Source organism: Rhinopithecus bieti, unplaced genomic scaffold, assembly GCF_001698545.2.
Source record: "Rhinopithecus bieti isolate Rb0 unplaced genomic scaffold, ASM169854v2 scaffold_15776, whole genome shotgun sequence".
In the NCBI taxonomy this organism is placed as follows: Eukaryota; Metazoa; Chordata; class Mammalia; order Primates; family Cercopithecidae; genus Rhinopithecus; species Rhinopithecus bieti.
Window position 1 is genome coordinate 2,266,978 of NW_016808836.1, and position 54,154 is coordinate 2,321,131.

General features: G+C 53.5%; 3 protein-coding genes across 6 annotated transcripts; all 3 read right to left on the reverse strand.

Annotated features, from left to right (window-relative positions):
- Window positions 1-2,072: 2,072 nt before the first annotated feature.
- Window positions 2,073-22,242, reverse strand: PRX (periaxin). The gene is given in 7 exon segments (XM_017887496.1): window positions 2,073-2,449; window positions 2,452-6,082; window positions 6,730-6,926; window positions 12,089-12,245; window positions 16,288-16,413; window positions 16,721-16,764; window positions 21,987-22,242. Coding segments are annotated over 5 exon segments (4,191 nt in total). The 5' UTR covers window positions 16,315-16,413; window positions 16,721-16,764; window positions 21,987-22,242; the 3' UTR covers window positions 2,073-2,270.
- Window positions 22,243-30,353: 8,111 nt separating this feature from the next.
- SERTAD1 (SERTA domain containing 1) lies at window positions 30,354-34,097 on the reverse strand. Of its 2 annotated transcripts, none has more exons than XM_017887546.1 (2): window positions 33,942-34,097; window positions 30,354-31,399 (listed from the first exon to the last, which is right to left on the reverse strand). In XM_017887546.1, the coding sequence occupies exon 2, from the start codon at window positions 31,397-31,399 to the stop codon at window positions 30,689-30,691; it is 711 nt and encodes a 236-aa protein (XP_017743035.1). In that variant the 5' UTR covers window positions 33,942-34,097; the 3' UTR covers window positions 30,354-30,688. The 2 variants fall into 2 exon arrangements, with proteins under 2 accessions (XP_017743035.1, XP_017743037.1); XM_017887548.1 differs by lacking the exon at window positions 33,942-34,097 and adding an exon at window positions 32,130-32,161.
- Window positions 34,098-49,142: 15,045 nt separating this feature from the next.
- SERTAD3 (SERTA domain containing 3) lies at window positions 49,143-52,988 on the reverse strand. 3 transcript variants are annotated; one of them, XM_017887538.1, is made up of 2 exons: window positions 52,592-52,988; window positions 49,143-50,379 (listed from the first exon to the last, which is right to left on the reverse strand). In XM_017887538.1, exon 2 carries the CDS (start codon window positions 50,371-50,373, stop codon window positions 49,783-49,785), a length of 591 nt encoding a protein of 196 aa, XP_017743027.1. In that variant the 5' UTR covers window positions 50,374-50,379; window positions 52,592-52,988; the 3' UTR covers window positions 49,143-49,782. The 3 variants fall into 3 exon arrangements, with proteins under 3 accessions (XP_017743027.1, XP_017743024.1, XP_017743025.1); XM_017887535.1 differs by having other exon boundaries at window positions 52,492-52,984; XM_017887536.1 differs by lacking the exon at window positions 52,592-52,988 and adding an exon at window positions 50,610-51,424.
- Window positions 52,989-54,154: the final 1,166 nt, after the last annotated feature.

Genomic DNA, 54,154 nt, shown 5'->3' on the forward strand with positions numbered 1-54,154 from the left:
ATCCGCCCGTCTCGGCCTCCCAAAGTGCTGGGATTACAAGCTTGAGCCACCACGCCCGGCCAAAGAAGTTTTTAAAATGTCTGGCCAGGAGCGGTGGCTCACGCCTGTAATCCCAGCACTTTGAGAGACCAAGGCGGGCAGATCACCCGAGGTCAAGAGTTTGAGACCAGCCTGGCCAACATGACGAAACCCCGTCTCCACTAAAAATACAAAAATTAGCTGGGCGTGGTGGTGCACACCTGTAGTCCCAGCTACTCTGGAGGCTGATGTCGGGAGGCTGAGGTATGAGAATCACTTGAACCTGGGAGGTGGAGGTTGCAGCAAGCCAAGATTGCTCCACTGCACTCCAGCATGGGCGACAGAGTGAGACTCTGTCTCAAAAAATTAAAATAAATACATAAAAAATAAAATAAAATGCCTAAGGTCACCCAAGTGACTGCCAGAAACAGCCTCTGACCCTGAGCAGCCTGGTTCTAGCACTAAGCTCTGAACCACCACCCACATAACTTCCTAAAGACCAGGAGACCTCCGGGGAAGGCGTGCAGAAGCTGCTGGGTCCCCAGGGGGATGCAGGAGAGAGTCTGGGAGTTGTCAGCACAGAGAGGAGGCGTAGAAGCCACTGGGGGGGTGGTGACACACCCCAGGGAGGGTGTGGGGGCGGACAAAGGCCCAGGAGGAAACTCGAGTGCCCAAGGAGCACGGGGAGAGAGAGGTGTGGGGAAGAGAGGAGCAAGTGTCAGGAAGATGGAAGGGGCCTTGAAGAGTCAGGACAAGAGAGACAAAGGAAACCCTAAGGTGTGGCCACAGGGAGGTCACTGCTGACACAGACAAGGTAGGAGGAAAATCCCAAATGTTGGGATCTTGGAAATGGGTGTGCACCATGCAGCGTAGATAACTCCCGCCATGTTTGGTGGGGGCAAAGAAAAAGTGTGTGGTGAGACAGTGACCCGAGGAGGGCCGGCTTGAAGGGACAAGGTACTCAAGTGAGTGGGGGATTCTGCCAGGCCCCTCACCCAATGAGACAGGATAGGGAGATGTGAGGAGAGTGGGGGGCTGTCGGGGTGAGACTCGGAACTGGATATTGAGTCTCCTTAGTCCAATGTGAGACATCACAGAGAGGACGTGGAGGAGGCTGGAGGCCCTGGTGGGAACCTGGGGACTTAGATCCTGAATTGGGATGACAGGGATGGATGGCCCATGGTCCCTGGGAGCTGAGACTAGCACTGACGGGTGCCGAGGACCCTGGGACCTAGTTCCAAGAGGCGGCTGTGTGTTTGGGGTAGAGGCTTTGAACCCAGAATCCTGAAAAGGGGAGCAGGAGCGGCCTTCCTGGGTGGGGCCAGAGTGGACAGGGCAGTCAAACCAGCCAGACAGCAAACAGAAGGCCAGGATGTGCAGAAGTGCCCACGCTGGCAGAGGGCAGGTGGGGAGCAACCAGCCTGGTAGGAGTGGGTCCCCCAGGACAGGCAGGCTCCCTGGCAGAGGGGTCTCGAAGCTGTGCTCTGCCAGGGAATGTCCCAGAGTCCTCTTTAACAACCCCTGGGAATTCTCAAGGGCTAGGGACGTCTCCCCTCCCACCAGGGCCTGCCCCAAGGCCACCCTGACTCTTCGTTGTTGTTTTTGTTGAAGCAGAGTCTGGCTCTGTTGCCCAGGCTGGAGTGCAGGGGCGCCATCATGGTTCACTGCAGCCTCAACCTCCCGGGCTCAAGTGATCCTCCCACCTCAGCCTCCTGACTAGCTGAGATTACAGGCACAGGCCATCATGCCTGGCTATTTTTTGTAGAGATGAGGTTTCTCTGTGTTTCCCAGGCTGGTCTTCAACTCCTAGGCTCAAGCAATCCTCCTACTTTGGCCTCCCAAGTGCTGGGATTACAGGAGTGAGCCACTGCGCCCAACCTACCTTGACTCTTCTCAGACCAGGTATGACCTGTTTTTCCCCTCACACCAGATGTTCCCCTCAGGCCAGGCTCAAGTGACCCCTCGTCTTTGGAGACTGCCTTCTCTGGATCTCCCCTATACCCACTCCTGCCCCTCCCCACCCCCTGTGCACACAGAGGAGACGAATACACAGCTACTTCCGGATTATTTTATTCACATGGCTTGGTGGGGTACAGGCACTCCTGCCAGAGAGACAGGAGCAGGCCTCCCCGCCGGCCATGGTCAGTCACCCACCTCCCAGCCCTCTTAGGGTTAGTGCTAGTTATCACACACACAACAGCGAGGGGGTAGAGAAAGGAAGGCAAGAAGGGATCCCCATCTGCCCAGGGGCTTCAGACGGCCGCAGCCTGAGCCCCCTCCATCCTGGCTGGGCCTGGAGCCCCTGTCTCTGAAAACCCCACGCTGGGCAGCCGCACCCGGAACCCACCTTCTTCCTGGTCCCCACTCCCACTCCGGGCCTTGGGGCTTAGGGACACCCTAGGGAAGCGGAACTTGGGTGACTTCTCTCTCATGGGGACTTGGGGGCTGCATCGCCCTCCTGCCCCCGAGAGGCTTTAGAAGGGGCCGCCAGGCCTACACGTGGCAAGCGGACCCGGACCCGGCCCCGGCGCCCCAAGGCCCCTTCCCCACTGCCCTCTTCCTCCTCCTCCTCCTCGGGGCTGGGGGAGCCTTCCCCAGTCACCATCTCACTTTGGCTGAAGCCCACACGGGGCAGCCTGAGTTTGGGGCTCTTGGCCTTCTCACCCTCCTCGGCCCCCTCCTTGGCCCACGCCAGGCCAAACCGGGGCAGCCGTACCTTGAGCTTGTGTCCAGCCTCCCCCTCCCCGTCTGCCACCTGGTACTCAGCGTGGTTGCCCCCGGGTGGCGAGAGCTCCACGTCGGGCAGTGAGAGGCGGAAGGTACGCTCATCCCCTGGGGGCTGCTCCTGAGCACCCTCGCCCCCCACCCGAGCTCCGGCCCCCAGCGTGGGCAACTTCAGCCTCAGCCCACCCTTGCCTGTGGCCACCTCGCCCGCCTGTGCCTCTCGGCTTAGCCCCACGTCCAGCTCAAGCTGGGGCACTGTCACGGTGGGCATCTTGAAGACACCCTCACCCACCAACAGCTCCCCACCTGCAGCCTGGGCTCCAGGCAGAGACAGGGTCACCTGGGGCACCTGAACCCTGTAGCCTGCTGTGTCCTCTGCTGAAGGGACTGTACTCTCAGCTTGCTGCCCTGGGGTACCCACCTCCCCAAAGCCAGTCAGCTCCACCTGGGGCAGGGAGATGCCCAGCGGAGGCATCCTCAGCCCCGCCTCATGGCCCTCCATGACCGACTGCCTGGCTGTGGACACCTTCAGGCCTGACAGCTGCATTCCACTGACGGCCACAGCCCCCTCTGCCCTCCCTTCCTCCTGGGCACCCAGTGTGACCAGCTCCACCTCGGGGATCTTAAGCTGCACAGCGGTGGACTCAGCCTTTTCCCCTGGGCTGGCACGCTCACCTTGAACTTCTGCTTCCTTCCCTCGAGCCAGCCCAAAGGAGGGCATCTTCAGCTTGGGCATCTTCACCCTCCCATCCCAGCCCCAGCCCTTGCCCTCCAACTCAGCCATCCCCGGCACTAGTTCTGCTGCCTCAGTGTCCCGGCCTCTGACCCCAAACTTGGGCAGAGCAAACCTGGGCCCCTTGAACTTGAGGTCGGCACCTGCCACCTCTACCTTGCCTGAGGGCAGGTGGGCATCCAGACTGAGCTGTGGGATGGACAGATCGAGGGCAGGTAGCAGGCCTGCCTCCCCAGTCCCTTTGGCCTCAGCCTCAGCCCCCACCCGAGCCTTGGGGAGTGAGATGGCAAACTTGGATACCTTCAGCTTGGTGGCTCGCCCAGCCCCCTCAGCCTCTGCCTTAGCCACCTTTGGCCCCGAGAGTCCAAACTTAGGTAAGGAGAACTTGGAAGAGGGTTTGACTTTCATCTCCATCATCTCCAGCCGCCCTTCCTCAGTTTCCACAGCGGGCAGCTGTGGAGTGACAATTTCAACAGAGGGCACTCGGAAGCCCACTTCCCTGACCCCTGCTGCCACCTCGGGGCCCTCCACCCGCTCTACCTTGCCCATTTCAGTGGCTGGGACCTGCCCCTCCAGGCCAAGGGCTCCTGGTAGGTCTAGCTCCACTGAGGGCAGAGTGAGAGAGGGAACACCCACATGAGCCTCACCATCCACCTCTGGCTGCAGACAGGGAAGTGTTACCAGCTTCCCTGAGACCTCAGCACCCGCCTCGCCTGGCTTTCCCCGTGATGGGGACTCTGCCCTCCCTAGCTTGGGCATGGTCATCTTGGGCATCTTGAAGCCAAATTCCATCCCTTCTGCCTGCTCTGCCTTGGCGGCCTTTAGCTGCACCTCTGGAGCCCTGGGCAGCTTCACCTCTGGTGCCTTCGGAAGATGCACATCGGGAACCTTCGGTACTTGCATTTCCGGCAGCCGAATCTCTGACACTTTCGGCAGCTGCACCTCAGGGAGGTGCACATCGGGCACGGTCATCTCAGGCACCTTAGGGAGTTTTATCTCCGGGAGCTTCACGTCAGGGACTTTCATTTCGGAGACTTTGGGCAGCTGCACCTCTGGGAGGTGTACATCGGGCACAGCCATTTCGGGCACCTTGGGGAGTTTCATCTCTGAGACTTTTGGCAGCTGCACCTCGGGGAGTCGAACCTCTGGCACAGCCATCTCAGGCATTTTAGGGAGTTTCATCTCTGGGGCTTTCGGCAGCTGCACCTCTGGGAGGTGCACATCGGGCACGGCCATCTCAGGCACCTTCGGGAGTTTCACTTCAGGGAGTTTCATTTCAGGAAGTTTCATCTCAGGCACCTTTGGAAGCTTCATCTCAGGGACTTTCATCTCTGGGACTTTCGGCAGCTGCACCTCTGGAAGCCGCACCTCTGGCACAGCCATCTCTGGCACCTTTGGGAGTTTCATCTCTGACACTTTGGGCAGCTGCACCTCCGGAAGCCGCACCTCCGGCACAGCCATCTCTGGCACCTTTGGGAGTTTCATCTCTGACACTTTGGGCAGCTGCACCTCTGGAAGCCGCACCTCCGGCACAGCCATCTCTGGCACCTTTGGGAGTTTCATCTCTGACACTTTGGGGAGCTCCACCTCTGGGAGTCGAACCTCTGGAAGAGCTGCCTCAGGCACTTTTGGAAGCTTGACCTCAGGAGCCTTGGGGAGCTTCACTTCAGGTCCCTTGGGCACCTTGACCTCAGGCCCTGACACTCCGATGCCAAGGGAGGGCATCTTGATGGTGGGCAACTTCAGCTTGCTCTCTACAACTTCAGGAGCAGCAGGCCGGGGCTCCAAGAGGGAAAGCCCAAAGGTGGGCATTCGAAGCCTGGGACCTTTCACCCTGGCCTCAGGGATGCCCTTGGCTACCTTGGCCTCAGCAACTTCCTTTGCTCGAGCCCCAAATCGGGGGAAACTGAGGCGGGGCATCTTCAGGGCCACCTCAGGTGCCTCTCCCCGGGCCTCCACCTCCGCACCCGGCAAGGCCAGGTCCACCCCCACAGTCGGTGCTGCCACATCCAGGGTGGGCACCACTACCGACACAGCCCCTTCCCGGGTCTCTAGGCAGGGAAGTGGAGGCAGAGCGGGCAGTGAGGGTAAGGCAGGCAGCTCCACCTGGGGGACCTGAATCCCCACGGCTGGGGCCTCCACAGCAGGCGGAGCCGGGGCTCCGAGCCCAAGGGTTGGTAGGTGGAGGGCAAAGCCACCAGCTGCCTCTGCGGAGGGGGCAGCCTTGGGGGCTGAGACCTGGGGGACACCCACCTCGGCCTCTGGCAGCCGGGGCCCAACCAGCTCCACCTGAGGGGCTGTGAAACGAGCCCCTGCGGCCACCTCGGCCTCCACCTTGGCCTTCCTGGGGGGAGGAGCAGCGGCGGCCAGCCGGGCTGCCTGAGCCTCTTCGGCCACTTCTCGTACACGCAGCCGAGGCAGCTGGAGGCGCCGGCGGGCAGGGGCGGCCGGGGCAGGACCCTTGGCAGCCTCAGCTTTGAGGCCCCGGCGCAGGCGGGAGAACTTGGGAAAGGAGAACTCGACGTCAACAGGGGCCAGGTCAGCGGGGACCCCCAGAGCCCCAGGCACCATCTTCTTCTTCTTCACAGGGGACAGACTCTGGATGTTCTGGGGAAAGAGGAGAGAGGCGGGAGGCGGTGGGACAGTGGGAGGCTGGGAGTGGACAGGAAAAGCCCCACCTGGTATTGGACCAGACTGGGGATGCCCTGGGTCAAGTATCTTGTCCCCCAAACATCATCCCCACTTCTTGCCTGCCTTTTCACCATGAGTGCCCAGGAAGGCAGGCAGCCATCTAGAATCTCCAAATGAGTCAACAGGAGTATAGGGACTGGGACCCAAGACTTCTAGGTCCTGATCTGGGATTTTCCCCAACATCCTCATTCTAGAGATGGGGAAGCCGAGGCCCAGGGAGGGAGATAAATTTGTCCAGGGCCACTCAGCAGTAATTGGGCCGCACTCAGGCTGGAATCTGGCTTCCCTGGTTCCAAGTAGCCTGGTCAGGACCCCTAGCAAGCTTGGATCCGATGGTGGGGACGCCTCTCCGAGGTGGGTGAGGGCCCTGGGCTGGGGTGGGTCTGTCCCCCTCCCTGGGGAAGAGTTTGGGGCAGAGAGGAAGGGGCAGAGGGTGGGATTAGCTTGGGTTAGTGACAAGACAGAGGGCAAAGCTGGCCCATGGTGGCGGGGAATGGGGCTCACGGCGCAGAGACCGGATCGCTGGGGCAGTCCAGGGCCGGGGCCGGGCTAAGCACGCGTACCAGCTTGGCCACCTTGGCCCGCGGGCCCTTGATCTCGTAGCCAGACACGGTCCCGGGCCGCAGCGCCAGGTCCCCGGTGGGCACAGTGCGCTTCAGGCAGAAGGAGACTTTGTAAGGCTCGGCGCATTGCAGCAGGCGTAGTGCGTCCTCGTACTTGAAGTTCTCGAAGAACACTCGGGCACTCAGCAGCTGGTCCCCTGCAGGCGAGGTGGAGGTGCGCAGCACGTGGGCATCTCCCGGCTCCACCCGGGCCTAGTTCTGCCCACTTGCGCGGAGGCCCGGCGGTGCGGCCCCGCCCCAAATTTTAGTCTCTCCAGTCCCCAACGCAGGATTGAGTCGCAGTTACTCTAGTCCCTGCCCTATGACCTTATCCCCGCCCCCTGCAATGAACAAAGCCGCGCCCTCTCAGGTCACGCCTGCACCTTGTCGCTCCCCTACCCATCCTTACGTTTCAGATACTGACTTGTTTCTTTTTTTTTTTTTTTTTTTTTGAGGCAGAGTCTCGCTCTGTCGCCCAGACTGGAGTGCAGTGGCGCAATCTCGGCTCACTGCAAGCTCCGCCTCCCGGGTTCCCCCCATTCTCCTGCCTCAGCCTCCCAAGTAGCTGGGACTACAGGCGCCCGCCACCTCGCCCGGCTAGTTTTGTATTTTAGTAGAGACAGGGTTTCACCGTGTTAGCCAGGATGGTCTCGATCTCCTGACCTCGTGATCCGCCCGTCTCGGCCTCCCAAAGTGCTGGGATTACAGGCTTGAGCCACCGCGCCCGGCCCTGACTTGTTTTTTTTACCGAGAGAACAGAATCAGAAGGGAACTTCCAGAAGCTCCCACATTGTCTGTTCACCCCCTTTCCCCTGCGGCGACTTACTCCACTCTCCTGTTTCTGGGGATGAACTAACCCCACTCCTAGCTCAGGGCAATCCCTCCACCGCCTTCTCAGGGACATCCTCCAGCAATTCTCTCCTCTTCCCACATCATCAGTTGTCCTTCTCGTCTACATTATTCCCATCAGCATACAAACATTATTATTTCTCCCACAAGAAAGGTTGTCGACTGGGCGCAGTGGCTCACGCCTGTAATCCCAACACTTTGGGAGGACGAGGCGGGCGGATCACGAGGTCAGGAGATTGAGACCATCCTGGCTAACACGGTGAAACCCTGTCTCTACTAAAAATACAAAAAAAAAAATTAGCTGGGCGTGGTAGCGGGAGCCAGTAGTCCCAGCTACCCGTGAGGCTGAGGCAGGAGAATAGCGTGAGCCCGGGAGGTGGAACTTGCAGGGAGGCCAAGCTTGCAGTGAACCGAGATGGCGCCACTGCACTCCAGCCTGGGCGACAGAGCAAGACTCCGTGTCAAAAAAAAAAAAAAAAAAAAAAGGTTGTCATGGCCTCACTCTCCCGGAGCTCCTGCCCTATTGATCTGTTCACCTTAATAGGCAAAAGGTATTGAGTTCTCCAGTAGCATTGTTACCAGTTCTTCAATCACACCTCTGACCCTACTTTCCCACACACACATCTGAACTGCTCCTCTCAAGGTCCCAGGCAGTGACCTCTGTGTAGTAAGTTTAAGGGTCATCCATCCTGGCTAATACGGTGAAACCCCGTCTCTACTAAAAAATACAAAAAACTAGCCGGGCGACAAGGTGGGCGCCTGTAGTCCCAGCTACTCGGGAGGCTGAGACAGGAGAATGGCGTGAACCCGGGAGGCGGAGCTTGCAGTGAGCTGAGATCCGGCCACTGTTCTCCAGCCTGGGCGGCAGAGCAAGTCTCCGTCTCAAAAAAAAAAAAAAAAAAAAAAGGGTCAAGTCCCAGGCCTCATCTGCTTAAACCACTCAGCATCTGATCTAACTTCACTCTCTCTCATACACTTGCTTCCCTTGGCTTCCAAGGTGCCACACCCTCTGGAGCCTCTCTAGGGGTTCCTTGTCAGTCTCCATAGATGTTTGCTTTCTCTCTCCCTGATTTCTTTCTTTCTTTTCTTTTCTTTTATGAACAGTCTCACTATGTTGCCCAGGCTGATGTTACCCAGTCCAGTCTCAAATTCCTAGGTTCAACTGATCCTCCCACCCCAGCCTCCAAAAATGCTGATATTACAGGCGTGAGCCACTATACCCAGCTTTCTTTCCTTCTTTCTTTCTTTCTTCCTTCCTTCCTTCCTTCTTTCTTTCTTTTTTGAGATGGAGTTTTACTCTTGTTGCCCAGGCTGGAGTGCAATGGCACGATCCCGGCTCACCACAACCTTTGCCTCCCAGCTTCAAGCGACTTTCCTGGGACCGCAGGCACGCGCCACCACGCCCGGCTAATTGTGTATTTTTAGTAGAGACAGGGTTTCTCCATGTTGGTCAGGCTGGTCTCAAACTCCCTCCTGGGCTCAAGCGATCCTCCCACCTTGGCTTCCCAAAGTGTTGAGATTACAGGTGTGAGCCACCCCATGCTTGACCATACTCTACTGTTAATGCAGCAGTTCAGCACAGTCAATTCATGTTTCTCCTCTGCTCACAGCCCTCACAGAATAAAAGCCAAAGTCCTATAAAGCCCTCTAAAGAGTCCCTACCTCAGGGGATCTGCCCGCCTTGGCCTTCCAAAGCGCTGGGATTACAGGCGTGAGCCACCATGCCCAGCCTCTTTTTTTTTTAAAGACAAGATATCGCTCTTTCACCCAGGCTGTAGCACACTGGTGCAATGACAAATCACCGCAGCCTTGAACTTTCAGCCTCAAGCAATCCTCCTGCATCAGCCTCCTGAGTACCTGCAACTGCAGCCCCATGCCACCACACCCAGCCTCTCTGGCCTCTTAAAGACACACTACCCCAGACCTCAGGACTTGGACCTCCTCTCTGTCTACATGCTCAAGTCACCCCTTGGGAATTCTTGGGAAGCTCATCCAGATTGAGGAGTTTAAAGATCATAAATCTGCTAACAATACCTGAGCATATCTCTACAGCCCAGCACTCTCTCCTCCACGCTAGACTCACATCCAACATCTCCATCATATCTCCACGTGGGTGTCCAACACCACACCTCTCCTTTAACAGATCCAAACTGCACTCCTGGTCTTCTCCAAATGAGTGCTAGTCTCAGTGTGCTCCTTTTGAGAGACCAGCAACTCCATCCTCAGTCAAAAATCCCTGAATCCAACCTTGACAACTTTCTTTCCCTCATACCTAATATCCAGCCCTCAAAGCTCCTCCTTCAAAATATATCCAGAATCCAGAATATATATATACATACATACCTCCAAAACCTTTTGGTCCTGAGCATCCTCATCTCTTACCTGGATAATCACAGTAGCCACCTTGTTGGTCTCCCTGCTTCTAACCCTGCCCTACTGTTTGATGTTATTGGCTTTGTTTTTGAAACAGAATCTTGCTCTGTTGCCCAAGCTGGAGCGCAGTGGTGTGATCATGGCTCATTGCAGCTTCAATCTCCTGGGCTCAAGCGATCCTCCCAACTTGGCTTCCCAAAGTGCTGAGATTACAGGTGTGAGCCATCCCATGCTTGACCATACTCTACTGTTAATGCAGCAGTTCAGCACAGTCAATTCATGTTTCTCCTCTGCTCACAGCCCTCACAGAATAAAAGCCAAAGTCCTATAAAGCCCTCTAAAAAATGCCCTCCCCTTACCTCTCTGGGCTCCTCTCTTACTTCCCTCTTCACTAACTCAATTGCATAGACACTGGCTTCCTCACTGTTTCTCCTGCAAGCTAGGCATGGTCCCACCTTGGAGCATTTTTGCTAGCTGTTCCCTCTTCCAGATGGCCTCATAGCTTGTTCCCTTATCTCATTTAGCCTTTTCACCCTTTCCAGCCCACCCCATTTTTTTTTTTTTTTTTTTTGAGACGGAGTCTCGCTCTGTCGCCCAGGCTGGAGTGCAGTGACCGGATCCCAGCTCACTGCAAGCTCCACCTCCCCGGTTTACGCCATTCTCCTGCCTCAGCCTCCTGAGTAGCTGGGACTACAGGCGCCCACCACCACACCCGGCTAATTTTTTGTATGGTTTTTAGTAGAGACGGGGTTTCACCATGTTAGCCAGGATGGTGTCGATCTCCTGACCTTGTGATCCGCCCATCTCGGCCTCCCAAAGTGCTGGGATTTTCACCCAGGCTAGAGTGAAGTGGCACGAACTTGGCTTATTGCAACCTCAAGCAATTCTCCTGCCTCAGCCTCCTGAGTAACTAGGATTATAGGCGCCTGCCACCACATCCAACTAATTTTTGTATTTTTAGTAGAGACAGAGTTCAAGGCCAGTCTGACCTCAGGTGATCTGCCCACCTTGGCCTCCCAAAGTGCTGGGATTACAGGTGTGAGCCACCACGCCTGGCCAAGCCCACCCCATTTAAAAATGCAGCTGTAGCACATTTTGTCCTCCTGGCAACTGTAGCACTTATTGCTTTCTAATTTACTAGATATTTTACTTAATTTGCTTAAATATGTCTCTCCTCACTGGAATGTAAGCTCCATAAGTACAAGGACTGTTGTTCACTGTTTTATTCACTGCTGTAGCCCAAGCACCTAAGATAATGTCTGAAATAGGGCAGGGCACGGTGGCTCACGCCTGTAATTCCAGCACTTTGGGAGACCGAGGCGGATGGATTATTTGAGGTCAGGAGTTCGAGACCAGTCTGGCCAACATGGTGAAACCCCGTCTGTACTAAAAATACAAAAATTAGCCGGGCATGGTGGCCTGCGCCTGTAATCCCAGCTACTCAGGAGGCTGAGGCAGGAGAATTGCTTGAACCTGGGAGGCGGAGGTGGCAGTGAGCCGAGATCGCACCATTGCACTCCAGCCTGGGCAAGAAGAGACAAACTCCGTCTCAAAATAAATAAATAAAGTCTGAAATAGAAGACACTAATAAATAGTTGTTGCATGAATAAATCACGCCAGCTTCATCTATGTTTCCCAAAACATCCTTCACTTACAAAGCTTCTCTTCCCAACCCCTCCAAGTGACTCACTCCACCCTTTTCTCCTGCCCCAACAACAAAAACATTTACTAGCACTCACGTAGTTAAGCACTATGTGCCACTTAGCTATGTGCTAAGTGTTTTCACATACTGACTCGTTTAATCTACAATACATAATAACCCCATACTAGAATAAGTCCCATTTCAGAGATGAGAAAACTGAGGCACAGAAAGATCACAAGCTAGTAAACGGGGGATGTGGAACTCGCACCCAGACAGTGAACCTCTGGAGTTTGCTGTGAACAGTCAGCAAAGCCCCGCCCCAAGCCCTTAACCCCGCCTCTTGGTCGCCGGTCACGCCTCCATCCCCTGGTCAGTTTCAGCTTCTCTTCGGACCCAAGGCAGATTCCTAACCCCGCCCCCGCAGTTCGACCCCGCCCCATATCCCGGGCCGCCCACCTTCCTGCAGGCTGAGGTTCCTGGCGGCCGGTGAGTCCTCGCGCAGCTCCCGAACGAAGATTCCCTCTTTGCCGCCGCCAGCTACGTTGATGCCGCTGACCCCGGTCTGCGCCTCTGTCTCCACGATAATTTCCACCAACTCCGCCCGCCTCAGCTCCTGCAGAGGGCGGCGAGGTGTAGCGCTGGGGCTCTAGGGCCAGACCTCGCCCAGAGCCCACCATTGCGCTCAACAGTGGCTCATATACATATATTATATACATATATATGTATATATTTATATATATTTAGAGACGGGGCGGGTCTCGCCACATTGCCCAGGCTGGTCTCGAACTCCTCCTCGGCCCAAGCGATCCTCCCGCCTCGGCCTCCCAAAGTGCTGGGATTACAGGCGTGAGCCACCGCGCCCGGCCAGGAGCGGCTGTTCAGCGGGGCTTCAGGGCACACGCCCCTCGGCGCTGCGACGTCGGGACACACCCACTCCGGCCTCTCCCCTTTAAGCAAGCCCGCGGGCGACTGGCTTTCTAGGACCCGCGGAACCGTTAAACAGCTCCGCGGGCCGGCTGGCCTCTCTGAGGCTCTAGAGCTGCAGTCGAAATGGTTTAGGGGAGGAGACGGGATTGTAAGGGGATGGACTGCGTCAGAGTGGTCTGGAGAGAATTTGAGTTGTGATTGAGAGATTGGCCCAGGATCGTGGGGGCGTGGTCAGGTTGGGAGGGCGGGGCTGGGGGTTGGTGCGGGTAGGAGGGGTAGGAGAGCACAGGCCTGGGAGGAAGAGCCGAATGGGGTATAGAAGCGTGCCAAAGATAGGAGTGTGGCCGGAATTTATGGGGGGTTATTTGGAGATGGGATTGGAGACCCATATTATTTTTTTGTTGGGGGGGACAGGGTCTCTCACTCTGTCCCCAGGCTTGAGTGCGGTGTGATCATGGCTCACTGCAGCTTGGACCTCCTAAACTCAAGCAGTCCTTCCGCTCCAGTCTCCCAAGTAGTTGGGAACACAGGCATGCGCCACCATGCCCAGCTAATTTTTAATTTTTATTTTTTAAGAGACAGGGGTCTCACTGTATTGCCCAGGCTGGCCTCAAGAGATCCTCCTGTCTCAGCCTCCCAAAGCGCTGGGATTATAGGCATGAGCCACTGCATCTGGCCCCGAGACCCATATTCTCCAAGCTGGATTGAACTATGGGGGAGGGGCTTTAATTATAGCAGAACAAGAGAATAGTTGAGGATGGGATTCTGAGGAAGGGGCTGGCTGGACCTTCAAGCCGTCTGGGATTCGGGGGACAGGGAGTGGGATTTGCCTCCCTGCAGGCTTGAATGTGTGTGAGAATGTGCTCTATTGTAAATTCAATGACCCGAAGACCTGCGAAACGCCCACAGGAGAGGGAATCCAGTGAAGGGGGTCTGCGTGGGTAATGAATGGGACTGGCAGACATGGCATTCCCGGTATTTACTGTAAATGATGCAGATTGGACCTGGCCCAGAAGCCACTGTGGGATTCACAATAGGGCTTCCCAGAAGAGGCACTGACAAACCTGGATCCTGTCTAGGAATCCAATCTGTTGTGTGTCTTAGGAAGAATCTTACCCTCTCTGGACCTACTTCTCTGCTGCAAAATAGGGTAACATAGGCATACTGGAAGGAGGTTGCAGCAGGGATCTGAGAGGACGCTGTCACTTCCAGTGCATCGGGGCCAGCACGGAGTGGAATTGAGCCCAGGACTTGGAAGGAGAGCAGGTCTAGGCCAGATGCCCCACAGCAGTGGCCCCGAGGGACTAGGGGGCTGAGCAGGGCAGTGTGGTTAAGAAGAGTTGTGGCTGGGGCTGCAGGAAACAGCATGACCACCAAGTACCACCCTTTGGCTCAGCAGGCCCTGGACTCAGCATTTTATGTGCAGGATCTCTTTTTTTTTTTTTTTTTTTTTGAGGCGGAGTCTCGCTCTGTCACCCAGGCTGGGAGTGCTATGGCACAATCTGGGCTCACTGCAACTTCCGCCTCCCAGGTTCAAGCGATTCTTCTGCCTCAGCCTCCCGAGTAGCTGGGACTACAGGCACGTGCCACCACGCCCAGCAATTTTTGTATTTTTAGTAGAGGTGGAGTTTCACCATGTTGGCCAGGATGGTCTCGATCTCTTGACTTCATGATCCACCCACCTCGGCCTCCCAGAATGCTGGGATGACAGGCATGAGCCACTGCATCCAGCCTCTTTTTATTTTTAAGAGTCAGAGTCAGGCTGGGCGCGGTGGCTCATGCCTATAATCCCAGCACTTTGGGAGCCCAAGGTGGGAGAATCACCTGAGGTCAGGAGTTTGAGACCAGCCTGGCCAACATGGCAAAACCCCATCTCTACTAAAAGCCCTAAAATTAGCCCAGTGTGGTGGCAGGTGCCTGTAATCCCAGCTACTCAGGCGGCTGAGGCAGGATAATCGCTTGAACCTGGGAGGCAGAGGTTGCAGTGAGTCAAGATTGCACCACTGCACTCTAGCCTGGGTGACAAGAGAAAGACTCCGTCTCAAAAAAAAAAAAAAAAAAAAAAAAAAGTCGGTTGGAGTCTTGCTGTTTTGCCCAGGATGGTCTCCAATTCCTGGGCTCAAGGGATCCTCTGGCCTCAGCCTCCCAGAGTGTTGGGATTACAGGTGTGAGCCACCGAACCCACCTTGCAAGATCTCATTTCATCCCCTCCCCACAGCCTTGGGCAGTCACAGAGGAGGACACTAAGGCCCAGAGAGATAAAAAGTGACTTGCCTAATGCCCTGTAGCAAGTTAAGTGGCTGGGACTCAACCTTAGGTCTGTGACTCCAGAACCCATAGGCCATCCCATAGGCAGAGAACTCCTGGCGCTCTACCTACTGTCTCTCACCCCTAGTATCAGCTTGGCCCCTGTAAGAGTAGACCCGCTCTGTGCCTGGTAGACAGTAAGACACGGTCGATGCCAGTCCACCATCTCAGTAACAGTGACAGCAGCTGCCATTCAAAGAGGCTTCCTCGGCACCAGACTCTGTGCAAATGGCTCAAGCGTGAGTTCTCAGAGGTGGAGATCATTACCTCCCTTTTTTTTTTCTTTAAGACGGAGTCTCGCTGCGACCCCCAAGCTGGAGTGCAATGGTATGATCTCGGCTCACTGCTACCTCCGCTTCCTGGGTTCAAGCGATTTTTCTGCCTCAGCCTCCCGAGTAGCTGGGGCTACAGGCATGCACCATCATGCCCGGCTAATTTTTGTATTTTTAGCAGAGATGGGGTTTCACCATATTGGCCAGGCTGGTCCCAAACTCCTAACCTCAAATGATCCGCCCGCCTTGGCCTCCCAAAGTGCTGAGATTACAGGTGTGAGCCACTGCGCCCGGCCCCATTACCTCCATTTCACTGATAGGGAAACAGAGGCTCAAAGAGGTGAGTTCATCTGCCCAGGGCCACACAGCTGAAGTGGTAGGGTTGGGATTTGAGCCATGGGTCCAAGCCCATGTCCTTAATCCCTACATTATATGCCCTTGTGTTTTTTTGTTTTTGGTGTGTGTGTGTGTGTGTGTGTGTGTGTGTGTGTGTTTAGACAGGGTCTTTTTTTTTTTTTTTACTTTGTTTTTCTTATTTATTCTTTCCACACAGGAGACTTTAATGCGACAGGATCTTGCTTTTTTACCCAGGCTGGCGGGCAGTGGTTCAATCATATCTCACTGCAACCTCAGCCTCCTGAGTTCAGGTGATTCTCCTACCTCAGCCTCCTGAGTAGCTGGGACTACAGGAATGCGCCACTAAACCTGGCTAATTTTTTTTCCCGGTAGAGACAGGGTCTCCCTATGTTGCCCAGGCTTGTCTCAAACCTCCTAGGCTCTAGCGATCCTCCTGTCTCGGCCTCCCAAAGTGCTGGAATTCCAGGCCTGAGTCACTGCACCTGCATTTACTGCCTCTTCTGATGAAGGGTTTCTGCTGGATTTTCTTTAGCTCCTTATTAACTTAGCTCCTTTATGCACCAATGAATTCACTGCTTTGAGTCTTAGTTTGCGCCAGACACTGCAGTAAGGACATTACATATGTTAATTTTCTTCCCCTCACAGTGACCCATAAAATGGACCCTGTTACTATTTCCATTTCACAGATGGAGAGAATGAGGCACAGAGAGGCCAGAAAGTGCCTCCTTGCTGCCCTAATCTGTGCCTCCCCATTGTCCTCAAGTGCGCCTTGCAGGACACGTGGGCACTCACCTCTGCGCTCCGGCTCCTGGCCTCCATGGCGTTGCTGGGAGGCACCTGCACCCCAGGCTCCTGTGTCCTCTCCCCTTTCTGCTGCAGAACCAGCTTCAGTTCTGCATGGAGCAGCTGCCTCTGAGCCTGCGGGAGGACAGCAGTGGAGGCTTGAGGCCAGGAGGGGATGAGAGGTGGAGGCCATACTTACAGGGAGACAGCAGGGTGGGTATTGGAAGGGGAGAAGGGCCCCACCCCAGCTGTCCTCTCACCGCTGCCTGGGCGCAGGCACTTTCTCCTAACAGGAGCCCAGCCCTAGGTACCGCACAGCTGTCTGTAGGGCTCACGCCCTTCCGCGGGGTTCTTGCTGCCTGCCAGGGAAAGACCAGGACATGAAGCTCTAGGCAGGCAAGGGAGGGGTGGGGAGGGGCATGTGGCACCAGCCAGCACTCACCTGAGGGTCACCTCCAGCTCCTTGGGCCTCCTGGGTCCGGGGCTCTAAGAAGAATAATGAAAGCAGTGTTATTGGCTAACACCCACTGATGGCTTCCTGAGTGCCTTACCCTGCTGTGTTCTGCTGATACCCTATCCCCATCGCGCAGGTGGGAAACTGATCCTCAGAAGACCTTTACCCAGGATGACTCAGCTGGACAACACACAGTAAAGCCAAAACTGACTCTGAGGCTTCTCTGGCAGCAGGGCCCCTGTGCCAAAGATTTTGGCCAACTGAGGGGGCCAAATTCACTAAAAAATAATTGCTTTTTGAGACAGGGTCTAACTCTATTGCCCAGGCTGGAGTGCAGTGGTGCAATCACAGCACACTGCTGCCTCGATCGCTGGGCTCAGGCGATCCTCCCACCTCGGTCTCCTCAGTAGCTGGGACCACAGGTGCAGGCCACAACACCTGGCTACGTGTGTGTTTGTTTGTTTGTTTGTGAGAGAGTTTTGCTCTGTCACCCAGGCTGCAGTGCAATGGCGTGCTCTTGGCTCACTGCAACCACCAACTCCTGGGTTCAAGCCATTCTCCTGACTCAGCCTCCCGAGTAGTTGGGGCTACAGGCATGCACCTTGGGACTACAGGCACGCACCACCATGCCTGGCTAATTTTTGTATTTTTAGTAGAATCGGAGTTTCACCATGTTGGCCAGGCTGGTCTTGAACTCCTGACTGCAAGTGATCTGCCCATCTTGGCCTTCCAAAGTGCTGGAATTACAGGCATGAGCCACCGCACCTGGCAACACCAGGTTAATTTTTAAAATTAATTTATAGAGATGGGGTCTCCCTAGGTTGCCCAAACTGATCTCCAACTCCTGGGCTCATGTATCCTCCTGCCTCAGCCTCCCGACACTATAAAATAATTATAGCCACTCCCATGTACTCCCAGTGAGTAAATCACAGCACCTCTCTATGCTTCAGTTACCTCATCCATAAAATGGAGAGAATAAGAGCTCTTACCTTGCAGGGCTGTTCCGAGGATCAAATGAGTTAATAAGTATAAAGTGCCAGGCACCTAGCAGGTGCTTTATAAATACTTGCTATTATTATTATTTATTTTTTTTGAGACAGAGTCCCACTCTATTGCCCAAGCTGGAGTGAAGTGGTACGAATTCAGCTCACTGCAACCTCTGCTTCCTAGGTTCAAGTGATTCTCCTGCCTCAGCCTCTCGAGTAACTGGGATTACAGGTGCCCACCACCACGCCTGGCTACTTTTTTGTATTTTTAATAGAGCTGGGGTTTCACCATGCTGGCCAGGCTGGTCTCGAACTCCTGACCTCAGGTTATCCACCCGCCTCGGCCTCCCAGAGAGCTGGGATTACAGGCATGAGCCACTGCACCTGTCAGGCCATTATTATTACTAAGAACTTCCTATGGCCTTGACCTTCTGCCAAGCGCCCCACAGGCACCACTGCACGTGGCCCTCAGCACAGCCTTGTGCAATCAGCTACTACTGAGCCCATTACAGAGGAGACAACTGAGGCTGGGGGAAGGGATATCACTAGTCCAGATCACAAATGGTCAAGCCAGGACTTGAACTTGTCTGAAGGCTCCAGCCCTTTATCTGGGTAATAACTGATGGGTACTGAGTGCTTAGTATTTGCCGGTCCCCGTGCTAGACCTTCAGCTTCTATCTCACCTCGGAAAACCCCATTTCCTGAGAGGCCAAAAGAACTTGCTCAAGGCCTCATAGCACAGCCAAAGGAGGCAAAGCTGAAATTCACATGCAGCCATCCGCCAGGCCCATCTGGGAAAATGGAGATGAATACTGTCTCCCCCAGCTCCCGACTCTGGGCTTGTCCCCACAGCCCCCACCTGGCATGCCAACCCGCCAACCCCTATTGCACAGGGAAAGGTCAGGCCTCACGCGGCACATTCCCTCACACAATGGCCCGTCTGCTGTGCTCAGTTGCATTCCGCCCCTGCCCACCCACCCTGGCCACACAATGGCCCTTCATAGCCCATCACTAGGCAGGACGGAGGACATGTGGACCCCTTAACACTCCCACAGCACCCACGCCCCCCCACAGTGTAAGAGGGCTTCTTTCTGCATCTCCTAGGGGTCCTGGTCTCTGTGGCCTTCCTGTGAGGCCCCTGCCCCTTCCAGGCTGAGCCAGGACTTGAACTTGTCTAAAAATTCCAGCGCGGGCTGGGCACGTGGCTCAGGCCTGTAATCCCAACACTTTGGGAGGCTGAGGTGCGTGGATCACGAGGTCAGGGGTTCGAGACCAGCCTGGCCAACATGGCGAAACCCCGTTTCCACTAAAAATACAAAAATTAGCCAGGCATGGTGGTGTGCGCCTGTAATCCCAGCTACCCGGGAGGCTGAGGCAGGAGAGTTGCTTGAGCCTGGGAGACAGAGGTTGTGGTAAACTGAGATCGTGCCACTGCACTCCAGCCTGTGCGACAGAGCGAGACTCCATCTCAAAAAAAATAATAAAAATAAAAATAAAAAAAGCTCCAGCGCTTTAACTGGCCAATCATAATAACAACTGATGGGTATTGAGTGGTTAGTAATATTAGCTGGTCCCGCACTGAGACCTTGTCTGCCATGTCTGGGGCATTTCCTCTGAATTGGGCCATGTGCTAGCACCCATAGGCCTCAAAATCACCCTAGATGTGTCTGTTACAGGGGTGGAAACTGAGGCTCACAGAGGGGTCACTCAGCCAGAAAGGGACAGAACTAGGACCCGTGCCTGCCCTTCACCCCTGCTTCACCTTAGTTTGTGTTGGTGGCTCTGCACACTGGGGCAGGAGCTGTGTTGGGTAGGAGGGGGTCAGCGGTACTAGAAGCACACCCAGGCCAGGTGCCGGGCCTGGGCCGGGCAGGCGCTTTACATACTTGTGGTACCCCATTTAACTGATGAGTCAATGAGAGTTAAGAGACTGGTGATCACGGTGACAGAGTCGAGTCTTGAGCCCGGGTGCGAAAGCGAACTCAGTTCCCTTACCCAGGACTGAGACACAGCACAGAGTCCTGAGCTGGGGGCATGAGAAGCCTGGACCTTGGTGGTGGTAGTGGAGGGGGTCTCCTGGGTCACAAGCTGTCTGTCCCAGGCCCGTGGCTGTGAGGGTCATGCCCGGAGCCTGGCACAGGAAGTTCAGGCGGGGCAGGGACAAGAGAGAGTGCCCTCCTTCTTCGTCCCTCTCTGGGACAGGCACCCAGCCCAGGTTATATTTAGCCCAACTGTGCCCTTCCTGAGCCACGTACCCAGCTCCTGGGGTAAGGTGGGGGCAGCTTCGGAAGGAAACCCACAGAGAGGACTCTTGCGTTCCCACCTCTGCCTATCCCATGAGGGAGGGGAAGGAGGGGTGGGGAGGCTCCTGGCAGGGCGGTCCCTGCCTAGTATTAGGAGCAGATCTACTGGGACCAGGCAGACACTCCAGGTGCCAGCAGCCTATTTCTTGGGCAGTTACTGTGGCGTGACCCTGGCATACGCCAAGAGTTTTCAGAATCCCCAGGGTCCTCATTTCTTGAGCACCTACTATGTGCTAAGTAAGATCCTTCCTGTCTTGGCTCCTTAAATCTTTGTAACATCTCCCTGGAGTGGGTACGACCGAGATATCCATTTCAGATGCGATTCATGCCCTTCAGAGCAGCTGGGAGCGAGGGGTTGTCATTTGGAGGCTGCTGAGGGATCGGCTGAGGGCATTGCCCTTCTGGCCCTCTTTCCCTGGTGACTGCCACCAACTTCACTTGGGAACTCTGCCTGCTCAGAGCCTCAGCTTTCCCCAGCCACCAGCGTGATCTCCCATAGTAATGGGGGTCGGGGGTTGAGCTGACTCATCCAGACCTCTAAACTTTATCCGAGGCCATCTAGGGAGTCAGGGGGAGTTAAGGCGGTGACCTCTGGCTGCCTCAGTTAGTCCCTGCTCCAGCACTTCCCAGGTGTGAGGACTTGGGCAAGATCCTTCATCTCTGGGGCCTCAGTTTCTCCATCTGTAAAATGGAGCCAATAAGAATGGCTTTGAAGATTTGTGAGAGAACAGCGGGTGCTTAGAATATCCCTCGTGTATAGTAAGTGTTTAATTAATATAAACTCGTCTCTGACAGCAATAGGGAGAGTATGGAGGGAGGGGGCTGTGCATCTCACAGTGTTGCACATCCAACCTTTGCTCCTCAGTGGCCCCCACTTTCTCTGCTACCAGAGGGGAGCTTTGGCTGAGAGACAAAACCCAGCTCAGGCACCAGCCTCCCACCAACAGGATCCATGCTGCCTCCCTAGCATCCTACTCCAGGGAACCACCCCAGACAATCTGCCCCAGCTCTGGTGTTTTTTTGTTTGTTTGTTTGTTTTTTGGAGATAGGGTCTTATTCTGTCACTGAGACTGGAGTGCAGAGGTGTCATCACAGCTCACTGCAGCCTCGACCTCCTGGGCCCAACTCATTCTCCCATCTCAGCCTCCAGAGTAGCTGGGACCACAGGCATGCAACACCATACCCAGCTAATTTTAAAAAAAAGAAATTTTTTGGCCGGGCGCGGTGGCTCAAGCCTGTAATCCCAGCACTTTGGGAGGCCGAGACGGGCGGATCACGAGGTCAGGAGATCGAGACCATCCTGGCTAACATGGCGAAACCCCGTCTCTACTAAAAAATACAAAAACTAGCCGGGCGAGGTGGCGGTGCCTGTAGTCCCAGCTACTCAGGAGGCTGAGGCAGGAGAATGGCGTGAACCCGGGAGGCGGAGCTTGCAGTGAGCTGAGATCCGGCCACTGCACTCCAGCCTGGGCGACAGAGTGAGACTCCATCTTAAAAAAAAAAAAAAAGAAAGAAAAAAGAAATTTTTTTTTGTAGAGATGGGGCCTCTCTATGTGGCCCAGGCTGGTCTCGAACTCCTGGGCTTAAGCAGTCCTCCCTCCTCGGCCTCCCAAAGTGTTGAGATTATAGGCATGAGCCAACATTCCCGGCTGCCCTAGCTCTTTAAAAGCAGCAACTCATTTATTCTGGTGCCAGCCCTGTGAGGTGGCCTGGGGACATAAGCCCATTTTAGAGATGGGGAAGCAGAGGCACAAAGGATGAAGTATCTTGCCCAAGGCTGCACAGCCAGAAAGGAGAGGAAAGGGGATTTGAACCACTGGCTCCAAAGTCTGTACCTTTCACACACCTACAACACATGGCTTCCTGAGCCCCCAGGCCCCCTCCCAGCACCTCCCGGGACCCTGAACCTCATTCCCACAGTGTCTCAGCCTGGCCAGGGAGGGGACTGGCCGGCTGATCTCTTACCGCTGAGCCTCCAGACACCTCAAGAGCTCCTGGTCCCGTCTGTCAGCCCCAGCCCTAGGCTGGGGGGGAAAAGGAATGGGGAGGGGAAGGAGAGAGAGATCCCAGCCATTGGCTGGGGAGGTGTGACGTCACCAGAGGGTGGGTGGTAGAGAAACAAATATCCCCCTCCTCCAGCTACATCTATCCACAAGCAGTGGGGGCCAAGAGACAGCCACCAGCCGCCTCTCTCTTGCCTGGGCCGAGACCTCTGCCATGAGCTCAGCTTCAGGGATTTGCACATTGACTTCCTCAACTTGGAGAATCAGGACTCCACCCCAGCCCCACCGTTTCCTGGCTCCAGGACCCCGGCCTGGCCAATGGCCTCTACCGTAAACTCCTTCCACTCCCTCTCCCTGTCAACTTGGGTTCAAATCACAGCTCGACCACTTCCTGGCTGGGTGACCTGCCGCCAGTCACAGCTTCTCTCTGTGGATAGTAAGGGTACCTACCTTATGGGGTTGTGGTGAAGATTAAATGAGTCAAAAGAGACTGAAAATGTAAAACAATGCCTGGCACAGAACGAGGGTTACTAATGAGTATTTGGTATTATTTTTCACACAAATTAAGTGGCTAGCTCATCTTGCTGGGGGGTTTTGACCCCTTTTGAGTGAAACTGGGCACAGGGGACCCCCAGTTCTCTGTCTGATGGAGTTACTGTTTAGGGGGACACCTATTATATACTAAGTGCCACGCTCAATGCTCAAGCCCTGCTTTTGAATCAAGGGTATAAAATGGGGTCCTTATGCTCCCCACCCTTTTTTTTTTTTGAGACAAGGTCTTGCTCTGTCGCCCAGGTTGGAGTGCAGTGGTGTGATCATGGCTCACTGCAGCCTCAACCTCCTGGGCTTAAGCAATCCTCCCGACTCAGCCCCCTCAAGTAGCTGGGACTACAGGCATGCACCACCATGCCCAGCTAATTTTTGTATTTTTTGTAGAGATGAAGTTTCACCATGTTGCCCAGGCTGGTCTTGAACTCCTGGGCTCAAGCGATCTTCACACTTCAGCCTCCCATAGTTCTGGGATTACAGGCGTGAGCCACCGTATCTGGCTATGCCCAATTTATAGCTATGTGGCCAGGAGGTGGTGGAGCTGAGGTCCAACCCCTCTTCTCCTGGACCACAAAAATCCTGCTACACTCTTCTGCCCCTTCCACTTTGCAGACAAGAAGGCTCAGAGAAGGTAAGTGACTCTCCCAAGATCACCATAGCAGGTTGTTGGCAGGGGCTCAGATTTGAACCCAGACCTGCCTGACTCCCAAGCCAAGGCTACCAGGCCTCACCCCCATCCCCTAGACCCTGGCCCAGCCCCCAGCCTGCCCTGACTCACCAGACCCCGGGGGGCGGCACAGGGAGCACAGGTACCCCCACATACCACTTGAACCCACCCGGCTGCTGCCTCGGAAGCTCGTCGCTCTCTGAACCCAGGCCCCAAGCCTGGGCTGGGCTGAGGCTGGGGGATTACCCCCAAAGCGCGTGTCAGCAGCTTCTGCCCCATTGTCCAGCCAGGCACAGACACCAAGCCCTGGCCTCCGTCGGCACCGTTGTCCCTCACACCAGCCTGGGTGGTCCCTCTGCAGACCTGTCCCCCATCTCACACCAAGGGGTTGGGGCCTACTTCGGAGGGCATGGGGGACCAGGCCAGGATGGCAGGATCCCGGAATGCTGGGGGCCTCCCTCCCTTCTCTCTGAAATGCCCCCTGCCCACTCTCAGCCACCGAGGAAGGCAGGAATGTGCTGAGCTCTGGGAAATGCCTTCCAGGCCTGGCAGCAACCAAAGGTTGGGGTGTGGCCAGAAGCCAGCCAGAGCCCTCCTCCTGGGAGGGGTAGAAGAGATGGTATGGTCGGGGCTCCCGATGGGCCTGAGGAGACCCTTACCTCGTTGCATTCTCTCTCCTTCATTGATTCACGCAAACGTTCTTTCGTTCCTGTATTCATTCAACAGACACTCACAAGCCCTGTTTAGTGGTAGGTCTTTTGCTGGGCACAGGGGACATCAACAGATCTAACTCCACCCCAGCGGGGAAGGGGCAGACTCAGGAAAGGATCCTGCAGGAGGTGATATCTGCAGTCAAACTGAATTAGTGGGGCGTGGTGGTGGGCACCTGTAATCCCAGTTACTCGAGAGGCTGAGGCAGGAGAATTGCTTAAACCCGGAAGGCAGAGGTTGCAGTGAGCCGAGATTGTGCCATTGCACTCCAGCCTGGGTGACAGAGCGAGCCTCTGTCTCAAAATAATAATAATAATAAATAATAATAAAATGAAGTCAAACTGGAAGATTAAGGAGGAGGGAGCTAAGGAAATAAGGAAGGAAGGGGGTTCTAGGCAGAGGGACAAATGTGGGCAAAGGACGAGGTGAGAAACAGAGCAGGCCTTTATTCACCGTCAGCAAACATTCAGTGAGCACCTGGTCTTGTGTCCAGTCCCAGGCTGGATGGTGCTGGGGACGCAGTGTGACTGGGACAGCTCAGGCCTGCGTCCACACCATTCACAGTCCAGCAGGGAACAAACCCAAAAAGAGGAGGGTTGTGATGGGGCAACCATAGGCAGAGAGGTCAAATTATTGATGGGGAAGTCCAGAAAAGGTGCCTGCCCCAGCCTAGGAAGAGAAATCAGAGAGGGCTTCCCGGAGGAAGTGGCATTTGAGCTTGCACCTGGAAGATATATAGGAGTTAACCCAAAGCCATGGGTGGTGAAGGAATGACAGTGTGTTTCAGGTAGCAGGAACAGCCTGTACAAAGGCCCTTTGGGGAAATGGTTAAGGTGAGAGTGTGAGGGAAAGGTAAGAGGAGGTCCAGGGGTCAGCAGGGCCATGAGGAGGGCCCTGAGGAGCTATTGGAGAGACATAGTATTAATAGCACTGAGCTTTTAGGTACGTGAGGGCAGAAAGAGGCTGAGCTATCAGCCAGGCTAGAGTGGGGAATAAAATCTCCCTCTCTCTGCTCAGGATCAAACAGAAAAGGGAGGCTGGTACATACCATCCCCTCTCTTCCCTTGTCTCAGAGAGCAGAGATCTTTGCTTGTTCTCAGGCTTAGGAGAGAGCATTTAACCTTTTGACATTAAGTAGGACGTTAGCGGTCCGTGTTTTGTAGATACGCTTTATCAGGTTAAGGAAGCTCCTTTCCCTAGTTTGCTGTGAGTTTTTTGTTTTCGTGTTTTTGAGAGATGCAGGTCTCACTATGTTGCCCAGGCTGGCCTCAAGCGATCTTCCTGCCTTGGCCTCCCAAAGTGCTGACATTATAGGTGTGAGCCACTGTGCCAGGCCCTGGCCTGCTGTGAGTTCTTTTCTTTTTTTCTTTTTCTTTTTTTTTTTTTGAGACAGAGTTTTCCCTCTCTCGCCCAGACTGGAGAGAAGTGGCATGATCTCGGCTCACTGCAACCTTCGCCCCCTGAGTTCAAGAGATTTTCCTGCCTCAGCCTCCCGAGTAGCTGGGATTACAGGCACCTACCACAATACCCAGCTAATTTTTGTATTTTACACTTGATCTTAGCCAAAAGGCCAAGAAGCAATAATTTTGTATTTTTAGCAGAGATGGGGTTTTGCCATGTTGGCCAGGCTGGTCTGGAACTCCTGACCTCAGGTAATCCACCCGCCTCGGCCTCCCAAACAGCTCGGATTATAGGCAGGAGTCACCACACCTCACCTGTTGTGAGTTTTTATCACGAATGGTGTGTCTCTCTGTGTGTCTCTATCTTTGTATCTCTCTGTTCTCTTTCTCTCTGTCCTTATTCTCTCTGTGTCTTTCCTGGTTTCTTTCTGTCTCATTCTGTCTGTGCATTTCTCTCTCCCTCTCTCTCTCTCTTTGTCGTGCTTTCCCTTACCCGAGGGGGTGTGGCCATGGGAAGCTAAGTTGGGGGTGGCACCGGTGTCCTGGTTCCGGCTGTGGCCACCGCAGTAAACACAGGACATCCTGTGAGGCTAGGGAAGGAGGTGGACGCTTCTCCTCAGGGACCACCCTCTCCGGACCCAGTCTGAGCCAAGCAGGAGCCTTGGCCTGCCCTGCCCGGCCTAGCCACTCCGCCTCACCCAGTCCAGCCAAGGGCCACTGGTGTCTCCCTCGAGCCCACCCTTCACGCCCACCCCCGCACCCCAGTCCTCTCTCCTGAGCTCCTGGCCCAGGGCCCCAGCAGCTCCATGCCTTCCCTTGGGTGTCTCCCCAGCCTCTTGCACCCCCTGGGTCCCTCCCTGGCCTCAGCCCCAACCTCAGACTTGCTTCTCTCCCCAGTTGCCATCATGCTAGGACTGCATACCATAGGTGCTCAATAAGTGTTTTTAAAATTTTGTTTGGTTTGGTTTTTTTGAGATGGAGTCTCGCTCTGTCACCAGGCTGGAGTGCAGCGGTGCGATCTCGGCTCACTGCAACCTCCGCATCCCAGGTTCAAGTGATTCTTCTGCCTCAGCTTCCTGAGTAGCTGGGACTACACGTGCGTGGCCACCATGCCCAGCTAATTTTTGTATTTTTTAGTAGAGACAGGGTTTCACAATGTTGGCCAGGATGGTCTCAATCTCTTGACTTTGTAATCCACCCGCCTCGGCCTCCCAAAGTGCTGGGATTACAGGCATTAACAACCACGCCCGGCTGCCCAATAAGTGTTTAACGAATAGGGACAGAGGTAGAAGGTGAGCCTTGGAAGATGCAGAGTTCAGACCCCAGATAATTACAGTAATAAGGGCGCAGGGGCAGGGGAGAGATGTGCTCAGATTTACCCTTTACATATGGATAGGCACAGAGTAGGTATGTGCTCATAAATTTTTGCTGAATGAGGGACAGGAATAAGGGAGGGAGGAAAAAGAGACCAGATAGCTGGTCACAGCTCTTCCATGTGTCAATGTGAGTGTGTGTGTGTGTGTATGTTTGGGGGGTGTTCCTGTGAATGCCATGGAGGAAAGCTGGCCTAGGGGGTGTCACGGCAGGCATACACAGAGGCTCTGTGAAAGGTGGCAGCAGCGCCAGGGCTGGTGGCTCAGCTAGGAATGGTGTGTGCCCTGGAGTCTGCTGGCCAAGGTTGTGTGGCCTCCTGAGGTTGAGCCTGAGGGTGGAGCAGCACACCAGAGCCAGGGAGCCTGCACAACCCATCTGGGGGTCAGACATGGGGAGAGAGGGGCGGGTCCTCACGCATGAGCCATTCATAAACCTGAGGGCACCAGGCAGATGGGACCAAGGCTGATGTAGCTCATATGGTACTTTTGTGTAAAAGACATGCCCCTTCCTGGAGGCACTTGACCTCCATCTGCTGGGAAACTTGTAATAAATATGTCAATGCAGGGTACCTGGAACATGTGTGGCAGCCCCTTACATATAGAGTCTAAATGCAGTGCACAACCTATGCAACTGTACCTAGAGGCTCTGGGGAGAGGGGCCATCACTGGCAAAGCAGGCACAGGGGCAGATGGAAGGATCAGTTCACTGCATATTGGGCCTTGGAGACATCAGAAACAGGTCCTTAGCTGGGCACAGTGGTTTGTGCCTGTAGTCCCAGCTACTCCGAAGGCTGAGGCCAGAGTATCCCTTGAGCCCAGAAGTTCAAGGCTGTACAGCACTATGATCACTCCTCTTTACAGACACTGCTCTCCAGCCTGGGCAACATAGTGAGACCCAATCTCTTTGAAAAAGGGGATAAAGGAAATAATAACAGGCCCATGGGAATCCCAGCACTTTGGGAGGCTGAGATGGAAGGATTGCTTGAGCCTAGGGGTTCGAGACCAGCCTGGACAACATAGGGCAACACTGTCTCTACAAAAATTTTAAAAAATCGGCTGGGCGCAGGGGCTCACGCCTGTAATCCCAGCACTTTGGGAGACCGAGGCAGGGAGGATCACTTGAGATCAAGAGTTCAAAACTAGCCTGGTGAACATGGTGAAACCCTGTCTCTACTAAAACCACAAAAAATTAGCCGGGCATGGTGGCGGGCACCTGTAATCCCAGCTACTCAGGAGACTGAGGCAGAATTGCTTGAACCCAGGAGGCGGGAGCTGCAGTGAGCCAAGATTGCGCCATTGCACTCCAGCCTGGGCAACAGAGCGAGAATCAGTCTCAAAATAAATAAATAAATATAAAAATAAAAATCAGCTGGGCGTGGTGGCACGCACCTGTAACCCCTGCTAATCGCGAGGCTGAGGCGGGAGGATCGCTGAAGCCCAGGAATTCGAGGCTGTAGTGAGCTATGATCCACTGTCCAGCCTGGGCGAAATTCCATCAGGGAGAAGGGAGAAGAGAAGAAGGGAGAAGGGAGAAGGGAGAAGAAGGGAGAAGGGAGAAGGGGCCCACAGAGTGTTGTAAACAGAGGGCGTTCATGATCCCTCGAAGAAGGCGGCATCGCAGAGCCCTATTAGGCACCAGGGGGCGGTGCTGAGCTCAGCCCAGGCGCCCAAGTTTTGAGTCTGCGGTAAAGCAGTCCGAGGCCCATTTGCCCAGGGGCTGGAGTCACTCGGGGTTGGAGTCAGGCGCCTGGAAGACCCTCAGCCTGGACGCCAGCTCCCCGCAGACCATTTTCAGCCCCTTCCACGGCCCGTCTCATCCACTGCCAGAAATGGGCACAACTTCCTCTGCTCCTCCAGGAAGCGCCACTCTGCCCTCCCCTTCCCGGACCCTGGGGCCGACCCGGGCTCCCCGTCTGGCCCAGCTCCACCCCACCTCTGCCTTCCCGAGGCTTCTGGCCAGAGGAGAGGCTCGATGGCGGCGTTTCCCTCACTCAAGGCCCTGCTGGCCCCTCAGGTCACCGTTCTGCCCCTCGGGTCACCGTCTAGCCCCCTGCGCCTCTCTGCAAGCGCACCCGCAGTTTTCACGGTGACACTCCCTCCCCTCCGTGCACCCACCCTAGGCTCCGCCCTGTCCCTGCGGCCGTCAGGAAGGACGCAGCCTGGGTCCGGTGCCAGGCCTCTGAGTGTGCGGCCCCTCCCAGCCAGGCCTGGAATGCGGCTGGACCGCGGGGGCGGCCGCCGACACCCGGCGCTCCAGGCAGGCCCAGCACACGGGCAGGTGGCCCCAGCTCGCCCAGGTCTGGGTTTCTTCTAGAAGGAAGGCACAGCTGCCTGCCCTGAGCGCCCTCTCTGCAGTCCAGCTACCAAGCCTAGTGGCTTTATTTCAGACACAGCCTCCAAGCGGCCCTATCCTTTGCCCAAACAGAGATTTGAGACCGGGAGTGGATTTTGTTTTTAAAAATGGGCTGTTGTCCCCCTTTCCTTCCTCATTTTCCTGGAGAGACGACTCTCAGGGCTCCTTGGAGAGGATCTGTCCAAGATCCAGGTTTTGTGTTTTTATTTCCGGGCCATTCTGAAAGCAACCTCCCCTTCTCTCCTCAATAAATACAGGTAGACTCCATGCGAGGACTTGCTTTCATTTTTAAAAAGTGGCCTTGACTTCCTGCTAGCAAGGAAAATAAATAAAATTTAAGGAAAAAAAGGCCGGGCACAGTGGCTCACTCCTGTAATCCCAACACTTTGGGAGGCTGAGACAGGAGATCGAGACCATCCTGGCTAACACGGTGAAACCCTGTCTCTACAAAAAATATAAAAAATTAGCCGGTCCCAGCTAATGGGGAGGCCGAGGCAGGAGAATCGTTTGAACCTAGGAGGTGGAAAAGGTCACGCCACTGCATTCCAGCTGGGCGACAGAGTAATATTCCGCTGGGCGACAGAGTAATACTCCGTCTCAAAAAAAAAAAAAAAAAAGGCCTGGGCGCGGTGGCTCATGCCTATAATCCCAGCACTTTGGGAGGCCGAGGCAGGTGGATCATGAAGTCAGGAGATCGAGACCATCCTGGCTAACACCACCGTCTTACCCTGTCTCTACTAAAAATACAAAAAATTAGCCAAGCATGGTGGTGGGCACCTGTAGTCCCAGCTACTTGGGAGGCTGAGGCAGGAGAATGGGGTGAACCCAGGAGGCGGAGCTTGCAGTGAGCCGAGATCGAGCCACTGTACTCCAGCCTGGGCAACAGAGCAAGACTCCGTCTCAAAAAAAAAAAAAAAAAAAATGTGGCCTGGTAGGAGGATCGCTTGAGCCCAGGGGTTTGAGGCTGTAGTGAGCCATGATGGGACCACTGTACTTCAACCTGGGCAACAGAGCAAGACCTTATCTCAAAAAAAAAAAGAAAAGTAAGTTCATAATTTAAAACTCACCTCAAGTGATAATCTTGGAGCCTCGGTTTTCTCACCTGTAAAATGGGGATGATAATAATACTACCGATCTTGTAGGGCTGTTATAGGATTAAATGAGTTAACACAGTCAAGTACTTACAACTGTGCCTGGTACACAGTCTACACCCAATAAAATGTTTGATGTTTTTATCTCGCCTTCACATTTGCCCAGAGACAAAGAAGCACACGGATTTGAGATTTCCCAGGACTGGTTTTAATTTGAAAAATCTGATTGGGGTCTCTTCCCATATCAGAGAAGGAACAGCCCAAGCTATGACCCCAGGGCCAGGGGATTCAGTCCGCCACCAGACCCTGTCATTCCATCACTAGGGGGTAATCCCAGGCTCCCCCGCAAGCCCTGAGACAGGAGGACGGATGTGAAGTTGCCCAGGACTGGATTCTGTCTCTCCAAAGTGGCCCAAGCCCTGTTCTCTGTACTAGGGAAGCCAGCTGTGTCTTTTCGAGGACAGTTGGTCCAGCCAGCAAGCTCAGTTCAGACACCAGAAAACCATCCCAGCACAAGGGCTCAGCGCCCTGGCCCCGGCGGCCGCTCCAGTGCCTGTGTGCCCACCAGCACGTCCATGAGGTAGTCCAGTTCGGCCTCGTCCAGCTCCGGAGCTTCCTCTTTGCCCGGCCCATCCTCAGGACCTGGTTTGAGGCCCTCAGAGGCTGGTGCCCAAAGTTCATTGTCATACATAGAGGTGTCAATATCCTCAAACAGGCCCTCGAGCCCATCGTCCAGCAGACAGCCAGTGGCTGGGCCCAGCAGGTCCAAGGCACCCAGGCTGGGTGCTGCTCCCCCGATGCTACGGCCTGGTGGCCCCTCGTCTGCCAGGGGTTGGGGAGCCTGACTCAGGCCCTCGATGTGGCTGAGGTCCTCCAGGAGGCTGGCCATGGAGGCTGAGAGGGCAGCGTCTGAGCTTGCCAGTAGGTTGTCAGCCACACTGGGGGCAGCAGGTGGGCTGGGCACAGGTGGCAGGGCAGCCGCGGGTGCCATGGACGCCTGGATGCGCCGCAGAGTGTTCACCACCAGCACAAGGTGCCGCAGGTCCGGCTCACTCTGCTGCAGGCTGTGGTGGAGCTTGAGCACCGAGAGGTCAAAGAGGGAGCTAGAGGCCACAGCTGGGGGTGCCTGTGCCACAGATGCGTGGCCAGGATCCAGCCACCAGGCGTCGACTGCCAGAGGTTCCTTCTCCTCCTCCTCCTCCCGTTTCCGCTTCAGACCCTTGCTCAGCATCTGCAGAGGGCAGGGAGTTATGGAGTTATAGTCAGTTATAGAAAACAAATGTTAAGTTCAAAGCCTGGATCTGACAGTTGCTACAGGTAGGATCTTGGGCAAGTCACTTAACCTCTCTGTGTCTAGCTTTTCTTAGGGAACTTTAAAGATATAGACAATTTTTATTTAATTGTATATGTATATTTATAGATTTTTTTTTTTTGAGATAGAGTCTCGCTCTGTTGCTCAGGCTGGAGTGCAATGCCGTGATCTCAGCTCACTGCAACCTCTGCCTCACGGGTTCAAGTGCTTCTCGTGCCTCAGCCTCCCCAAAAGCTAGGATTACAGGCGCACACCACCGTATCTGGCTAATTTTTATATTTTTAGTAGGGGCGGGGTTTCACCATGTTGGCCAGCCTGGTCTCGACCTCCTGGACCTTAAGTAATCTGCCCACCTCTGGCTCCCAAAGTGCTGGGATTACAGGTGTGAGCCACCACACCCAGCCTACAGACTTTTTAAATTTTTTTTTTTTTTTCTGAGACAGTCTCTCTCTCTGTCGCCCAGGCTGGAGTGCAGTGGCGCGATCTCCACTCACTGCAAGCTCCGCCTCCTGGGTTCACGCCATTCTCCTGCCTCAGCCTCCCGCGTAGCTGGGACTACAGGCACCCGCCACCACGCCTGGCTAATTTTTGTATTTTTAGTAAAGATGGGGTTTCACCATGTTAGCCAGGATGGTCTCGATATACTGACCTCGTGATCCGCCCATCTCGGCCTCACAAAGTGCTGGGATTATAGGTGTGAGCCACTGCGCCCGGCCTTAAATTTTAAATTTAAGTATATTTATAGACTTTTTTTATCTGAAAAAAGAGATGGGGTCTCACTATATTGCCCAGGCTGGTCTCAAACCCCTGGCCTGAAGCGATCCCCCCCCTCAGTCAATAAACACTCTTTTTTTTCCCCCCTTTTATTTTTTGTAGAGACAAGGTCTCACTATGTTGCCCAGGGTGGTCTCAAACTCCTTGCCTCAAGCCATCCTCCCACCTCAGCCTCCCAAAGTCCTGGGATTACAAGTGTGAGCTGCCAGGCCCTGCCAATAAGCACACTTAATGATAACATTATTATTTCTTCAGTGAACCATGTGGAATGACCAATATTCAACATTTTCCCCTACAAAAGCAGCTGTTTCACATATTATAATAACGTTATAAATAATTATATCTAAGTAAGTTATATTATAAATACTAAACTAGTTTCACATAGTTTAACACTTATTGTCTACTATGACTATGTTTCAAACAGTAAATAAATAAGCAAACACAGGAAATGTACAGAGAATTACAGGAAGACACTAAAAGGTCCTGGAGACCTTTTAGATGATCAGAGAAGGCTCCTGTAAGGAGGTGACATTTGAATGGAGCCCTCAGGCCAGAGAAGTCAGCCATGGGAGACCCTGGGAAAAGCATTCCGGGAGGAGGGAACAACAAAAAAAGGCAAAGAAAAGCCCAGCGGCTGGGGGAATAGGCACAAGCCAGGTCACAGAAAACCACATATGCATTAGTAGGGAGTTTGGATTTTATCCTGAGTGTGGTGGGCAGTCATTAAAGGAATTTGAGCACGGAGGGAATGGGGGTGTGAGCTGATTAGGTTTCCGGAAGATCCCCCCCATGGCTGCTTCCAGGAATACTGTAGGGGGCAAAAAGAGGGGGGATCTGAGACCCACTAGTAGGCTGTACTCGTTTGGGACTGACGATGGTGATGGCCTGGAGCAGGAGCTGGTAGTGGGCATGGAAGGAAGTCGGTCGAGTCAGGATTTCTTTGGGAGGCAGACTAGACAGGGCTTGTCGAGAAATCGTGATCGGCACCGGGGTCAGTCACTGAGATTAAGTTTGAGGGTCCACTCTTTTCTTAGAGTGGCGGGGGTAGGGCTGGATGGAGTTTTGGACCCCTGGCGCTACCTACTTTTTTGGGCCAGGAAGACTTTAGAGTCCAGTTCCGGCACCCTGCCTAGCAAGATTTTAAGAGTGGACCACCACACTACTCAAAACTGGGTCTTCGTCCCCTTCCCCGCAGTTCGGGGAGTCCGGAACCGCAGGAATTCCGCCCCACCCCGACTCCGCCCCGAGTCCCGGCGCCCCCTGGCGGTGCCCAGGCCGGCTTTCCCCTGGGGATTCTGGCCCCTCTGACCCCAGAACCCCTTCTACTGCCCCTCTTCCCGGCTGTGATTCCTGCAGGCCTCCCGGCGCCGTGCGAGCCGGGACCCTAGGCGGGCTGTTCTCTGCGCCCGGCCTCCGCTCGCTTCCGGCAGTGGAGGCGGCTCCTCCCGAAGCGGCGGCGGCGGGGGCGGGTGAGTCACGCAGCCGGAGCCAAGGAGCCGGCGCCTCCGCCCCCTTCTCGGACTGCGGCGTGATTCACCCGGCCCGGCCGGGGTAGACAGCACGTAGAGGCCCGTGCGTCTCGATCCCGGGCAGCCCCGGCGGGAACCTGTCGGACCCAGGGATCGAACTCCGTGAAGGACCCGGCCGCTGATACCCCTTTTCTTCCCAGGCCCCTTCATTTACATACCCTGCTCACTAGCGGCCAATCAGAACGAAGAGGTAGCCACCCACAACCAATCAGAAAACGGCAGCGGCAGCATCGCTTGCTCGCTCTCCAGCAACCGGCGCCTGGGTCGCGAGACGCAGCTCTGACTTCGGCTCACGACTCCAGACTCCTAACTACCCTTAGCGACCGCCCACTCTCGTGGCTGCCCCGCCCTCCGCCCCAGGGATTGGCCCTCGACGGTGACGGGCGGAGCCTGTAAAGGGCGGATTCTGAAGGAGGGGCTTCTGGGCGCATGCCCGGGCAGCTGCGCGAGTGAGGGGTGGAAAGAGGTGGCTTTTACTCTGGGGACGGTGGCAAGTGGGGGCTTTGCCTCTCAAAGTACGAGCCCCTCACAACTACCCATGCACCTGCCAAACCCGGCAATTAAGCTTCTTACACATCCACCCGCGGCAGGGGTCTACACTACAGATAAGCCCAGGTTCAAATTCCGACTCCGGATTCCCCACTCACTCGATGCGTGACCTTGGAAAAATGATCAACCTCTATAAGCTACACAAAATTAAATGGGGATTTTCTTGCCTACCTCTTGACAAGAAAGTTTAAATAGGATCGTATCTATAAGAACACAATACCACACTCAAGCAATGCTGGACAGTTGGACTTAATTGTGGTTAAGGGCGGGAGTGAGGTGGGAGTGCGGAATCACATCCCGGGCTCCATTCCCTAAGCAGCTGTGTGACCTGAGGCAAGTGTTTTAATCCCTTCGGGTCTTTTTTTTAAAATGAGAGAAAATAGCCCCTAGTTTAGAGGATTGTTTTAAGGATTAAATAAAACAATTCATGCAAAATCCTCAGAGTGGGGTGCAATGTGTTTTGTGCTTTTTTTCATTTTATTTATTTATTTATTTATTTATTTATTTATTTGAGACAGATTCTCACTCCGTCGCCCAGGCTGGAGTGCAGTGGCACGATCTCAGTTCACTGTAATCTCCGCCTCCCAGGTTCAAGCAATTATCCTGCCTCAGCCTCCTGAGTAGCTGGGACTACAGGCGTGTGCCACCACGCCCGGCTAATTTTTGTATTTTTAGTAGAGATGGGTTTTCACCACGTTGGCCAGGCAGGTCTCAAATTCCTCACCTCAGGTGATCCGCCCTCCTTGGCCTCTCAGAGTACTGGGATTACAGGCGTAAGATACCGCGCCCAGCTGCCTTTTTTTTTTTTTTCTTTACTTTTATTTTATTTTATTTTGTTTTTGAGACAGGGTCTCGCTCTGTCACCCAGATTGGAGTGTAGGGGTGCCATCTCAACTCACTACAGCCTAGACCTCCCGAGTTCAAGCCATCCTCCTGCCTCAGACCCCCAAGCAGCTGGGACTACAGGTACATGCCACCCTGCCTGGTTAGCGACATGTTTCTTTGTTAGCAGTAATAGCTGTTGTAATAAGATAAGCTTTTAGTTCAAGGTGAATAGATATGCAGGATGGGGCTAGAGGTAGACAGGGTATAATACTCCTCCCTTGGCTGGATGCAGTGGCTCACACCTGAATACTCTCTCACCTAGATTTAATTGATAGTTGTTGGCCAGGCAACAACTGTAAAGGCAGGAGGGTCACTTGAGTCCAGGAGTTCAAGATCAGCCTGGGCAACATAGTGAGATCTCCTCACTACAAAAAAATTTAAGAATTAACCAGGCGTGGGCTGGGTGTGGTGGCTCACGCCTGTAATCCCAGCACTTTGGGAGACGGAGGTGGGCGGATCACGAGGTCGGGAGTTTGAGACCAGCCTGGCCAACATGCTGAAACCCTGTCTCTACTAAAAATACAAAAAATTAGCCAGGCGAGGTGGCAGGCACCTGTAATCCCAGCTACTCAAGAGGCTGAAGCAGAAGAATCGCTTGAACCCAGGAGGCGGAGGTTGCAGTGATCCGAGACAGCACCACTGCACTGCAGACTGGGCAACAGAGCAAGACTCTGTCTCAAAAAAAAAAAAAAAAAAAGAATTAGCCAGGCGTGGTAGCATGTTCTTGTGGTCCCAGCTGCTGGGGGGGCTGAGGTGGGAGGATTCCTTGAGACCAGGAGGTCAAGGCTGCAGTGAGCCATGTTCATGCCACTGCACTCTAGTCTGGGTTACAGAACAAGACCCTGTATCAAAAAAAAGAAAGAAAGAAAAAGTAATAGTTGGCTACATTGTGTGAAGTTGCCTTTATCTACATATGTATATATATTGTTTCTTTTGCTAAACCTTTGGAGGGTAAGTTGCAAGCATCTTGATATTCTACCCTTAACAGCTCAGCAGGCATCTCTTAAGAATAAGGACATTAGGCCAGGCGCGGTGGCTCAAGCCTGTAATCCCAGCACTTTGGGAGGCCGAGATGGGCGGATCACGAGGTCAGGAGATCGAGACCATCCTGGCTAACACGGTGAAACCCCGTCTCTACTAAAAAACACAAAAAACTAGCCGGGCGAGGTGGCGGGCGCCTGTAGTCCCAGCTACTCGGGAGGCTGAGGCAGGAGAATGGCGTAAACCCGGGAGGCAGAGCTTGCAGTGAGCTGAGATCCGGCCACTGCACTCCAGCCTGGGAGACAGAGCGAGACTCCGTCTCTAAAAAAAAAAAAAAAAAAGAATAAGGACATTAGGCCCTGTGCTTTGGCTCACACCTGTAATCCCAGCACTTTGGGAGGCCGAGGCCAGTAGATCACCGGAGGTCAGGAGTTCGAGACCAGCCTTACCAATATGATGAAACCCCGTCTCTACTAAAAATACAAAAATTAGCTGGGCATGGTGGCATGTGCCTGTAATCCCAGCTACTGAGGAGGCTGAGACAGGAGAATCGCTTGAACCTGGGAGGCGTAGGTTGCAGTGAGCTGAGATCGCATCATTGCACTCCAGCCTGGGCAACAAGAGGAAAACTCCATCTCAGAAAAAAAAAAAAAAAAAAAAAAAAAAAGAATGATGTTTTTTATAAAAAAGCCACAAAAAATACTATTTCACATCTAATAGAATCAAGAGTTACACAATATCACCTAATATCTAGTCTATATTCAACTCTCTCCAACTGACCCAAGAATGTCCTTTATAGTTGCTTTCTTTTCTCCAAAATCAGAATCCAATGAAGGCTCACATGCTAATTTGGTTGTAATGAAATGAAGAAATTACATACTGTATTTTATTCTCGAATATTCCCCCACCGAAATCCTTTTTTTTTTTTTTTTTTTTGAGACAAAGTCTCAATCTGTCGCCCAGGCTGAGTGCAGTGGCGCGATCTTGGCTCATTGCAACCTCCACCTCCCAGGTTAAAGTGATTCTCCTGCCTCAGCCTCCTGAGTAGCTGGGATTACAGGTGTGTGCCACCATGCCTGGCTAATTTTTTTTGTATTTTCAGTAGAGACAGGATTATGCCATGTTGGCCAGGCTGGTCTCAAACTCCTGACCTCAGGTGATCTGCCCGCTTTGGCCTCCCAAAATGCTGGGATTACAGGCATGAGCCACCACACTCAGCCCCAAATCGTTTTTTATGTTTTCTTGACATCGAATTTCTGGCAAAACAGCCTAGTCATGCTGCATAGTGTCCCACATTCTGGATTTGTCTGACTGTGTTTAATTTGTTCCTCTCTTTTTCCAATAAACTGGAGGTTGGGTCTAGAGGCCTGGTGAGATTCTCCTTATGCAGTGAACAGGTAGACTCCACAGGGTATGTCCTAATCCTTATTAATCAATTCCTAATCCTAATGCATTATAGTAGGTGGCACCCAGTGTCAGGATGTCCCACCATTGGTAATGCAGAGTTTCATCACATGATTAAGATTGTGAGGGTTTGGCCAGCTGCAGTGGCTCACGCCTGTAATCCCAATACTTTGGGAGGCCGAGGCGGGTGGATCACGAGGTCAGGAGTTCAAGACCAGCCTGGCCAACATGGTGAAACCCTCTCTTTACTAAAAATACAAAAATTAGCCAGGCATGGTGGTGCGCGCCTGTAGTCCCAGCTATTCATGAGGCTGAGGCAGGAGAATTGTTTGAATCCAGGAGGCAGAGGTTGCAGTGAGTCGAGATCATGCCACTGCACTCCAGCCTGGATGATGGAGCGAGACTCTGTCCAAAAAAAAAAAAGATTGTGAGGGGTACATCATAAAATACATTTATCCTTTCTAGTTAGCAAATAACCTTTGGGATGATGCTTTAGAGCCTGTCAAGTGCCAAGGCAGGAGCTTGAGCTCAGGAGTTTTTTTTTTCTGAGATGGAGTCTCACTCTGTCGCCCAGGCTGGAGTGTAATGGCGTAGTCTTGGCTCAGTGCAACCTCTGCCTCCCAGGTTCAAGCAATTCTCCTGCCTCAGCCTCCTGAATAGATAGGACTACGGGCGCATGCCACTATGCCTGGCTAATTTTTGTATGTTTAGTAGAGATACGGTTTCACCATGTTGGCCAGGCTGGTCTCAAACTCCTGACCTCAGGCAATCTGCCTGCCCTGGCCTCCCAAAGTGCTGGGATTACAGGCGTGAGACACCATGCCTGGCCTTTTTAAAATTTTTTTGAGATGAAGTCTCTCTGTCACCCAGGCTGGAGTGCAATGGCACAATCTCAGCTCACTGCAACCTCTGCCTCCCATGCTAAACGATTCTCCTGCCTCAGCCTCCTGAGTAGCTGGGATTATGGGCATGCACCACCATGCCTGGCTAATTTTTGTATTTTTAGTAGAGACGGAGTTTCAGCATGTTGGCCAGGCTGGTATCGAACTCCTGACCTCAGGTGATCCGCCCACCTCAACCTCCCAAAGTGCTGGGATTACAGGCGTGAGCCACTGTGCCTGGCCAGAGCCCAGGAGTTTGAGACTAGCCTAGGCAACACAGCAAGACCCAATCTCCACAAAATACTGTGTGTGTGTGTGTGTGTGTGTGTTTTTTTTTTAAAGACAGAGTCTTGCTCTGTCGCCCAGGCTGGAGTGCAGTGGCGCAATCTTGGCTCACTGCAAGCTCTGCCTCTCGGGTTCACGCCATTCTCCTGCCTCAGCCTTCCAAGTAGCTGGGACTACAGGAGCCCACACCACTCCCGGCTAATTTTTTTGTATTTTTTAGTAGAGACGGGGTTTCATTGTGTTAGCCAGGATGGTCTCGATCTCCTGACCTCGTCATCTGCCTGCCTCAGCCTCCCAAAGTGCTGGGATTACAAGCGTGAGCCACCGCGCCCAGCCAAAATACTGGTTTTTTGTTTTTGTTTTTTGTTTGTTTTTGAGATGGAGTCTTGCTCTGTTGCCAGGCTGGAGTGCAGTGGCACTATCTACAGAATACTGTTTTTAAAAACTTTTGCTAGCATGGTGGCATGCACCTGCAGTCCCAGCTTCTTGGGAGGCTGAGGTGGGTCACTTGAGCCCAGGAGTTTGAGGCTGCAGTGAGCCATGATTGCACTAGTGCATGCCAGCCTGGGCAACAAAGTAAGACCCCCAAAAGATCCTGTTTTCTACTAACTTTTCACCCAATGGTTTGAGCATTCATTGATAATTGGTGCCTGAATGAACTACTGTAGTTAGCATTTTTGTGAACTAACTTTGGCCAGGAGCTTTATTCAAAACTAAAAGCTCTTCCCACAGCTCCGGAATTAACAAATGAGCTACTTGAAGAAGGTAAGTCTCATTGTCAGTTTATGGGATGATTATTTTTTCACTCTTGTTGCCCAGGCTAGAGTGCAATGGTGTGGTCTTGGCTCACCACAGCCTCTGCCTCCCAGGTTTAAGCGATTGTCCTGCCTCAGCCTCCCGAGTAGCTGGGATTACAGGCATGCGCCACCACACCCGACTAATTCTGTATTTTTAGTAGAGACGGGGTTTCTCCATGTTGGTCAGGCTGGGCTTGAACTTCCGACCTTAGGTGATCTGCCTGCCTGGGCCTCCCAAAGTGCTGGAATTACAGGCGTGAGCCACCATGCCCAGTCCACGCCTGGCTAATTCTTTTTTTTTTTTTTGAGAGGGCGTCTGGCTCTGTCGCCCAGGCTGGAGCGCAGTGGCCGGATCTCAGCTCATTGCAAGCTCCGCCTCCTGGGTTTACGCCATTCTCCTGCCTCAGCCTCCCGAGTAGCTGGGACTACAGGCGCCTGACACCTCGCCCGGCCAGTTTTTTGTATTTTTTTAGTAGAGACGGGGTTTCACCGTGTTAGCCAGGATGGTCTCGATCTCCTGACCTCGTGATCCGCCTGTCTCTCGGCCTCCCAAAGTGCTGGGATTACAGGCTTGAGCCACCGCGCCCGGCCCACCTGGCTAATTCTTAAATTTTTTTTTGTAGTGACGAGACCTCACTATATTGCCCGGGCTGATCTTGAACTGCTGGACTCAAGTGACCATCCTGCCTTGGCCTCCCAAAGTACTGGGATTACAGTTGTTCCCTGGCCAACAACTATCAAATAAACCTAGGTAAGATAGTATTCAGATGCTCAGAATACTTTTTTTCCCCATCGTTTCTATGTGCTTGAATTTTTTATAATAAAATTAAGGTAAGATGCTAATTAAAACCAGGCCCCTGCTAGGCAAATTTACATTTTCTGCCCTCCAGAATCCATTTTACGGCTGGCAAAAGGAGGCCTGGACCTGGAGTCTCCCAGTGGCTCACTCCAGCATACACTGAAGGAAAGGGAAAAAGCTCAGAGTATTGGCTCATGCCTGTAGTTCCAGCTGCTTCAGAGGCTAAGGTGGGAGGATGGCTTGAACCTGGAAGACAGAGGTTGCAGTGAGCCAGAATCAGGCTGCTGCACTCCATCCTGGGCGACAGAGCAAGATTCTGTCAAAAAACAAAACAAAAAAAACAAGAACAAGAACTCAGAGGAATCATCTGATTAACATATATTTATTAAGCACCTACTATGTGGTGTCCACTGTTGTAGATGGTGAGGATACAGCACTGGATAAACATTTTTAGTAGAGATGGGGTTTCACAACATTGGTCAGGCTGGTCTCGAACTCCTAACCTCAGGTGATCTGCCCTCCTCGGCCTCCCAAAGTGCTGGGATTACAGGCATGAGCCACCATGTCTGGCCAGTTTTTTAAAATTTTTTATTTGTAGAAGCAGAGTATCTCTGTGTTGCCCAAGTTGGTCTTGAACTCCTGGGCTCAAGTGATCCTCCTGCCTCCAACTCCCAAAGTGCTGGGATTACAGAAGTGAGCCACCTGGCTGGGTCTACTTCTTTTGTTTCATCAGGTCTCCGCTGAATTGTCACCTCTTCAGACATAACACATCCTCCTCCCCAAAGCTGCACATCTCTTGGCTCACTGCAACCTCTATCTCCTGGATTCAAGCAATTCCTACCTCAGCCTACCGAGTAGCTGGGATTACAGGTGCCTTGCCACCATGCCTGGCTAATTTTTCTTTTTTTTTAATAGAGACGAGGGTTTCACCATGTTGGCTAGGTTGGTCTCGAACTCCTGACCTCGAGTGATCCACCCGCCTGGGCCTCTCAAAGTGTTGGGAATTACAGGTGTGAGCCACTGCGCCCGGCCTGCTTTTTTCTTTTCCTTTGCATTTACCTGCTCCTAAGGTACTAGATAATTTGTGTGTTTTTTTGTTTTGAAAGTAGCCGGGCGTGGTGGCAGGCGCCTGTAGTCCCAGCTACTCGGGAGGCTGAGATGGAATTGCTTGAACCCAGGAGGCGGAGGCTGCAGTGAGCCGAGATTGTGCCACTGCCGTCTCAAAAAAAAAAAAAAAAAAAAAAAAAAAAAAAAAAAAAAAAAATTAGTCGGTCGTGCCTGTAGTTCCAGCTACTAGGAAGGCTTAAGTAGGAGAATCACTTGAACCTGGAGTTTGAAGCTGCAGTGAGCTATGATCGCCCCACTGTACTCCAGCCTGGGCGACAGAGAACGACTCTGTCTCAAAAAATCAACAAACCAAAACACAAATGAGAGAGGTAGGAAAACTAGAGGAAGAGCATTCCAGATAGAGGGGAGAGCCACTGCAAATGCTCTGAGGTGCTGTCTGTCAGGAGGCAAGGCCAGGGCAGCTGGACTGGGATGGACTGGGAGCTGCCGGGAAGGAGGTCCGAGAAGCGAGTGAGGCCTTTTAGCCTACTCTGTGGACCTTTGTTTTTTATTCCGAGTGGGATGAGAAGACCCTGGAAGATGAAACGATGAGAAAAATTATTTCCCTTTCTGTTCAGTGACTTGAAGAAAACAAAATAAGACGGGATAATCGCCTGTAACCAGGGTGGTCCTGGAGAGAGATTGTTCGAGGCGTTGACATTGGAGCTGGGAGGAGAAAATGGAGACGGAGCCAGGAATTCAAAGGCTGGGGGAAGGGAGAAGAAGAGAGGCCGGGCCTGGGGAAATGAAACCATCAGCTAAGCCACCGGGCCCGGCAGGCCTGGAGAGAAGCCTCCGCCCGCTGGGGCAGGAGGGAGGGGGGTCGGGAGGCGCGGCCCGCCCCGTCCGGCCTCTGGGGAGGGAGGAGGCGCCAGGCCGGCTCCGGGCCGCGGCCGCCTCCCGGGTACCCGGGCCGGCCCAGAGCGCAGGGTGGGCAGCGGGGAGGGACCTGACCTTCCCGCCACGCCCAGGGCGGGTCGCGGGCCCATCCCCCGCCGCGGAGGAGGGCAGGTTGGGGAACGTGGACACTGCCCTCGGGGACTCGGTTCCTTCTGCAGGGCCAGCCTTTCCACTTCTGTGGCCAGTTCTTTTTAACAACTGCGGTGTTAAGGAAGGCGCTGGGCCTCTCGGAGCCTCAGTTTTCTCATCTGGAAAGGGGGTGCTCCTCTTACTGGCCTCATCGCGGTGCTAAGGAACTATGCGTTTTCCCTCCCCTTCAGGGCAGGCAGAGAGCTGCAGGGAAAGGGGGAGGGCGGGACACGGTGGCTCACTTTTTTGTTGTTGTTTGTTTCCAGACGAAGTCTTGCTCTGTCGCCCAGGCCAGAGTGCAGTGGCGCCATCTCGGCTCACTGTAACCTCCGACTCCCGGATTCAAGCAATTCTCCTGCTTCAGCCTCCCAACTAGCTGGGATTACAGGCGTCCGCCACCACACCTGGCTAATTTCCAGTAGAGACGGGGTTTCACCATGTTGGCCAGGCTGGTCTCGAACTCCTGACTTCGTGATTTGCCTGCCTCGGCCTCCCAAAGTGCTGGGATTACAGGCGTGAGCCACCACGCCCGGCCTGTTCATTTTTGAAATGGAGTTTTGCCCTTGTTGCCCAGGCTGGAGTGCAGTGGCCCCATCTCAGCTCACTGCAATCCCCGCCTCTTGGGTTCAAGCGATTCTCCTGCCTCAGCCTCAGGAGTAGCTGGGATTACAGGCACCCACCACCTTGCCCAACTAATTTTTGTATTTTTAGTAGAAATGGGGTTTCACCATGTTGGCCAGGCTGGTATTGAATTCCTGACGTGAAGTAATCTGCCTGCCTCAGCCTCCCAAAGTGCTAGGATTGCAGGAGTGAGTCAGGGCGCCCTACCTGTTTTTGTTTTTGAGAAGGGGTCTCGCTCTGTAGCCCTGACTGAAGTGCAGCTGCCGGATCTCCTCTCACTGCAACCTCTGCCCATCCTGGGCTCAAGCGATCCTTCTACCTCAGCCTCATGGGCAGCTGGGACTACAGGCGAGCACCACCACACCCAGTTTTGTTTGTGTGTTTGTTTGCTTTTTTGTTCTTGTTTGTTTGTTTGTTTTAGTAGCGACAGGACCTCAGGGCCTCCTCATGTTGCCCCAGGCTGGTCTCAAACTCCTGGGCTCAAGCAGTCTGACTGCCTTGGCCTCCCAAAGTGCTGGGATTACAGGGGTGAGCCAATTTGCCTGGCCCTTCTTCAGGTCTTTACCCAAATGTCACCTTGTCTCTGAAGCCCTATCTGGCCATCCTATGTGAATAGCAACACTCCCCTTACTCCCTGACTCCCCCTGCCCCCACAGCATTTATCACCACCGGGCCGACTTATACATTTTCACTTCTTTTTTTTTTTTTTCTTTGAGACAGTCTTGCTCTGTCGCCCAGGCTGGAGTGCAGTGGTGTGATCTCGGCTCACTGCAACCTCCGCCTTCCAGGTTCAAGTGATTGTCCTGCTTCAGCCTCCGGAGTAGCTGGGACTACAAGTGTGCATCACAATGCCCAGCTAATTTTTGCATTTTTAGTAGAGATGGGGTTTTACTATGTTGGCCAGGCTGGTCTCGGACTCCTGACCTCAAATTATCCACCCACCTTGGTTGGCCTCCCAAAGTGTTGGGATTACAGGTGTGAGCCCCCACATCCGGCCTTATTTTTCTTTTTATTTACTTAATTATTTTTGAGACAGAATTTTGCTCTTGTTGCCCAGGCTGGAGTGTAGTGGCCTGATCTCAATTCACTGCAACCTCCACCTCTCGGGTTCAAGCGATTCTCCTACCTCAGCCTCTGGAATAGCTGGGATTATAGGTGCCCACCACCAAGCCCAGCTAATTTTTTGTATTTTTAGTAGAGAGGGGATTTCACTGTGTTGGTCAGTCTGCTCTTGAACTCCTGACCTCAGGTAGCCCACCCACCTTGGCCTCCCAAAATGTTGGGATTACAGGTGTGAGCCACGGCGCCCGGCCCTATTTATTTATTTATTTATTTATTTAGAGTGGGAGTCTCACTCTGTTGCTCAGGCTGGAGTGCAGTGCTGTGATCACAGCTCACTGTAACCTCCAACTCCTGGGCTGAAGGGATCCTCCCACCCAAATCTTCTGAATAGCTGGGACTAGCGTGCCCAGGTAAGTTTTCTTTTTTTTCGTTGTTTTAGAGATGTGATCTTGCTATGTTGCCCAAAGTGGTCTTGAATTCTTGGCCTCCAATAATCCTCCTGCCTCAGCCTCCTGAGTTACTGGGATTATAGGCACATGCTGCTGTGCCTGGCATTATTTTTCGTGTGTATTTCATTCTTCCCCCACTGTTACACTTCATGAGAGCAGGAATTGTCTATTTTATTCATGTTCCTGCTGAAGAGTGCCAGGCCCACAGCAGGCACTCAATAAATTTAAGCCATTATTGGAATCCTTGGTGTGCCTCAGGCTCCCTGACACTTTGCTGTGTGAGGCAGGTATTACTCCAGATCCTTCAGTTTGGAATACAGTGTATTTGAGGAACAGCAGGGAATGGTGTGGTGGGAGTGTAAGAGTGAGGGTGTGTATGGGAGATGAGTTCAGAAAGGTGGGAGGGAAGGTTAGTCATTGCTAGGTCTGGAGTTCATTTTTTTTTTTTTTTTTTTGAGACGAAGTCTCGCTCTATCGCCCAAGCTGGAGTGCAGTGGCACGATCTCGGCTCACTGCAAGTTCTGCCTCCCAGGTTAACGCCATGCTCCTGCCTCAGCCTCCAGAGCAACTGGGATTACAGGCGCTCGCCACCACACCTGGCTAATGTTTTGTATTTTTTTTTTTAGTAGAGATGGGGTTTCACCATGTTAGCCAGGATGGTCTCGATCTCCTGACCTCATGATCTTCCCGCCTCAGCCTCCCAAAGTGTAGGGATTACAGGAGTGAGCCACCAGGCCCGGCCTTTTTTTTTTTTTGAGACAGGATCTCGCTCTGTTGCTCTGTCCAAGATGGAGTGTTGGAGTGCAGTGGTGCTATCTCTGCTCACCGCAGCCTCCTTTTCCTGAGCTCAAGGGATCCTCCTACCTCAGCCTCCTGAGTAGGTGGGACTACAAGGGCATGCCACCAGCCCAGCTCATTTTATTTTAGTTTTTTGTAGAGATGGGGTCTCCCTATGTTGCCCAGGCTGGTCTTGAACTGGAGACAAGCCATCTTCCTGCCTCAGCCTCCCAAAAGTTCTGAGATTACAGGCGTGAGCCACTGCATCTGGACTATTTTTTCAACAACAAATATTTTTTTTTTTTTGAGATGGAGTTTCGCTCTTGTTGCCCAGGCTGGAGTGCAGTGGCACGATCTCAGCTCACCACAACCTCTGTCTCCTGGGTTCAAGCGATTCTCCTGCCTTAGCCTCCCAAGTAGCTGGGATTACAGCCATGCGCCACCACGCCTGGCTAATTTTGTATTTTTAGTAGAGACAGGGTTTTTCCATGATGGTCAGGCTGGTCTCGAACTCCCAACCTCAGGTGATCTGCCTGCCTCAGCCTCCCAAAAAAAGTTCTGGGATTACAGGCGTGAGCCACCGCACCCAGCCCTTCAACAACAAATAATTTTTGAGAGTGCATTTGCGCCAAGCATAGTTCTAAGCACAGACCGACACAACCCTCAGAGTTCCCAGGAGAGTAGGAGGTTACCTATAGATGGGAAATAAGTAACTCAAGATTGGGTAGGCGCTACTAAAACAAAATCAGGCCGGGTGCGGTGGCTCATGCCTCTAATCCCAGCACTTTAGGATGCCGAGGTGGGCGGATCACCTGAGGTCAAGAGTTCAAGACCAGCCTGACCAACATGGAGAAACAACGTCTCTACTAAAAATACAAAATCAGCTGGGTGTGGTGGCGCATGCCTGTAATCCCAACTGCTCGAGAGGCTGAGGCAGGAGAAACGCTTGAACCCAGGAGGCGGAGGTTGTGGTGAGTCGAGATCACACCATTGCACTCCAGCCTGGGCAACAAGAGTAAAACTCCGTGTCAGAAAAAAAAAAATTAGCCAGGTGTGGTGGTGTGTGCCTGTAATCGCAGCTACTCGGAAGGCTAAGGCAGAAGAATTGCTGGAACTGGGAGGTAGAGGCTGCAGTGAGCCAAGATCATGCCACTACACTCCATTCTAGGAGACAGAGCAAGACTCCATCTCAAAGAAAAAAAAAAAAATCAAACAGGTTGTGGTGGGGTGGTGACCCACCTGGATGTGTTGAGCTAGGAAGGGCAGGGAAGACCTGTCTGAGAAGGGGATATTAGGATTAGTGAAGCTATTGGGGAAAATGTCCACTGGGCAGATTTAACAGTAAGGGCAAAGGCCCTGGGGTGAGAAGGAGCCAGGGTCAAGGGATCCCAGTTGAGTGAAGGAGAGAGTGGGAGATGGAGCTGAGAAAGTTGTCCGCAGTGAGAATAAGTCAGTCCTTGCAGGTCTTGGTGGAGTTGGGGTTTTATTCTGAGTGTGTCAAGAAGTCACTGGAGGCTGGGCGTGGTGGCTCACACCTGTAATCCCAGCGCTTTGGGAGGCTGAGATGGGAGGATCGCTTGATTCCAGGAGTTCAGGACCAGCCTGGGCTACATGGCACAACCCCGTCTCTACAAAAAACACAAAAATTAGGTGTGGTAGCATGTGCCTGTAGTCCCAGCTACTTGGGAGGCTGAGGCTGAGGTGGGAGAATTGCTTGAGCCCATGAGGTGGAGGTTGCAGTGAGCTGTGATTGTACCACTGCATTCCAGCCTGGGCGCCAGAGCTGGAGACCCTGTCTCAAAAAAAAAAAAAAAAAAAAGAAAAGAAAAGAAAAGGCACTGGAGGTTTCAAGGAGGAAGACATGATTCAATTGCCATCATATTGGGATGCAGACCTGGTTGCTTAGCTTTTATTTTTATTTTTTACAAGTCCACAGCAAATATCATACCTTGCTTTTTTTTTTTTTTTTTTTGAGATGGAGTCTCCCTGTGTCACTCAGGCTGGAGTGCAGTGGCATGATCTCAGCTCACTGCAACCTGTGCCTCCTGCATTCAAGTGATTCTCCTGCCTCAGCCTCCCAAGTAGCTGGGAATACAGGTGTGTGCCACCATGCCACCCAAAATACAGAACAGTAATTTTTTGTATTTTTAGTAGAGACAGGGTTTCACCGTGTTGGCCAGGCTGGTCTCAAACTCCTCGCCTCAGGCAATCCGCCCGCCTCAGCCTCCCAAAGTACTAGAATTACAGGCCTGAGCCACCGTGTTCAGCCTGTACCTGGTTGCTTTTAGATTCTCTGGGCCACCTCCTTCCTCTTTCTCTGGATTGGCACCCACTTGTTCAGGTTATCCCTCCACTTTCTGACAATGACACCTTCAGGTTGAGAAATCTGGCTTTGACCCAGAAACCACAAGCAAAATCCCCATCCTTTCTCCGCCCGTGGACTATACCCAGGTGTGGTTCCTCCTCACAACCCTTCCAGAAAAGTCCCTAATGCTGTGTAAGCTCACTTGCTTCATCTTTTCAAAGACCATTGTAAAGGCACAGCCAGTACACAGAGGTATCACATTACGGCTTCCTTCACCTCCTTTCTCCTCTCCCATATCTCAGCAGGCTGGGCTTGCACCTCCCTAATAAAGCATCAGCACAGGTCAGGCACAATAGCTCATGCCTTTAATCCCAGCACTTTGGGAGGCTGAGGCAGGCAGGTCACTTGAGGTCAGGAGTTCGAGAACAGCCTGGCCAACATGGTTCAACTGTCTCTATTTAAAAAAAAAAATACAAAAATTAGCTGGGCATGGTGGCGAGCCCCTGCGGTCACTGCTATTTGGGAGGCTGAGGCAGAACTGCCTGAACCCGGGAGTGGAGGTTGCAGTGAGCCAAGATCCTGTCATTGCACTCCAGCCTGGGTGACAGAGTGAGACTCCATCTCAAAAAAAAAACAAAAAAAGCATTACCAACGTAACTCTAATCTGGGCTCTGCTTCCTAGCCAACTCTCCTAAAGAGGTCTTTTAGTACTGGGGAGTCTTTGGGCATTTTCTTGCCCCTCTGGACTCAGGAGCACAGTGACACCTACTCCATGTGACTCAGTTTCTCCCTCCTCTGCCCACCCATGTGGCTGGTGAGTCTAACAAGCAACATTTGTAATAGTGAAGGATAAGGCTCTAGAAGCCATTTCAGCCTAGCTCCCTGGTCCTTGCTTTTCCTAGCTGTGTGGCTCTGAATTAAGCAACTTGGCCTCTCTGAACTTCAGGTTCCTCCTGTATAAAAAGTGGTAATAGTACTTACTTCTATATAATTATGAGGATTAAAGGACTTAATTCAAATAAAGTGGCTAGAACTTAACACTCTATTTTTTTCTGAGGCTGGAGTGCAGTGGGTGCAATCATGGCTTACTGAAGCCTCAACTTCCCAGACTCAGGCGATGCTCCCAACTCAGCCTCCCCAGTAACTGGGACTACAGCTGCATGCCACCATGCCAAGCTCCTTTTTGTATTTTTTGTAGAGGTAGTTATTTCGCCACATTTCTCAGGCTGGCCTTTAATTCCTGGCCTCAAGTGGATCCTCCCAAAGTGCTAGGATTACAAGTGGGAGCTAGAGTACTTGGCCAACAAGCACTGAATAAATGTCATGTACAATGACACATCTACCCCAACTAAAGTGGTGCTGGTGTTTAGGAACTTACCAGGTCCCTCCCACTGACCCAGTGAAGTTTAGAAACATAAGACAACATCACTCCTTCCAAAATACTTTTATTAAAAAAAATTACAAACAATCCCAAAAAAAGAAAAGTCACCACAAACTCTGCCTTTCTTTTAAATAACGTGGCATGGAGCAGTTTGGTTTCCACCCTATTGCACGTGGTCCGGCCTGGTTATGAAATCAGGAGGCTGCTGACACTGGGGTCCTGCCAAGGAAGTGGGGTTCAGCCTGGAGGGAGGAGACCAGCCCCTCCCACCCCCTCAAGGTGCAAGAGGCAGAGCCTGGGTTTCTGTAGCAACCTGGCAGCACATCCCTGTCATCCTTTGACAGGCCCAGTTTTCTTTTATCTTCCCTGAGGCCCCAGTGGTCACAGGGGAGTGGGAACTAGCGGGAAAGGTGGAAGAAATGTTAAAGTGGAAAATCAGACTCCCAGAAACAGAGTCTCGTTAAGGCATTTGGAATAGATAAATTAATTCAGGAAGACCCACCTTCACAGAAGGTTGGGGTAACCAGACACACACACACATGCAAGACAGTTTGTGGAACCCTGAAATGGGAACAAAGGAGGCCATAGTCGCTGCTTAGAGCCCCCACAAAAACACACACCCAGAGTTGCATTCAGGGATCCAGGCCACAGAAGATGACACAAGAAAGGATCCCCTCCATCACAGTTTTAGGACCCCAGAATTATTTCCATGATGTGATCCAGTTCATTCCACTCCCAGGAACCTGGGGCACAGAAGAGGTTGTGAGGAGGCTCTGGTGGGGCCCGTGCGGGCTCCTTTTCTACCGCAGATGTGTCAATGTCCAGAAAGAAGTCATCCAGGCCAGAGTCCCCCAAGTACCGGGAGCTCAGCGCTTCTAAGAAGACTGGATCAGGCTGGGGTGGCACTTCATTCTGGAGGCCGAGGGGAGCCACTGGATTCTGAGGGGGCTCAGTCTCATCCATGGAGGTGTCCAGCTCCCTGAGGATAGAGCCAATGGTGGCTGACAAGGAGAAATCCTCCTCACCCAGGAAGAGGGGCTCGGGGGGCAGGGCAGGGGCTGGAGCCAGGCGAAGTGCAGCCTGCAGCTGCTGGAGGGTGTTATGGATGAGGACATGCCTGCGGAGGCTGGGTGCTCGGGGGCCCAGGCTGCGCTGGACTTTGTCTAGGGAGATGCGGAGCAGGGCTTGCTGGTAGCTCTGAAGGCCTGCTGGACTCCACTCCCACCTCTCCTCTTCCTCTTCCAAATCAGAGTGTTTTCTCTTCAAGCCTCCCACCATGATGCCCTGCAGAGAGAAGAGGGGCATAGGGGCATGTCAGACACCAGACACCATAGTGCTGGCTCAAATCCCACTTTCTCAGGCCTATTGAGTTGGTGATTTTTAATCATCTGAATCTCAGTTTACTCATCTATAAAATGAAGGCTGTCTGAATCCCACAAGATTAAGGAGGTGCATACATATATGATTAAGAAAATATCTGGACTTAAGTACAGCTAGATTTAAATCCTACTTACTTGCCTACTGTGGCCTCAAACAGTGAATTTACATCCATGAGAATCAATTTCCTCATCTGCCAAATACGGATCCTAACTCAAGTTCCTCTGAGCCTTAAAACTGTTCTTCCACAATATTAATTTCTTCAAACGTGGGGCACGAAAGACAAGTGTGGAGCACAGAGACCTGGATTGGAAGTAGGGAACCCCAAATTTGAATTCTGTATTGGAACTGCTCAGCTGCGTGATCGTGGGAAGTGACCTGAGTCAATTCTCAGGCCTCAGTTTCCTCATCTGTAAAATGGGGACTGAAAAAACAGTTCTCACCACCTCTGTCAAGGAGATGTAGCTATAGGGCCCACCACACAGGAAGTGCTTAATGAACAAGAGTTGTGTTTTTTTTGTTAGATACAGGGTCTCGCTCTGTCGCCCGGGGCTTAGTGCAGCCGCGCTACCACAGCTCACTGACGTCTCGAAGTCCCGGGCTCGAGCGATCCTCCCGCCTCAGCTCCTGAGTAGCTGGGATTACTACCACACCCGGCCTCGATTAAGAGTTAATTGCCAGTTATACGCTCAACAGATTTACTGAGTGCCTACTATATTCGAACCTCCTGGAGCCCTGCTGGGCACCTATGTTAAGATTCTTCTTTCACAGTCAGGATATTTCTATATCCTCTTCCTTAACCAACTGGGAGCGCTCCCAAGAGTAGGAAAGGAGCCTGTCTCATTCCCTCTGCCCGCGCTTTCGGATTCCCCCAAAGCGCGCCCCATAGAAAAACTCGCTAGAACTCAGCTCAGACCAAGCCCCGCCCCCTAGGGGGTCCCACCCAATCAGAACTCGGTACTGCAAGGCCCCGCCCCTCCATGGGTCCTTACAGAGCATCCAGGAACGCCCCAATTTGGCCCAGGGGCTTCTGGGAAACGGGGGCCAACAGCCGCCAGGTACACGAACCGACGTTGAGCACGCACTACAATCCCCAGAGGGCTCCGCCCGTCCAGGGGACGAGCCCCCTCCCCCGACCCCGCTCTCCCTCAGGGCATGCGCACAGGGGCACAAGCCGGTGGGGGAAGGGAACCCGGACGTCCAGCTGCCGGCGCCCGCCGAGCCCCGCCCTCCGTTGCCTCCGGGGCGGCGAGTCTGAGCTCCATGCCCGGAACACCCCTCCCCCACCCCTGACTCCGGCTCTAAATCTGCTTTCTCCCTGTCCCTCCGTGCCTTAAAAGTCCGGGATTCTCTTCCCAAACTGCCCTTGGATCCAGAGACCCAGATCCGAACACATCGCTTAAAGACGACAATGCTGCGATCTAGTTCGCGAGACTACGTATCCTAATTTTGATACTTCCTCCCACTTCCCCTATTCTCCTGACTTTCAAACGCCCCTGGACTACACCTCCAAACTCGCTGCCCGGCTCCAAGACCCGAACATTGAACTCTTCCCGGCATCCTCCCTTCCCCCGCCAGTGCGTCTTGGAGTCCAAGAATCCTTGACCCTAGTTCTCTCGCTTCTCCAAATACTCAGGATCTCAGCCCCAAACCTCTCACACCTTTTCCAGAACACGATAAAGCCCCCAATTCAACCCGTCCGGAAGACCCAAATGGAATCGAATCTCCAGGTTCCCTGTCTCAAAAGTTCCTTCCCTCTGTTCTCTCGCTTCTCTAAACGCCCCACGCCCCACATCCCAGCTTCAAACTCCCTCCACTTGAAAATACTGCCCCAACAACCTCGCATCCCCTCCTGGGTCTCGAACTCAGTCTCGGGCCCCCAGCCCCTCCCTATTATCACCCTGAATCTGAGGCCCCCTCCCCCTGTCTCACCCAGACCCCGCCTCCGCAAGTCTCCGGGGCGCGCCTCTCCCTCCCCCAGCCTAAGGTAAATTCCCAAGCCAGGCGACCACTCCTCACCCCAGCTGCCAGGTTCGCCACGACCACCTTCTGGAACGCCCACAGCGTCGCGACCCGTCGGTGCCGGGACCCACCAGTGACCGGCCGCGGCCTCGCTCACCTCGGTAGGGCCTCTCCGTCTGGCCTCGGGCCCACCCAGCCCCGCCCCGGAGCCGAGCTGCGAGCCGCGATTGGCTGGAGTCCCGCCTGCCGCGGGGCGCCGATTGGCTGGGCGGAGCTATCCGCCCGGGCCCGGAGACGCCGGACCCGCCCACCCCTCCCTAGCGCCCCGGGCCATTTAAAGGAGTGCAACTGGCAGGGGGCGGGGCAGCGCCTCCAGGGGTGGAGGGCGGCGGGTCCAACAGAACCGCTTCCTTCCACTCGGCTACGGTCCTCGCTCCAAGATCGTCATCACTACTCCCTGCGGTCCCTTTATGTCAGGCCTGGACCCCACCGCGGAGCCAGAGGGACTGGCATACCCTCTGGCTCCGGGAGGTCCAGGCAGGCGGGGCCGAACAACCGGAGAAGGCCGCGCCCCCGGGGTTCCGAGGGCGGACGCTGGGGCGGGGGATGACGTACCGAAAGACCAGCCAATAGTGTGACGCGGCCCGCGTTGCCTAGGCGATCGTAGCCCCGCCCCCTTGCTGCCCTTCTCCCGTCCCCCGCACGTTACCCCGCGGCCCCTTCTTAATCCTCGGTTTTTCTCAACACGTCCTCTGGTGGTCCCACCTGGGTCTCCTGACACCTCCTTCCCCCCTCCATCAGGATGACTCCTCCGCTGCTGTTCATGGCTTGCTACCCCTCCCCGCCGAAGACAAACTTCAAACCCCTTCCTTTTGCCACAAAGCCCCTCACGACCTTGCCTGATGCGCTCTCCTGGTGCTTTCCGATTCTGCCCCACTGAGTCACTTACAGTTTTTCTAAAATGGCTTCAAGCTCCCATTCCCCCCATCACGAAAACGAAAGGATTTTGTCTGTTTTCTTCCCTGCCTTACCCCAGTGTCTACAATGCCAGGTACATAAGTTCTCAAACATGACAATAAAAAGCCTCTGGATCTTTATTTTATTATTATTATTTTTTTTTTGAGACAGAGTCTCGCTCTGTCACCCAGGCTGGAGTGCAGTGGCGCAACCTCGGCTCACTGCAAGCTCCGCCTCCCGGGTTCACGCCATTCTCCTGCCTCAGCCTCCCGAGTAGCTGGGACTACAGGCGCCCGCCACCTCGCCCGGCTAATTTTTTGTATTTTTAGTAGAGACGGGGTTTCACTGTGTTAGCCAGGATGGTCTCTATCTCTTCACTTCGTGATCCGCCCGCCTTGGCCTCCCAAAGTGCTGCCACCGCGCACGGCAAAAAATAATATTATTAATAATAAAGATCCAGGCCGGGCGCGGTGGCTCATGCCTGTAATCCCAGCACTTTGGGAGGCCGAGGCGGGCAGATCACGTGATGTCAGGAGTTTGAGACCAGCCTGGCCCACAATGGTGAAACCTTGTCTCTACTAAAATACAAAAAGTAGCCGGGCGTGGTGGCGCACCCTTGTAATCTCAGCCACTCGCGGGGCTGAGGCAGGAGAATCGCTTGAACCTGGGAGGTGGAGGTTTCAGTGGAGCCGAGATCGTGCCACTACACTCCAGCCTGGGCAACAGAGCTAGACTCCATCTCAAAAAAAAAAAAAAAAAAAAA

What these genes read in the sequence shown, in the direction of transcription:
- SERTAD1 (XM_017887546.1), bottom strand. Translation starts at nt 31,399, where the DNA reads ATGCTGAGCAAGGGTCTGAAGCGGAAACGGGAGGAGGAGGAGGAGAAG.
- SERTAD3 (XM_017887538.1), bottom strand. Translation starts at nt 50,373, where the DNA reads ATGGTGGGAGGCTTGAAGAGAAAACACTCTGATTTGGAAGAGGAAGAG.